We start from the raw sequence: 72,089 nt of genomic DNA on the forward strand, positions 1-72,089 counted from the left end.
CAGGCCATGAGGACACCTAACCCTCCTACAGCCCCTGTAGGCCATGAGGACACCTAACCCTCCTACAGCCCCTGTAGGCCATGAGGACACCTAACCCTCCTACAGCCCCTGTAGGCGACGAGGACACCTAACCCTCCCTCAGCCCCTGTAGGCCATGAGGACACCTAACCCTCCTAAAGCCACTGCAGGCCATGAGGACAATGAGAAACCTTATTATGATTTTGACCAATTGGAAAATTGTGTAATAAATCAGCTGGGGGACGGTATTGATAGAAGTGTGTATGAATCAGAGACTTGATCATGCAGTTTTGTTATGTGATGATGTTGGATACTCTAGGAGAATTCTCTGGGATAACATTTAGAACGGGCTACAGATGATGTCTTACAGTTTGAAATATGTGGTGATCGTCTGCAGAACACAGTGTCTCTTGTTTCACCTTATAGAGAAGAGGATGTTGAACAATTTATAGTCCTGCTGGAACGTCTTGTTCAATCTAATTTATCCATCATAGCTGGCTAGTGACCTCCGAAATGCTGTAGGTCTCTGTATACAGGAACCTGTGGCTTTCTCTGACAGAGTCACATTAGAACATTTGATGAACATCAAGATTGTGGTTTTATACCATAGTAAGGATAATTCCCTTGAAATTAGTAGAGCTAATTCAGCTCCCTAGAAATTCCAGAACAACCCTCAACCTCATCCTCATATTCTGTACTTTTATGTGCAAAACAAACATTTTGTGTGGTATTACCAACATCAGAGCTTTATTGGGAGCTGTCTGTCCATCATGTCAATCAGGCAACACCAGACAGGAGGGGGGCACTCATGTCAGTATAACTGTTCAGTGTGTCAGGCTACACCAGACAGGGGGGGGGCACTCTTGTCAGTATAACTGTTCAGTATGTCAGGATGAAAAATGTCTGATGCAAACCGTACAACTAACACCATGTGAGTATTGTCATCTAACATGTCGATCCTTCTACTGCTACGAAAAACACAAACTTGAAACATGGCATCCCAAGGCATGTAAATCTGTAAGCTGGTGTGACCTCAATAAGAAATGTCCAAAATTCCAACGCAATTCCAACGTTAAAATAGACAACCCCCAACCTCACATATGTGGTATCCTACACTGCCCTGTCTGTAAAGGGCCTTTGAAAAGCAGAGACACTGAAGTGGTTCAAGAAGTGGAACATGAGTGCTGTATTAAGCCATTGGATGAAGATGAACATTCAGAGATGTTTGTGTTTTATGACTTTCAAAGTAATCAGGAGTCAGTGTTTCACCTGCCTATTTTTGTATCTACCATGACTTTCAAGGGTGAAAAGTGGTCGGCAGAGTGCCCAATTGAGCACTACTCTCACACCCTGGCCATAGAGAGGCTTTTATTCTCTATTTTGGTTAGGCCAGGGTGTGACTAGGGTGGGCATTCTGTTATTTTTTCTATGTTTTTGTATTTCTTTGTTTTGGCCGGGTATGTTTCTCAATCAGGGACAGCTGTCTATCGTTGTCTCTGATGATAGTTATTTTCTGTTTAGTGTTTTCTGCACCTGACAGGACTGTTTCGGTTTCGTTTATTCTCTTTGTTATTTTGTTATTAGTGTTCAGTCTAAATAAAAAGCATGAACACTTACAACGCTGCGCTTTGGTCCGATTCCTCTTCTTCAGACGACGAAAACTGTTACAACTACTCTTTCTTTGTCACGTTCTGACCGTAGTTCCTTTTTATGTCTCTATTTTGGTTTGGTCAGGGCGTGAGTTGGGGTGGGCATTCTAGTTTTTGTTCTATGTTTTGTATTTCTGTGTTTGGCCTGGTATGGTTCCCAATCAGAGGTAGCTGTCAATCGTTGTCTCTGATTGAGAACCATACTTAGGTAGCCTGTTCCCACCTGTGTTTGTGGGTAGTTATTTTCTGTTTAGTGTGTGTTGCACCTGACGGAGATGTTCGGTCGTCTCTTTGTTGTTTTTGCATTTTTAGTGTTCAGTTTCTAATAAACATGACGAACATGTACCACGCTGCACTTTGGTCCTCACCTTCTTCCACCAACGGCCGTTACATTCTTAAACATTTCCGAAAACCCCAACCTTTTCCTAATCCTGATCTCTCAGGGTGGTTAGACTTTTGAATGACTTTTGATTTAATTCAATACATTTTATAAATTATACAATGTGACATTCTTTAAACATTTGACGTGAGCATACACCTTGATTATATGTTCTTAAAGGACACATACTTAAACACTTTGGATATTTTCTAACAAAACAATCTACGGTGCTATCATTACTTCTTAAATCACCATTATACAGAGACATAACATCTTCGAAATAAACTCTACAGACTCTTTGGCATAGTTAGAATACACAGTGTTGACCAGTGTTCCTTGATGATTTGTGTGAGATTGAGGGCATCTAGCTTAGATTGTAGGACTGCCGGGGTGTTAAGCATAACCCAGTTTAGGTCACCTAACAGAACAAACTCTGAAGCTAGATGGGGGGCAACAATTCACAAATGGTGTCCAGGGCACAGCTGGGAGCTGAGGGGGGTCGGTAGCAGGCGGCAACAGTGAGAGACCTATTTCTGGAGAGAGTAATTTTTAAAATTAGTAGCTCGAACTGTTTGGGTATGAACCTGTAAAGTATGACATTACTTTGCAGACTATCTCTGCAGTAGACTGCAACTCCTCCCCTTTGGAAGTTCTATCTTGACGGAAAATTTTATAGTTGGGTATGGAAATCTCAGAATATTTTGGTGGCCTTCCTAAGCCAGGATTCAGACACGGCAAGGACATCAGGGTTAGCAGAGTGTGCTAAAGCAGTGAGTAAAACAAACTTAGGGAGGAGGCTTCTGATGTTGACATGCATGAAACCAAGGCTTTTTCGATCACAGAAGTCAACAAATGAGGGTGCCTGGGGACATGCAGAGCCTGGGTTTACCTCCACATCACCCGCGGAACAGAGGAGGAGTAGTATGAGGGTGCGGTTAAAGGCTATCAAAACTGGTCACCTAGAGCGTTGGGTACAAAGAATAAAAGGAGCAGTTGACTAGGCAGAGAGTGTTGGATTAACTACACACAGAACCTGAATTCGCGGCTGGGGCCGACAGATAAAAACATAAACAAACAGAATGGAGTACCGTAATTAATTGACAGTCCAGCAGGCATCAGCTATGTAGCCAAGTGATCACAGAGTCCAGCAGGCATCAGCTATGTAGCCAAGTGATCACAGTGTCCAGGGGCAGCAGTAGATGGGACAGGGAAGCCGCCTCTACGCTAGAGACACAGTGTTTAAAGTTAGTAGCTCGGGGGTGGTAGGGGGGGTTGGCAGGGAGATGTGCGTGGCAGTGGCGTTAGCCAAGGTCCAGAGTTTACAGCAAGGATCCGGTGGAGTATTGGGCTCTAGCCGTGTATGAGTGTGGTTCGGGTGAACAGCTGAGTAGGCCGGGAAGTGGGCCTCAGGGATAGCTTCGGTACTGGGTGCAAGCTAGCTGTGAAAATCAGAAGTAGTGGTCCAGGGATTATGGCAGGAATCCGGCGTTGTTGTGCAGAGACAGTTCGATACTGGTAGACTGGCGAGTATTATCCAGGCTAAAAAAACTGGCTGGATGTGCAAAAGGTAAAAGCCGCTAGCAGTGGCTAACAATGACTAAATAGCTTGTAGCTAGTTAGCTGGTTAGCTTCTGGAGGTTCTTGAATGTGTTCTAAAATAAAAAATAACAGCGATTCCGTATCACATTGGGTGAGGCTGGTTACCGGAAGGTATAATCGAATTAAAAATAGAAAAGTGTTTGAAAATAAATATGGGTCCAGTGAGTGGTAGGGCTGGCTGGGGACACGACGATTCAGACAGTTAGCAGGCCTGCGCTAACAAGCTAACAGTTAGTAGGCCGGGGCAAAACAAGCTAGCAGTTAGCAGACCGGGGCTAAACAAGCTAGCAGTTAGTAGACCGGGGCAGGCTAGCAGTTAGCAGGCCGAATTAGCAAGCAAGCAGATAACAAATCAAATCAAATCAAATCAGAAGCAGATAGCAAGGGCTAGAAAGTTAGCCTTTGGGGGACGTTGCGATGGGGTTAAGTCTGTTTATGCCTCTTCATGCGGTCACGTGGATAGACCGGTCGTGGAATTAGTAGGGTTCCAAATACCTCTAGGTAGCTAAGCAGGCCTAGCTGGTTAGCATAATGGGCCTTCAGCGGGCGTCGCACCTGAGTCCTCGGGCAGATTATGTTGGTATTCCAGTTGTAGGGGATCTGCGGGGTTCCATGCCCTGTACCGGCTGTAGAAGGGGTCCGGATATTGTAGCCCAGGAGTATGCTTTCGGTGGTAGCACAGGAGCTCTGGCCGGGCTAGCTTGAAGCTAAGTGGATGGAAACGCTAGCCAGGAGTAGTCATCCGGGGTTGCGGTTAGCTAGTTGTGAAGATCCAGATGAAATGTTCCGTTTGCGGTGGGAATCTGGGGATAAAAATAATAGGTCCGTTATGCTCTGGTTAGAGTCGCGTTGTTCGAACTGGCCAGAGCTTTCCGAGCTAAAGGTTAGCTGATGACCGCTAGAAAAGGTTTGCTGACTGATAGCTTGTAGTTAGCTGGCTAGCTTCAGTTGAGGGGTTCCAGATCCGAAGTAAATATAAATACTTTAGAAAAAAAAAGCAGATCCACGCTACATTGGGTGAGGCGGGTTGCAGTAGAGTATTTAGATGTTGAGGTTTAGCAAAATATTTTAAAAGGTATGCGAAGAAAAATATGTAAAAAACGATATATACAAGGGACACGACAGGACAAGACATTTCATATGATAATGTAATTGTATCATAGTTCCTCTAGTGTAGTGATCCTCTACATTTCATATGATAATGTAATTGTATCATAGTTCCTCTATAGTGTAGTGATCCTCTACATTTCAGATTATAATGTAATTGTATCATAGTTCCACTATAGTGTAGTGATCCTCTACATTTCATATGATAATGTAATTGTATCATAGTTCCTCTGGTGTAGTGATCCTCTACATTACATATGATAATGTCATTGTATCATAGTTCCACTATAGTGTAGTGATCCTCTACATTTCATATGATAATGTAATTGTATCATAGTTCCACTATAGTGTAGTGATCCTCTACATTTCATATGATAATGTAATTGTGTCATAGTTCCTCTACATTTCATATGATAATGTAATTATATCATAGTTCCTCTATAGTGTAGTGATCCTCGTCATTTTCATCTTCATTGGTTCCAAGATGGCATAGCAGTTCAGACGTCTTTTGTCCTCGTCTTGTTGTGTCCCGTATATATATATATTTACAACTTTTTTCGCATACCTTTATATATATATATATTTTTTTCCATAAACTCATCTTCAAAAAACTCTCCTGCAACCCGCCTCACCAATTTATATTTATAAAAAAAGATACATATTATTTACCTCAAATCTTAATCCTCCATAGAAGCTAACCAGAAGCTAGCCAGAAGCTAGCCAGAAGCTAATCCAGAAGCTAGCCAGAAGCTAAACAGAAGCTAAACAGAAGCTAGTTAGCTTCTTTACTGGCTAATCGTTAGTATTCAGCTAACCCCGGTTTCTGGTCATCAGCGATCCTTTAGCTCGAAAATCTATCGCCAGTTTTGTGCAGCGAGGCTCGGAACGGAACATACCGCACCTATTTTTCTCTCCATGTCCCTGGATTTCAACCGCTAACTCTGGACATTCATACCTGGATCTCGCAGCTAGCTAGCTGCTATCCGTGTGACTATCGGCTTTCGTCGATTCCAGAGCAAACATCAATAATTCCGGAGCTAGCCAGCTGAAGAGTTCCATCAATCACTCCTGGGCTACAATCACCTATCCGGACTCGTTTTACTGCCAACGCGGAGCCCCACCGGGCCTTCACAACTGGACTACCGACGTTATCTACCCGAAGGAGTTATCCGGCCGGCTCCTCCTTCGCGACGTTACCTGAATGCCCATCTGCGGTCCGCTAACCGTTAGCTGTCTTATCGGCTGCTATCTAAATAGACCTATCGGGCAATTTATTTATTTTTATTTTAAAAAATTCTTGGGCCTCTATAACTATATCTATTGTTTTTTTGTGTGATTTGGATTCATCCCCTCTACCACACGGAACCCCACTAATCCTACCGACGGAAACGCACGAGGTGGCTAATAACAGACCTCCATCCTATGCTAGCTTGCTACCGATGGCCCGGCTAGCTGTCTAAAGCGCCGTGACCCCAACCAACCTCTCTACTCACTGGATCCTTTTGATCACTCGACTAAGCATGCCTCTCCTTAATGTCAATATGCCTTGTCCATTGCTGTTCTGGTTAGTGTTTATTGGCTTATTTCACTGTAGAGCCTCTAGTCCTGCTCACTATACCTTATCCAACCTATTAGTTCCACCACCCACACATGCGATGACATCTCCTGGTTTCAATGATGTTTCTAGAGACAATATATCTCTCTTCATCACTAAATACCTAGGTTTACCTCCACTGTATTCACATCCTACCATACCTTTGTCTGTACATTATATCTTGAAGCTATTTCATCCTCCTTTTACTCTCTGTTCCAGACGTTCTAGACGACCAATTCTTATTGCTTTTAACCGTACCCTTATCCTACTCCTCCTCTGTTCCTCTGGAGATGTAGAGGTGAATCCAGGCTCTGCAGTGCCTAGCTCCACTCCTATTCCCCAGGCACTCTCTTTTGATGACATCTGTAACCGTAATAGACTTGGTTTCATGCATGTTAACATTAGAAGCCTCCTCCCTAAGTTTGTTCTATTCACTGCTTTAGCACACTCTGCCAACCCGGATGTTTTAGCTGTGTCTGAATCCTGGCTTAGGAAGACCAAAAATTCTGAAATTTTCATCCCAAACTACAACATTTTCAGACAAGATAGAACTGCCAAAGGGGGCGGTGTTGCAATCTACTGCAAAGATAGCCTGCAGAGTTCTGTCCTACTCTCCAGGTCTGTACCCAAACAATTTGAACTTCTACTTTTAAAAATATACTCTAAAAACAAGTCTCTCACCGTTGCCGCCTGCTATAGACCACCCTCTGCCCCCAGCTGTGCTCTGGACACCATATGTGAACTGATTGCCCCCCATATTTCTTCAGAGCTCGTGCTGCTAGGCGACCTAAACTGGAACATGCTTAACACCCCAGCCATCCTACAATCTAAGCTTGATGCCCTCAATCTCACACAAATTATCAATGAACCTACCAGGTACCTCCCCAAAGCCTTAAACATGGTCACCCTCATAGATATCATCCTAACCAACTTGCCCTCTAAATACACCTCTGCTGTCTTCAACCAAGATCTCAGCGATCACTGCCTCATTGCCTGCATCCGTAATGGGTCAGCGGTCAAACGACCTCCACTCATCACTGTCAAACGCTCCCTGAAACACTTCAGCAAGCAGGCCTTTCTAATCGACCTGGCCGGGGTATCCTGGAAGGATATTGATCTCATCCCGTCAGTAGAGAATGCCTGGGTATTTTTTTTAAATGCCTTCCTAACCATGTTATTAAATAAGCATGCCCCATTCAAGAAATGTAGAACCAGGAACAGATATAGCCCATGGTTCTTCCCAGACCTGACTGCCCTTTACCAACACAAAAACATCCTATGGCGTTCTGCATTAGCATCGAACAGCCCCCGTGATATGCAGCTGTTCAGGGAAGCTAGAAACCATTATACACAGGCAGTTAGAAGGGCCAAGGCTAGCTTTTTCAAGCAGAACTTTGCTTCCTGCAACACTAACTCAAAAACGTTCTGGGACACTGTAAAGTCCATGGAGAATAAGAACACCTCCTCCCAGCTGCCCACTGCACTGAAGATAGGAAACACTGTCACCACTGATAAATCCACCATAATTGATCATTTCAATAAGCATTTTTCTACGGCTGGCCATGCTTTCCACCTGGCTACTACCTACCCCGGTCAACAGCACTGCACCCCCCACAGCAACTCGCCCAAGCCTTCCCCATTTCTCCTTCTCCCAAATCCAGTCAGCTGATGTTCTGAAAGAGCTGCAAAATCTGGACCCCTACAAATCAGCCGGGCTAGCCAATCTGGACCCTTTCTTTCAAAAATTATCTGCCGAAATTGTTGCCACCCCTATTACTAGCCTGTTCAACCTGTCTTTGGTATCATCTAAGATTCCCAAAGATTGGAAAGCAGCTGCGGTCATCCCCCTCTTCAAAGGGGGACACACTCTTGACCCAAACTGCTACAGACCCAGACTGCTATCATACCCTGCCTTAATAAGGTCTTCGAAAGGCAAGTCAACAAACAGATTACCGACCATTTCGAATCTCACCATACCTTCTCTGCTATGCAATCTGGTTTCAGAGCTGGTCATGGGTGCACCTCAGCCACGCTCAAGGTCCTAAACGATATCTTAACTGCCATCGATAAGAAACATTACTGTGCAGCCGTATTCATTGATCTGGCCAAGGCTTTCGACTCTGTCAATCACCACATCCTCATCGGCAGACTCGACAGCCTTGGTTTCTCAAATGATTGCCTCGCCTGGTTCACCAAATACTTCTCTGATAGTGGTCAGTGTGTCAAATCGGAGGGTCTGCTGTCCGGACCTCTGCCAGTCTCTATGGGGGTGCCACAGGGTTCAATTCTTGGACCGACTCTCTTCTCTGTATACATCAATGATGTTGCTCTTGCTGCTGGTGAGTCTCTGATCCACCTCTACGCAGACGACACCATTATGTATACTTCTGGCCCTTCTTTGGACACCGTGTTAACAACCCTCCAGGCAAGCTTCAATGCCATTACAACTCTCCTTCCGTGGCCACCAATTGCTCTTAAATACAAGTAAAACTAAATGCATGCTCTTCATCCGATCTCTGCCTGCACCTGCCCGCCTGTCCAACATCACTACTCTGGACGGCTCTGACTTAGAATACGTGGACAACTACAAATACCTAGGTGTCTGGTTAGACTGTAAACTCTCCTTCCAGACCCGCATCAAACATCTCCAATCCAGTTAAATCTAGAATTGGCCTCCTATTTCGCAACAAAGTATCCTTCACTCATGCTGCCAAACATACCCTTGTAAAACTGACCATCCTACCAATCCTCGACTTCGGCGATGTCATTTGCAAAATAGCCTCCAATACCCTACTCAACAAATTGGATGCAGTCTATCGCAGTGCAATCCGTTTTGTCACCAAAGCCCCATATACTACCCACCATTGCGACCTGTACACTCTCGTTGGCTGGCCCTCGCTTCATACTCGTCGCAAAACCCACTGGCTCCATGTCATCTACAAGACCCTGCTAGGTAAAATCCCCCCTTATCTCAGCTCGCTGGTCACCATAGCATCTCCCACCTGTAGCACATGTTCCAGCAGGTATATCTCTCTGGTCACCCCCAAAACCAATTATTTCCTTGGCCGCCTCTACTTCCAGTTCTCTGCTGCCAATGACTGGAACTGTAAGGGTTTTCTTCTGGTGAAAGAGAGGCGGACCAAAATGCAGCGTGGTGGTTATTCATGTTTTTAATAAAGACGACTATACATGAACAGACTATACAAAACAAGAAAAGTAAAAACCTAAACAGTCCTATCTGGTGCAAACACAGAGACAGGAACAATCACCCACAAAACCCAACACAAAACAGGCTACCTAAATATGGTTCCCAATCAGAGACAATGACTAACACCTGCCTCTGATTGAGAACCATATCAGGCCAAACATAGAAATAGACAAACCAGACACACAACATAGAATGCCCACCCAGCTCACGTCCTGACCAACACTAAAACAAGGAAAACACATACGAACGATGGACAGAACGTGACAGGAACGAACTACAAAAATTTGAAATTGGAAACACTTGTCTCCCTCACTAGCTTTAAGCACCAACTGTCAGAGCAGCTCACAGATTACTGCACCTGTACATAGCCCACCTATAATTTAGCACAAACAACTACCTCTTTTCCTACTGTATTTTTATTTCTACGTTGCACATTCTTCCACTGCAAATCTACCATTCCAGTGTTTTACTTGCTATATTGTATTTACTTTGCCACCATGGCTTTTTTGCCTTTACCTCCCTTATCTCACCTCATTTGCTCACATCGTATATAGACTTGTTTATACTGTATTATTGACTGTATGTTTGTTTTACTCCATGTGTAACTCTGTGTCGTTGTATGTGTCGGACTGCTTTGCTTTATCTTGGCCAGGTCGCAATTGTAAATGAGAACTTGTTTTCAACTTGCCTACCTGGTTAAATAAAGGTGAAATAAATAAATAAAATAAAAAATGTTACATGATAATGTAATTGTATCATAGGTCCTCTATAGTGTTAGTGACCATCTTCATTTCATACAATAATCTAATTGTACCATAGGTCCTCTACATTTCATATGATAATGTAATTGTACCATAGGTCCTCTACATTTCATATGATAATGTAATTGTATCATAGTTCCTCTATAGTGTAGTGATCCTCGCTATATGAGCCACATCACAATTCCAACCAAGTAACACTATTGGTGCCAATGGTCCGATGAGTAGGTTGTTAGCCTTTTACATGTGCAACCTGGGTTCGCTTCCCTGCCCCGCTGATTGCTACATTGGTGTCAGAAGTGATGTCTGAGACATGCTTTTGTGTGAGCCAGGTAACAATTCCCACCATGTGGGTTAACCCTATTGGTGCAAGACGTAGGGTGTTTACTTCCCTGCCCGCTGTTTTCAACAATATTAACAGCATAGGCTGCCCGACATTTGTTGAACAAAGAGACACAATAATATGAGTGAAGGGATTTTAGGATAATATCAGTAAGTGTTGATTTAGAGTTGTCTTCTGGGTTCAGCCTTCTAGTTGCCTTTATCAACAGGTTGAAATGTAATAAATGACATCACAATGACATGTCCTCAGTGTTGGAACGATCCTACATCTGTACACATTATTTAACATGGTGACATGGTGCTGCTAGTGAAAGAAAACATTAAGAGAGAATACAGGCAGTGGAGTTTGCACAAAGTTTACGTACAACAATATATTGAACTAGGTAGACTGAGCATAGAGCTAAAGGCTATAACCACCAATCACTTAGGTTTACAGCAGCTGACAGTTGCAACTTCATTTCTAATAACTCACAACTTCCTTTTCCAGATAAAGACCTCATCTCTGTACAGATGTAGGATCTGAATTTGATCACCCTGTTGCAGGAAAACTAAAACTTGCAGTGTATTTGATTTTTTTAAAGGCTTCTGAAGTTTGTCATTTCCACTTTTCACTTTAAAATGTTAATTATAATCCACATAATATTTCTGCTGTAGTAAACTGTCTCAAATTAAGATCCTACATCTGTAGCAAAACTCCTGTCCTTCACGTATTCTCCTTTGACCGTTTGACATCTTTTATTTACTGTTGTTTAGGCTGGTTGAATGAGTTGCCTATGAAAGCTACTTCATCTGCAAGAAAAAGTACCAGTGACTGTAAATTATGTGATTTCCTCATATGAAATAAAAAGTATGTTTGTAGCCTACGCAGATATAAAATGGCTGTTGAAACTGTGGCACATATTTCTCAGTACATTAGAAGTCGAATAAATGTGTTGAGATGTAGGAAAGATGGGCAAACTCTCGTTGGTCTTGTCTTTCTACAAACGATTTTAAGGTTAGGTTGATGTCAGACATTGAATAGTCAGAGTAGGTTTGAGCTATGTTCACTTATCATGCTGACAAACCTGATGGTCTCTGTGAACTGATCTGAACAGGTTTAGGCTGGTCATCTATGATATGTAGGCTATAGCTGAGGTATAGACCTTGATCTGCATATCACTAACAAAACACTATTATACATTATAACCTAGCCTACTTTACATAATATAACATATACATATCACTAACAACCCACTACTATACATTATAACCTAGTCTACTTTACATAATATAACATCTACATATCACTAACAACCCACTACTATACATTATACATAATATAAAATCTCTTACTTGTTGCAAATAAACTTTCTGAAAGGATCAATGATTTCCCCCTCACATCAATCATGCCCGTTTTAGCCCTTCTGTCTATATTCTCAGATACATTTAGAAAATAACAGATTGAAATACAATAAATAGCCTAATTTTAATGAATAAAAATAAGTGTGAGACATGGACTTGTGTTTCTGTACTGTCTATAACTACCATAACAAACAGTGACTTATTATTATTATTGTTATTATTGTTGCTGTACTGTCTATAACTACCCTAACAAACAGTGACTTATTATTATTATTATTGTTGCTGTACTGTCTATAACTACTTTAACAAACAGTGACTTATTATTATTATTATTGTTGCTATACCGTCTATAAGTACCTTAACAAACAGTGACTTATTATTATTGTTGCTGCACTGTCTATAACTACTTTAACAAACAGTGACTCATTATTATTAGTATTATTGTTGCTGTACTGTCTAGAACTACCTTATTAACAAACAGTGACCTATTATTATTATTATTATTGTTGCTGTACTGTCTATAACTACCTTATTAACAAACAGTGACTTATTATTATTATTATTGTTGCTATACCGTCTATAAGTACCTTAACAAACAGTGACTTATTATTATTGTTGCTGTACTGTCTATAACTACTTTAACAAACAGTGACTCATTATTATTAGTATTATTGTTGCTGTACTGTCTAGAACTACCTTATTAACAAACAGTGACCTATTATTATTATTATTGTTGCTGTACTGTCTATAACTACCTTATTAACAAACAGTGACGTATTATTATTATTGTTGTTGCTATACCGTCTATAACTACCTTAACAAACAGTGACTTATTATTATTATTATTATTGTTGCTGTACTGTCTTGAACTACCTTATTAACAAACAGTGACTTATTATTATTAGTAGTATTATTATTGTTGCTGTACTGTCTATAACTACCTTAACAAACAGTGACTTATTATTATTACACACAGTTACCATCGAGAAGAAATGTCACAACTACGTTTTTATGTGATTGCATTAAATCATCTGATTGTTTCTATGTCTGTTAGTAAATGTTTTATAAGAGAAAATTAATAAATGATAACAATTGACATTAAATAATTACTGTGTTAACCACAACCAACATTTTGGATCTCTGTTTAGGGGGCAGTGCTCTAAAATGAGTCTCTCTGGGGAGAGAAAGGAGGGGGGCCCTGCCTCTAAAACGAGTCTCTCTGGGGAGAGAGAGGAGGGGGTCCCTGCCTCTAAAATGAATCTCTCTGGGGAACATGACACCAAAGCTAAGAGGTGAGATGACAATTTTTGATAACATTATTAAGAGTTTATTTCCAAAATGTTCACATTTGTTTTTTAATCAGAAATGGTTGCTATGGGTACCTTCAATATTACTGTTCTCAGATTTTTAACTATTAGATTTTAGATGGGTATATACAGTGCCCTGCGAAAGTATTCGGCCCCCTTGAACTTTGCGACCTTTTGCCACATTTCATGCTTCAAACATAAAGATATAAAACTGTATTTTTTTGTGAAGAATCAACAACAAGTGGGACACAATCATGAAGTGGAACGACATTTATTGGATGTTTCAAACTTTTTTAACAAATCAAAAACTGAAAAATTGGGCGTGCAAAATTATTCAGCCCCCTTAAGTTAATACTTTGTAGCGCCACCTTTTGCTGCGATTACAGCTGTAAGTCGCTTGGGGTATGTCTCTATCAGTTTTGCACATCGAGAGACTGACATTTTTTCCCATTCCTCCTTGCAAAACAGCTCGAGCTCAGTGAGGTTGGATGGAGAGCATTTGTGAACAGCAGTTTTCAGTTCATTCCACAGATTCTCGATTGGATTCAGGTCTGGACTTTGACTTGGCCATTCTAACACCTGGATATGTTTATTTTTGAACCATTCCATTGTAGATTTTGCTTTATGTTTTGGATCATTGTCTTGTTGGAAGACAAATCTCCGTCCCAGTCTCAGGTCTTAATATATCTCCTTAATCTCCTTAATATATGGAACCACTAAAACATTATATATATATATATATTGGTTCAGTGAAGAAGAACCTCTAGAGTTCTGATCAACGGAAGGTTAATGATTAGAGGATGTGAATCAAGCAGCCTTCCAGTCATCAGATCACTTCTGGTGTTTTTTTCCCAGCCCGGGATTTGAACCAGCCACAATTTGGCCACAGCACCAACTCCTTAGCCACTGGGTGAAAACCTGAGTTAATCTGCCAAAATGAAGCCAAAATGCTGTGCAGACATAAATGGTATGACTTATTAGAAATATTAGACATAAATCATTGCCAAAAGCACAAGACATACATGTAGGTCTATATTATTAATGTATTGATCATATAGAAATATCAAACATTATTTTTAACTACTCCAAAGCAATTACAATGTGGCGCAGGAACCACTGACTCACTGCATTATTCTATAGTATTATCAAGACACCTGCTGTTAAAAATCTTAACTACATAGGACAGCTTACGAAGTGTTCTAAATATCTGCAGACTAGGTGGGACTAGAGACTTCATGCATAGCTTTCATTTATACCCATAAGTGTAAAATGTCTTTATTCTCAGAATTTATAGGACCAATTTTCTATTCTGAGACGCTTTGAGAATGGGTCCAGATATAAAATATTGTTTTTAAAAAACAATGAATAGTTGTTTTACATAATTAATAAAAATACATCTATTAGTTAAAAAAATCTATCAATTGATGTTGTCATTTCAGAGACATACATTGGGGAGAATAAGTATTTGATACAATGCCGATTTAGCAGGTTTTCCTACTTACAAAGCATGTAGAGGTCTGTTCATTTTTATCATAGCTACACTTCAACTGTGAGAGACGGAATCTAAAACAAAAATCCAGATAATCACATTGTATGATTTTTAAGTAATTAAATTGCATTTTATTGCATGACATACAGTGCGGCAAAAAAGTATTTAGTCAGCCACCAATTGTGCAAGTTCTCCCACTTAAAAAGATGAGAGAGGCCAGTAATTTTCATCATATGTACAATTCAACTATGACAGACAAAATAAGAAAAAAAAATAGAGAAAATCAAATTGTAGGATTTTTTATGAATTTATTTGCAAATTATGGTGGAAAATAAGTATTTGGTCACCTACAAACAAGCAAGATTTCTGGCTCTCACAGACCTGTAACTTCTTATTTAAGAGGCTCCTCTGTACTCCACTTGTTACCTGTATTAATGGCACCTGTTTGAACTTGTTATCAGTATAAAAGACACCTGTCCACAACCTCAAACAGTCACACTCCAAACTCCACTATGGCCAAGACCAAAGAGCTGTCAAAGGACACCAGAAACAAAATTGTAAACCTGCACCAGGCTGGGAAGACTGAATCTGCAATAGGTAAGCAGCTTGGTTTGAAGAAATCAACTGTGGGAGCAATTATTAGGAAATGGAAGACATACAAGACCACTGATAATCTCCCTCGATCTGGGGCTCCACGCAAGATCACACCCCGTGGGGTCAAAAATCCCAGAACCACACGGGGGGACCTAGTGAATGACCTGCAGAGAGCTGGGACCAAAGTAACAAAGCCTACCATCAGTAACACACTACGCAACCAGGGACTCAAATCCTGCAGTGCCAGACGTGTCCCCCTGCTTTAGCCAGTACATGTCCAGGCCCGTCTGAAGTTTGCTAGAGAGCATTTGGATGATCCAGAAGAAGATTGGGAGAATGTCATAAGGTCAGATGAAACCAAAATAGAACTTTTTGGTAAAAACTCAACTCGTCGTGTTTGGAGGACAAAGAATGCTGAGTTGCATCCAAAGAACATCATACCTACTGTGAAGCATGGGGGTGGAAACATCACGCTTTGGGGCTGTTTTTCTGCAAAGGGACCAGGACGACTGATCCGTGTAAAGAAAAGAATGAATGGGGCCATGTATCGTGAGATTTTGAGTGAAACCTCCTTCCATCAGCAAGGGCATTGAAGATGAAACGTGGCTGGGTCTTTCAGCATGAAAATGATCCCAAACACACCGCCCGGGCAACGAAGGAGTGGCTTCGTAAGAAGCATTTCAAGGTCCTGGAGTGGCCTAGCCAGTCTCCAAATCTCAACCCCATAGAAAATATTTGGAGGGAGTTGAAAGTCTGTGTTGCCCAGCAACAGCCCCAAAACATCACTGCTCTAGAGGAGATCAGCATGGAGGAATGGGCCAAAATACCAGCAACAGTGTGTGAAAACCTTGTGAAGACTTACAGAAAACGTTTGACCTCTGTCATTGCCAACAAAGGGTATATAACAAAGTATTGAGATAAACTTTTGTTATTGACCAAATACTTATTTTCCACCATAATTTGCAAATAAATTCATAAAAAATCCTACAATGTGATTTTCTGGAATTTTTTTTCTCATTTTGTCTGTCATAGTTGAAGTGTACCTATGATGAAAATTACAGGACTCTCTCATCATCACAACTGGACTGCCGACGTTATCTACCCGAAGGAGTTATCCGGCTGGCTCCTCCGTCGCAACGTTACCTGAACGCCCATCTGCGGCCTGCTAACCATTAGCTGTCTTACCGGCTGCTATCTGAATAGACAATCGGACAATTTATTTATTTTTATTATTATTATGTTTTCTTCTTGGGCCTCTATAACTATATCTATTGTTTTTATTTTTGTTGTTGTTGTGTGATTTGGATTAATCCCCTCTACCACACGGAACCCCACTAATCTACTGACGGAACACAAGAGGTGGCTAATAACAGACCTCCATCCTATGCTAGCTTGCTACCGATGGCCTGGCTAGCTGTCTAAATCGCCGTGACCCCCAACCAACCTCTCCACTCACTGGACCCTTTTGATCACTCGACTAAGCATGCCTCTCCTTAATGTCAATATGTCTTGTCCATTGCTGTTCTGGTTAGTGTTTATTGGCTTATTTCACTGTAGAGCCTCTAGTCCTGCTCACTATACCTTATCCAACCTATTAGTTCCACCACCCACACATGCAATGACATCTCCTGGTTTCAATTATGTTTCTAGAGACAATATCTCTCTCTTCATCACTCAATACCTAGGTTTACCTCCACTGTATTCACATCCTACCATACCTTTGTCTGTACATTATACCTTGATGCTATTTTATCGCCCCCAGAAACCTCCTTTTACTCTCTGTTCCAGACGTTCTAGACGACCAATTCTTATTGCTTTTAGCCGCACCCTTATTCTACTCCTCCTATGTTCCTCTGGCGATGTAGAGGTGAATCCAGGCCCTGCAGTCCCTAGCTCCACTCCTATTCCCCAGGCGCTCTCTTTTGACGACTTCTGTAACCGTAATAGCCTTGGTTTCATGTATGTTAACATTAGAAGCCTCCTCCCTAAGTTTGTTCTATTCACTGCTTTAGCACACTCTGCCAACCCGGATGTTCTAGCTGTGTCTGAATCCTGGCTTAGGAAGACCACCAAAAATTCAGAAATTTTAATTCCAAACTGCAACATTTTCAGACAAGATAGAACTGCCAAAGGGGGCGGTGCTGCAATCTACTGCAAAGATAGCCTGCAGAGTTCTGTCCTACTATCCAGGTCTGTACCCAAACAATTTGAACTTCTACTTTTAAAAATCCACCTCTCTAAAAACAAGTCTCTCACCGTTGCCGCCTGCTATAGACCACCCTCTGCCCCCAGCTGTGCTCTGGACACCATATGTGAACTGATTGCCCCCCATCTATCTTCAGAGCTCGTGCTGCTAGGCGACCTAAACTGGAACATGCTTAACACCCCAGCCATCCTACAGTCTAAACTTGATGCCCTCAATCTCACACAAATTATCAATGAACCTACCAGGTACCTCCCCAAAGCCTTAAACACGGGCACCCTCATAGATATCATCCTAACCAACTTCCCCTCTAAATACACCTCTGCTGTCTTCAACCAAGATCTCAGCGATCACTGCCTCATTGCCTGCATCCGTAATGGGTCAGCGGTCAAACGACCTCCACTAATCACTGTAAAACGCTCCCTGAAACACTTCAGCGAGCAGGCCTTTCTAATCGACCTGGCCAGGGTATCCTGGAAGGATATTGATCTCATCCCGTCAGTAGAGGATGCCTGGATATTTTTTTTAAATGCCTTCCTAACCATCTTAAATAAACATGCCCCATTCAAGAAATTTAGAACCAGGAACAGATATAGCCCTTGGTTCTCCCCAGACCTGACTGCCCTTAACCAACACAAAAACATCCTATGGCGTTCTGCATTAGCATCGAACAGCCCCCGTGATATGCAGCTGTTCAGGGAAGCAGGCTAGACAATCTGGACCCTTTCTTTCTAAAATTATCTGACGAAATTGATGCCACCCCTATTACTAGCCTGTTCAACGTCTCTTTCGTGTCGTCTGAGATTCCCAAAGATTGGAAAGCAGCTGCGGTCATCCCCCTCTTCAAAGGGGGGGACACTCTTGACCCAAACTGCTAAAGACCTACAGTGCCTTGCGAAAGTATTCGGCCCCCTTGAACTTTGCGACCTTTTGCCACATTTCAGGCTTCAAACATAAAGATATAAAACTGTATTTTTTTGTGAAGAATCAACAACAAGTGGGACACAATCATGAAGTGGAACGACATTTATTGGATATTTCAAACTTTTTTAACAAATCAAAAACTGAAAAATTGGGCGTGCAAAATTATTCAGCCCCCTTAAGTTAATACTTTGTAGCGCCACCTTTTGCTGCGATTACAGCTGTAAGTCGCTTGGGGTATGTCTCTATCAGTTTTGCACATCGAGAGACTGAAAAATTTTCCCATTCCTCCTTGCAAAACAGCTCGAGCTCAGTGAGGTTGGATGGAGAGCATTTGTGAACAGCAGTTTTCAGTTCTTTCCACAGATTCTCGATTGGATTCAGGTCTGGACTTTGACTTGGCCATTCTAACACCTGGATATGTTTATTTTTGAACCATTCCATTGTAGATTTTGCTTTATGTTTTGGATCATTGTCTTGTTGGAAGACAAATCTCCGTCCCAGTCTCAGGTCTTTTGCAGACTCCATCAGGTTTTCTTCCAGAATGGTCCTGTATTTGGCTCCATCCATCTTCCCATCAATTTTAACCATCTTTCCTGTCCCTGCTGAAGAAAAGCAGGCCCAAACCATGATGCTGCCACCACCATGTTTGACAGTAGGGATGGTGTGTTCAGGGTGATGACCTGTGTTGCTTTTACGCCAAACATAACGTTTTGCATTGTTGCCAAAAAGTTCCATTTTGGTTTCATCTGACCAGAGCACCTTCTTCCACATGTTTGGTGTGTCTCCCAGGTGGCTTGTGGCAAACTTTAAACGACAATTTTTATGGATATCTTTAAGAAATGGCTTTCTTATTGCAACTCTTCCATAAAGGCCAGATTTGTGCAATATACGACTGATTGTTGTCCTATGGACAGAGTCTCCCACCTCAGCTGTAGATCTCTGCAGTTCATCCAGAGTGATCATGGGCCTCTTGGCTGCATCTCTGATCAGTCTTCTCCTTGTATGAGCTGAAAGTTTAGAGGGACGGCCAGGTCTTGGTAGATTTGCAGTGGTCTGATACTCCTTCCATTTCAATATTATCGCTTGCACAGTGCTCCTTGGGATGTTTAAAGCTTGGGAAATCTTTTTGTATCCAAATCCGGCTTTAAACTTCTTCACAACAGTATCTCGGACCTGCCTGGTGTGTTCCTTGTTCTTCATGATGCTCTCTGCGCTTTTAACGGACCTCTGAGACTATCACAGTGCAGGTGCATTTATACTGAGACTTGATTACACACAGGTGGATTGTATTTATCATCATTAGTCATTTAGGTCAACATTGGATCATTCAGAGATCCTCACTGAACTTCTGGAGAGAGTTTGCTGCACTGAAAGTAAAGGGGCTGAATAATTTTGCACGCCCAATTTTTCAGTTTTTGGTTTGTTAAAAAAGTTTGAAATATCCAATAAATGTCGTTCCACTTCATGATTGTGTCCCACTTGTTGTTGATTCTTCACAAAAAAAATACAGTTTTATATCTTTATGTTTGAAGCCTGAAATGTGGCAAAAGGTTGCAAAGTTCAAGGGGGCCGAATACTTTCGCAAGGCACTGTATATCTATCCTACCATGCCTTTCTAAGGTCTTCGAAAGCCAAGTCAACAAACAGATTACCGACCATTTCGAATCTCACCATACCTTCTCTGATATGCAATCTGGTTTCAGAGCTGGTCATGTGTGCACCTCAGCCACGCTCAAGGTCCTAAACGATATCTTAACCGCCATCGATTAGAAACATTACTGTGCAGCCGTATTCATTGATCTGGCCAAGGATTTCGACTCTGTCAATCACCACATCCTCATCGGCAGACTCGACAGCCTTGGTTTCTCAAATGATTGCCTCGCCTGGTTCACCAACTACTTCTCTGATAGAGTTCAGTGTGTCAAATCGGAGGGTCTGCTGTCCAGACCTCTGGCAGTCTCTATGGGGGTGCCACAGGGTTCAATTCTTGGACCGACTCTCTTCTCTGTATACATCAATGAGGTCGCTCTTGCTGCTGGTGAGTCTCTGATCCACCTCTACGCAGACGACACCATTCTGTATACTTCTGGCCCTTCTTTGGACACTGTGTTAACAACCCTCCAGGCAAGCTTCAATGCCATACAACTCTCCTTCCGTGGCCTCCAATTACAAGTAAAACTAAATGCATGCTCTTCAACCGATCGCTACCTGCACCTACCCGCCTGTCCAACATCACTACTCTGGACGGCTCTGACTTAGAATACGTGGACAACTACAAATACTTAGGTGTCTGGTTAGACTGTAAACTCTCCTTCCAGACCCATATCAAACATCTCCAATCCAAAGTTAAATCTAGAATTGGCTTCCTATTTCGCAACAAATCATCCTTCACTCATGCTGCCAAACATACCCTTGTAAAACTGACCATCCTACCAATCCTCGACTTTGGCGATGTCATTTACAAAATAGCCTCCAATACCCTACTCAACAAATTGGATGCAGTCTATCACAGTGCAATCCGTTTTGCCACCAAAGCCCCATATGCTACCCACCATTGCGACCTGTACGCTCTCGTTGGCTGGCCCTCGCTTCATACTCGTCGCCAAACCCACTGGCTCCATGTCATCTACAAGACCCTGCTAGGTAAAGTCCCCCCTTAGCTCAGCTCGCTGGTCACCATAGCATCTCCCACCTGTAGCACATGCTCCAGCAGGTATATCTCTCTAGTCACCCCCAAAACCAATTCTTTCTTTGGCCGCCTCTCCTTCCAGTTCTCTGCTGCCAATGACTGGAACGAACTACAAAAATCTCTGAAACTGGAAACACTTATCTCCCTCACTAGCTTTAAGCACCAACTGTCAGAGCAGCTCACAGATTACTGCACCTGTACATAGCCCACCTATAATTTAGCCCAAACAACTACCTCTTTCCCAACTGTATTTAATTAATTAATTTATTTTGCTCCTGTCCACCCCATTATTTTTATTTCTACTTTCACATTCTTCCATTGCAAAACTACCATTCCAGTGTTTTACTTACTATATTGTATTTACTTTGCCACCATGGCCTTTTTTGCCTTTACCTCCGTTCTCACCTAATTTGCTCACATTGTATATTGACTTGTTTATATTGTATTATTGACTGTATGTTTGTTTTACTCCATGTGTAACTCGGTGTCGTTGTATCTGTCGAACTGCTTTGCTTTATCTTGGCCAGGTCGCAATTGTAAATGAGAACTTGTTCTCAACTTGCCTACCTGGTTAAATAAAGGTGAAATAAAAAAAAATAAAAAAAATATTTTTAAGTGGGAGAACTTGCACAATTGGTGGCTGACTAAATACTTTTTTGCCCCACTGTAAGTATTTGATCACCTATCATCCAGTAAGAATTCCGGCTCTCACAGACCTGTTAGTTTTTCTTTAAGAAGCCCTCCTGTTCTCCACTCATTACCTGTATTAACTGCACCTGTTTGAACTCGTTACCTGTATAAAAGACACCTGTCCACACACTCAATCCAACAGACTCCAACCTCTCCACAATGGCCAAGACCAGAGAGCTATGTAAGGACATCAGGACTAAAATTGTAGGCTTTTTAGTCTAAACTCCACTCGGTGTGTTTGGAAGAAGAAGAAGGATGAGTACAACCGCAAGAACACCATCCCAACCGTGAAGCATGGAGGTGGAAACATCATTATTTGGGGATTCTTTTCTGCAAAGGGGACAGGACGTGGACCCCACTCCACCATAGTCTTAGTCCGTCTCTGTGGTCTTTCTAGGAACGGCGACCCTTGCCGTCGACCCTGACCTGGGAACCCTAAACAACAGGCCCAACAGGCTGCCTGTCTGCCCAGCGCCATCTGAGCTGCCCGTCTGCCCAGCGCTGCCTGAGCTGCCCGTCTGCCCAGCGCCATCTGAGCCGCCCGTCTGCCCAGCGCCATCTGAGCAGCCCGTCAGTCAGGAGCTGCCAGAGCCGCCCGCCAGTCAGGAGCTGCCAGAGCCGCCCGCCAGTCAGGAGCCAGGAGCTGCCAGTGCCGTCAGTCAGCCAGGAGCTGCCAGCGCCGTCAGCCAGCCAGGAGCTGCCAGAGCCGCCAGACAGCCAGGAGCTGCCAGAGCCGTCAGCCAGCCAGGAGCTGCCAGAGCCATCAACCAGCCTGAGCTACCTATCAGTCCTGATCTACCCCTCAGTCCTGAGTTACCTCTCAGTCCTGAGTTACCTCTCAGTCCTGAGCTACCTATCAGTCCTGAGCTACCCCTCAGTCCTGAGTTACCCTTCAGTCCTGGGCTACCTATCAGTCCGGAGCTACCCCTCAGTCCTGAGTTACCCCTCAGTCCTGGGCTACCTATCAGTCCGGAGCTACCCCTCAGTCCTGAGCTACCCCTTAAGTCCAGAGGTGTCCCTTAGTCCGGTGGGCCTGTTGTTTAGGGTTCCCAGGTCAGGGTCGACGGCAAGGGTCGCCGTTCCTAGAAAGACCACAGAGACGGAATAAGACTATGGTGGAGTGGGGTCCACGTCCAGCGCCAGAGCCGCCACCGCGGACAGATGCCCACCCAGACCCTCCCCTATAGGTTCAGGTATTGGACCTAGTTATTGTGTTCTGACCCTAGTTATTGTGTTAATTGTTTGTTTTAGTTGGTCAGGACGTGAGTTGGGTGGGCATTCTATGTTTTGTGTGTCTAGGTTGTTTTTCTGTGTTCGGCCTTGTATGGTTCTCAATCAGAGGCAGGTGTCGTTAGTTGTCTCTGACTGAGAATCATACTTAGGTAGCCTGGGTTTCACTGTTTGTTTGTGGGTGATTGTTTCCGTGTCTGCGTTTTACACCACACGGTACTGTTTTCGGTTTTGGTTATTCACATTACGTTTATTGTTTTTGTATGGAGTGTTCAGTTTATGTGTTTAAATAAACAACCATGGACACTTAACACGCCGCATATTGGTCCTCCGGTCCTTCTCGCCTCTCCTCTTCAGACGAAGAGGAGGAAAACCATTACATTGATGTCATGGTGAGGAGAACCTGACATGAGTCTGATAAACCCCAAGAGTCTAATGTAACAGACAGGTTTGCTTCCTCCAAAGTATTGTCTTTGCATTGACCTGTTAGTTGTGGAGTTTGTAAATCTATTTTATTTAACCTTAATTTAACTAGGCAAGTCAGTAGATTATTTTGTAAATATTGTCAAGGATATTGTCAAAGCTAAGTATTTTAGCTTTATTGGTTCAGTATGTAGCCTACAGAGAAACACATTTAGAGTTTAAGCCTTGTAGGCTCGTCATTTCATATAAATTGACTTTTCTGGAGAGGGGAGACTGGAGGCCATGGTGTGGTCACAGTAGCACATTTAATAAATCATTATTCTAAACAAACAACAAAGAGGTTAGAACTACAATTCCGGCGCCATTTCCGGTTGCCGCCGCTGGACGTAATGCAACGTGAAACAGGGAGTTGTAGTTCTTTACAGAAAGAGCAGTCGTATACAAACCATTACAGTTCCTAAACACCGGAACATTTTTTTTTGAAATCACAATCATGACACAGCCCTTAACTTTTGACACAATGATCTCACTACAACTGAGGACTCTTACAGTGGTGGACTTTATTTAATAAATAGGTCTGTAGGCTTTTAGCTGGAGTTGAATATACTCCTTAGTAAACTGGGGAAACAGCTTGATTGTGCTACTAGAGACTTGTAATGAGAAGAATAAGAACACATTTGATTGATCAGAAAGTTTATGTCCACATGCCAAGCCAACAGGCTTTGGGCGAGAGCTTAAAACGCATCAGTTTTCACTATCTGAACACCTGAACCACTACATGGGCTGGGTTGAATATAATGGTACTCATCATATAGGCCAGGCTACACATATTCCTATACAGCAGACATAGGCCAACAAGTTGTTGAAATTTAAAGGAAATGGTCCCGCTTTTGCGGAGACTGCTTTCACAGTAAATGCTGCATATGTCAGCTTAGTCTGAAATTACCTTTACATTTCTATCGCCTGTGTCTCAGCTGTGATTCTTTCAGAATTTTCTGATTAATAAATTCTTGTTGCTCCATCGTTCTTTCGTTTGAATCACAGCTACGTTTTCATATATAACATGGGATTGTTTTAAATAATGTCTGTAACAAATAGGCTAACAACTGACATAGTTACAGAAACCAGAAGAGGTGTGAACTACAAATATGGCGCCCGTTTTGTAGTTTTCTTCCTAACTCTAACCCTAGCTCAGTTGATCTGCTTTATCAATGGTGCAACATTCAGCCCCTCCAAAATGCCTTAATTCATCTGACACCTCCCTTACGCAGATCTACTGACATCGGAATCAATATTTCAATTTGTCTACAGACTCAATAGTATTTGCCTTGCAAAATCCAATATTCTCATTCATTTTGATGATTGTTTCTCATTAAGAGACATTCACTAAGAGGATATAAGTTGTTCAGACCAATGTGCTGCTCTAACATTTTAACTCTGAGCCATGTGACAATAGAGTAGCCTACATCTATAGTCTACTGTAATATCATATGCTGCTTCAGGCTAAATACTAGAGTTTTCTGTGTGTTTCAATAGGACAAATGGAAAGTCTGTATTCCAAATTGTGGTGTGGTGTATCTACAATGTTACCTTCCCTAAATAATGCAAAGTTACATTTTATCTTCATTCATGAGGAGAGAATACAGGAGACTAATAAAGCAAGCAGAGGACCATTTTGTGGTGTTGAAACGTAAAGCGGCAACTGCAAAAGCAATGAATAGGAGGTGAAAATATAGCTAACTTCGTATGCAAGTGTTGAAAAAAATCTACACCAGTTGAGTAATTCATTTCAACAATAATCTTCATTTTAATGTGACTTTTCAAATAACATGGTGGCTTAATTGGAGTCTATTCTTTCAGAGCGAAGGCCCATATAAAATAACTTAAGTGGCTGAGCTAGGCTGTGTGGGGGCGGAGGCCCATATAAATAACTGTCTGAGCTAGGCTATGTGGGGGCGAAGGCCCATATAAATAACTGTCTGAGCTAGGCTATGTGGGGGGCGAAGGCCCATATAAATAACTTAACTGGCTGAGCTAGGCTATGTGGCCGAACAGCATCTTTCACAAGAAAACAACGTGGCCTACTAGAAATGGGATTTTTTTTTAACTGAAAAAATTGGCCAGAAATGTAGCATCCTACATAAAATAATAATTGATAGAAAAAAAGGCGATGTCTGTTTCTGAATGCCTGTATCGGGATAACCTGATCCTAATAACCTGATCCTGATAACATGGTCCCGATAACCTGATCCTGATAACCTGATCCTGATAACCTGGTCCTGATAACAGGGTACTGTTTCCTTAGCAACGGAGGAGATTTATCCACCAGGGCGGACTGTGAGAATATCACATTAAAATGAAATGATATCATTGGGCTGTAGTCTTCAGATCTGGTGGAGAAGTTGTCCCTCAGCTGCTTGATGAAATCTTCCTTCAAGCTCTGTGACAATGCTGCGGCCTGGTCCCTCTGCCTGTTGTTTCTTCAGTGTGCTGAAATGCAGTAGACTTCCAGAGGACAAGTCCAAATCCAACAACTCAGGCTTCCTAGTAAAGGCCTCAAGTCCACAACTATTTTCCCTCATCCTTGTAACTGCAGATTTAACCCGTTTAAGTTACAGAATATCGCCAAAAAAGCAACATCTGAGAGGAATTCCTCAATTTCCAAAATACGAAGGTGGTCAGCTGCTGCCCTCATTGAGCTTTTTCTGACAAAATCTACAACTTGGTCAGAATGGCTCTGGAGCTTTTCCTTTACTCATCCAGAACACGTTGTTGTGAAGCTGGAGATCATCCTGGATGGCCTCCTCTGATTCTGTCACCAGCTTGCGGAAAAGACGGTGTTGTGTTGCTTGATGTCCCCCTGACAAATGTGATTATGCACATTACTTTATCCATCACATCTTTTAGCTGAGCGTTTAGACTGACACACAACACACTCTGATGGATGAGACAATGCAAGCCATTCATTTGTGGGGTGATCTCCTTCAACCTGCTGACCAGGCCCCTGTGTCTGCCCACCATACCAGGAGCCCCGTCAGAGACCACAGAATTGACTTCTTCAAATGACAAGCCATGTTGCGTAAATAAATCTTCCAGCTTTGTGAACAGGATGTCCCTGGTGGTGTTTCCTTCCAGGGGAACGTCCACGGTGGTGTGTCCTTCTAGGGGAACTTCCCCGGTGGTGTGTCCTTTCAGGGGAACGTCCCCGGTGGTGTGTCCTTCCAGGGGAACGTCCCCGGTGGTGTGTCCTTCCAGGGGAATCAGTGCCAGTAGCTCTTCTTTAAAGTAATTTCCATGGAAATAACAGACATAAACACACAACTGTGCTGCATCGGTGTTGTCAGGTCTCCCATCAATAGCCAGGGGAACAATAGTTCTCTCATCAATAGCCAGGGGAACAACTGTTCTCTCATCAATAGCCAGGGGAACAACTGTTCTCTCATCAATAGCCAGGGGAACAACTGTTCTCTCATCAATAGCCAGGGGAACAGCAGTTCTCTCATCAATAGCCAGGGGAAAATGCTCAGCCTGACTAAGACCCTCTAGAACAATCCTATGCACGTCGTCCGCCAGAGCACGGACAAGGCGTCCAGCTGTTGACGCAGACAGGTGCACCTGTTTGACAGACGCAATTATGCTATCCATACACTTGTCTGTGGCCAATTCCTCCAAAACTGTCACTATGCACGTTTTAAACAGCTCTGTGTCTGTGAAGGGCATGTTGTGTTTGGTTAGAACCCAGGATGCTTTTAGGAAGGCACTTGTGACTTCTGTTGTTGGGTCAGGCCACAAAGGAAGATTATTCTGCCGTGTTTGTAGCTTGTAGGTAATGCTTAAATATTTCTGCATCGGGCCTCTGTCAGGGGCGGGAAGACCACTTTGAAAGTACCCGCTTAGATTCATAAGGATGTCTGAGATTGAATTATTTGCAAACAACGACATTTTCATTGCAAACAAGACATGGTAAAATGGTAAGAATAATGCAAAAAAAATGTCCTGAAGCCAAACCCAGTTGACGAACCCTGTTTTATAGTATTCCATGGCCTTTACTGGCCAACTGCTGTTATGTTTATGATATACTATGGTGTTGTGTCACTAGACTTTGACCAGATATTATTACATCCAAAGATCAACTGAACCTAGAAATTAGATACATAGACACTTGTCATCAGGAAGGTGCTCTCTCAGCACAACGGACAATATCTCAATGACTTGACATGTTCTGGTTGTGAATTCAGGCTACAAGGTAAGAATCTTCCCAGTGATTATTGTAAAGTGTGTAGGGACATAACATGTATGGTGTTATTTTAGTATAGTGAATGACAGGAAAACACTCAGATCTAACAGTCCATTTCACCTGGGACAGGTACATGACATTCAATCTTATAAAATGGTGCTAACTTGGCGTAGGCAAGTCAAATTCAAAAACATATTGTTCATATAACGTATTATACGATTCGTATATCGTGGTTATTTTACAATTTGTAAAAATGTAATGTATCATAGTTCTAAATCATTTTTCATAATATCAGAACATTTGTTGTTTTCAAAATTACAATGGGCTCCTGCTTCCTGTGTAATTTGGTATGAAACCACTGAACATACTTTTCTTAACATTTATATTATGAACTGAATTCAGTTATAGCATAATAATAACATAACTGTTGAACAAAGCAACACACTAGAATGAGAGAAATTATTAAAAGAGAAAGTGAGACATTATTATTATTAATAACTTGTATTATATTGGTGTTATTATTGGTGTTATTATTGTTATTAATTAAATCACCTGACTGTTTGGATATATCTGTTAGTAAATGCTTTATTTGTAAGAGATAATTAATAATCTAGAACAATTGACCTTCAAGAACTGTGTTAACCACAATCAACATGTCGGATCTCTGTTTAGGGGTTTGTGCTCTAAAATGAGTCTCTCTGGGGAGAAAGAGGAGGAGGGCCCTGCCTCTAAAAGGATTGTCTTTGGGGAACATGGCACCAAATCTAAGAGGTGAGAAGACCATTTTTTAAAGATTTTATGAGTTTATATCCAAAACACTATATCCACCATCTTTTCACATTTGTGTTTTTTCATCAGAAATAAAGGCTTATGGGTGTGTAAAATATTATTGTTCTAAGATTTTAAATTCATAGATGTTAGCGTATGACATTTTACTGAGAACATCACAGCAAGATGAAACAAATATTGTTGCATTCTCTAGATTCTCCCATTTCATTTGCGCCATAAAGCACCACAGTGGAGGTGAAATAATAATACCCATAACACCTAGCAGTCAAACAGGGAAATGGTTTCAATAGTTTTTCTGATAAAAAACATGAGCTGGCGCACACCCAGGTTAGAGCATTGGACTAGTAACCGAAAGGTTGCAAGTTCATATCCCTGAGCTGACAAGGTACTAGTCTGTCATTCTGCCCCTGAACAGGCAGTTCCTAGGCCGTCATTGAAAATAAGAATTTGTTCTTAACTGACTTGCCTAGTTAAATAAAGGTTAAAAAAATAAAAGGTTAATGTCATGAATACTTGAACCAGGTTAAGTAGACAAACAGTGCAATTAGTGTAAGCAATAGTAAGTTAATAAGAATGCATTAGTGAAACTGTTAAAAAACAATAGTTTATGGCATGTTGAATATGCTATTGTTATCATATGGAAACATCATTGAATATTGTACATAACATTAGCATCAATATACATTATTGTTTCATTCAATTTCACATATTTAATTGTTTCCTATTTCAATTTTTTTTTTTGCATCATCAACAGGGGGAACATATTGGGTGTACGCTAATAAGCTGTAGAAAGAATAAATCCATTTAAAAGAGAGAATTGTTCATAAGAAGGGCCTGAGATCAAAATCAATATTCAGACCGCTAGGGGTCAATGTTTTTAGGATATCCAGTAAGCCTCCCCTTGTAGTAGTACGATCTCCATGTTAACTCCTCTCCTTGGTAGAGCAACATGCTCAATGCCTGTGTATTTGAGGTATGAGATTGAAGGTTAGCTTCAACAAAGTGAGCTGCTATTGGATAGTCAATGTTCTTACACCTGATTGAGCTGCGGTGTTCAGCTATGTGTTGTTTAATTGTCTTTTCTTTTGTCCTACATAGGCTTTCCCACATGAACAGGTGAAATTATTCCCTTGGTCTTAAATGAGATGATCCCCTAACAGGGATGTTTCTACCTGTATGTGTGTGTCTGAAGAATGATGTTTTTATAGTGCTATTTGCACTGAGCCATGTTTGTAGTTGCCATTTGGAATGGGTGTCAAGAGTGTCTGAGTGGCCCAGGGGGCAGGTCAGATCTCACCAAGATATCTCCAAGAGTGTCTGAGTGTGCTCAAGGGGCAGGTCAGGTCTCACCAAGCTATCTCCAAGAGTATCTGAGTGGGCTCAGGGGGCAGGTCAGATCTCACCAAGCTGTCACCAAGAGTGTCTGAGTGGGCTCAGGGGGCAGGTCAGATCTCACCAAGATATCTCCAAGAGTGTCTGAGTGTGCTCAGGGGGCAGGTCAGATCTCACCAAGCAATCTCCAAGAGTGTCTGAAAGGGCTCAGGGGGCAGGTCAGATCTCATCAAGCTGTCTCCATGAGTGTCTTAGTGGGATCAGGGGGCAGGTCAGATCTCACCAAGATATCTCTAAGAGTGTCTGAGTGGGCTCAGGGGTCAGGTCAGATCTCACCAAACTGTCTCCAATATTGCGACCACACTTATAGACCACCAGTGGGGGTTCCTTGAAGATCTGTGCGATTTTTTTGTTTGTCTGATTGCAGAATATTCCAGTGCTTTTTCAGGATTGCTTTTATTTTCTCTGAATACTTGGTGTACATGGTGCAAAAGACGGTTGTTTTTCTTCTTTGGTAGATTGTTTTGCAAGATATTTTCATCATTGCAGCATCACGAGTTGTGTCCTTGTAGCCTCTCATTTTGAATTTAGCTGTCTTTTAAAAAATAATTTCTGTCAAATCCAGTAGTTTTTCCATCATACATTTTTCCTATAGAGAATTGTAGAAACACTTCAAATGTTTTGTGTAGGTTGGGGTGGTGCAGCGGTTCTTGTGGGCACATTTTGTCATCAAAGTCTGTCATTCTCTGGATTTATGGTGCTTTCAAGGAAACTGGGAAGTTTGAATTATGATGTTAGGGATCTTCAGGTCGGAGCTCTAGAAAGAGGCCCAACTTCCCGACTTGGAATTTCGAGTCGGATAACTGTTCAAACCGTATTTTCTCAGTAGGAGCTTGGTTTTTTCTGGTTTTTCAGTTGTCTTGAACTCACTGAAGTCTGAGAGTTCCCAGTTTCAGTTGTTTTGAATGCAGCAGAAGTTATGCTGGATTCACAGCATGGCAAATGTATTCAACCTTTTCTGCCCCATGGTGTTGCAGGTGAATGTTTATCCTTTTAAGCTTGGAAAAGAGACCATTAAATGCAGATTTGGACCACACATCCTCTCCACTGAATTGCTGGCTAGTGGTTGTTTTGCAATGCTTGCAGTTAGCCACATATTCCTTCCAAACCACTCATTCCAAACGACTCATTGCTAGCTAAGATGTTGAACGTATGATGTTGACATGATCAGTCCAATCAAAGCTACTGTAGACAAAACGTGATTTGACGTCATTTTATCTGTGGCCAATGACCTTGAGCCTTTTGAATGGGCACTTCTAATGTAACTCTAGGGAAGCAACCAATCGGCTTGAATTCTTAAGCTCTCCCTGTAGATTTTGTGGTGATGTAGTGTCTCCATGAGTGACAGAACACTGAGCCAATCAAGGCGCAACTACAGAACATTACCAACTACGCTCAGTATTTCCTACTGGCTGCCCCACCACCGCAGAAAGCACTGAGCTAGGCTGAAACAGCTGCATTTTGGAGCTGCCTTACTCAATAAATAAAAAAGAGACCATATTTGTACGTGGCTTATTAACTAAATTATTATTATTTTTTGTACATTATTTGCAAACTGATATATGACACGTATTAATGCCAAAATAACATGCTAAACAGGTGGGGCTCTGTAGCTGAATCTGTACCTGAATAACAGGTGGGGCTCTGTACCTGAATAACCGGAGGGGCTCTGTACCTGAATAACAGGTGGGGCTCTGTACGTGAATAACAGGTGGGTCTCTGTACCTGAATAACAGGTGGGGCTCTGTACCTCAATAACAGGTGGGGCTCTGTACCTGAATACCAAGTGGGGCTCTGTACCTGAATAACATGCTGCCTTGAAATACAACTCACCTTCTGAACAATCTATTCCCATCCCAATGTTCTGCATCACAATGTCAGCTTTCCTATTGTTATCAATGAGACCTACCTGCATTAACTGTAGGTGTACCTAAATTATTGCTGCTGCTAATGCTAAGTGAGCACTCTTGCTGTTGACCTGGGTACATATTGTCATGACCCACAGTGCTAGTGATGGCTGGTACATACTGATGAAACATTTTCTGTTCATGGTTAAGCATATTTGTTATCAGAAAAAGTATACAACCTAAACAAAACACATGTCCCTGCCCTCTTTTTCAAGATGTGGCCAATTTAAACAGACAGAATAAAACACATTTTTAAGAAATAACACTTTTTTTGATGACTTGTTGTTTCCAAATGGCTGCTGGGTAATTTGACATGCATCGAAATCTTTGTTTGTAGGCATTGAATTGAGTGCATGCTGATCAGGTTGACAGACGCAATTATGCTATCCAATTCCTCCAAAACTGTTACCGTGCACTTTTTAAATAGATCTGTGTCTGTGAAGGGCATGTTGTGTTTGACCTTCTGTTGTTAGGTCAGGCCACGAAGGAGGATTCTACTGCCGTGTTTGTAGCTTGTAGTTAATGCTTCAATCTTTCTGCGTCGGGCCTCTGTCTGAGGCGGGAAGTTCACTTTGAAAGTACTATACTTAAGATTAATAATGCCGACTGAGATTTAATTATTTGATAACAGTGACATTTTCATTGCAAACGAGACACATTGGCAGGGCATTGGAGAAAGATGGTAAGATGAATGCATATCTCTCTGTCCGTTCTTCCCTGAAACTTAGATTTTCATTATCCACCTTTCTTTTGCTACTTTTTGAGACTGACATGTTCTCTTACTATCAAGCTAATTGTTCTGAATGAATGTTGACATTAATAAAGTAGTGTAGACTACAGTAGGCTACAAAGACCTGTTTTACCCCATTAATAAAGTAGTGTAGACTACAGTAGGCTACATAGACCTGTTTTACCCCATTAATATAGAAGTGTAGACTACAGTAGGCTACATAGACCTGTTTTAGCCATTAATAAAGTAGTGTAGACTACAGTAGGCTACATAGACCTGTTTTACCCCATTAATAAAGTAGTGTAGACTACAGTAGGGTACATAGACCTGTTTTACCCAATTAATAAAGTAGTGTAGACTACAGTAGGCTACATAGACCTGTTTTAACCCATTAATATAGTAGTGTAGACTACAGTAGGCTACATAGACCTGTTTTACCCCATTAATAAAGTAGTGTAGACTACAGTAGGGTACATAGACCTGTTTTACCCAATTAATAAAGTAGTGTAGACTACAGTAGGCTACGTAGACCTGTTTTACCCATTAATAAAGTAGTGTAGACTACAGTAGGGTACATAGACCTGTTTTACCCCATTAATAAAGTAGTGTAGACTACAGTAGGCTACATAGACCTGTTTTACCCATTAATAAAGTAGTGTAGACTACAGTAGGGTACATAGACCTGTTTTACCCCATTAATAAAGTAGTGTAGACTACAGTAGGCTACGTAGACCTGTTTTACCCATTAATGAAGTAGTGTAGACTACAGTAGGCTATGTAGACCTGTTTTACCCATTAATACAGTAGTGTAGACTACAGTAGGCTACATAGACCTGTTTTACCCAATTAATAAAGTAGTGTAGACTACAGTAGGCTACGTAGACCTGTTTTACCCATTAATAATGTAGTGTAGACTACAGTAGGGTACATAGACCTGTTTTACCCCATTAATAAAGTAGTGTAGACTACAGTAGGCTACATAGACCTGTTTTACCCATTAATAAAGTAGTGTAGACTACAGTAGGGTACATAGACCTGTTTTACCCCATTAATAAAGTAGTGTAGACTACAGTAGGCTACGTAGACCTGTTTTACCCATTAATGAAGTAGTGTAGACTACAGTAGGCTACATAGACCTGTTTTACCCATTAATACAGTGGTGTAGACTACAGTAGGCTACATAGACCTGTTTTACCCATTAATAAAGTAGTGTAGACTACAGTAGGGTACATAGACCTGTTTTACCCCATTAATAAAGTAGTGTAGACTACAGTAGGGTACATAGACCTGTTTTACCCCATTAATAAAGTAGTGTAGACTACAGTAGGCTACGTAGACCTGTTTTACCCATTAATGAAGTAGTGTAGACTACAGTAGGCTACATAGACCTGTTTTACCCATTAATAAAGTAGTGTAGACTACAGTAGGCTACATAGACCTGTTTTACCCATTAATACAGTAGTGTAGACTACAGTAGGCTACATAGACCCGTTTTACCCATTAATAAAGTAGTGTAGACTACAGTAGGGTACATATACCTGTTTTACCCCATTAATAAAGTAGTGTAGACTACAGTAGGCTACATAGACCTGTTTTACCCCATTAATATAGTAGTGTAGACTACAGTAGGCTACATAGACCTGTTTTAGCCATTAATAAAGTAGTGTAGACTACAGTAGGGTACATAGACCTGTTTTACCCAATTAATAAAGTAGTGTAGACTACAGTAGGCTACATAGACCTGTTTTACCCCATTAATATAGTAGCGTAGACTACAATAGGCTACATAGACCTGTTTTAGCCATTAATAAAGTAGTGTAGACTACAGTAGGCTACATAGACCTGTTTTACCCCATTAATAAAGTAGTGTAGACTACAGTAGGGTACATAGACCTGTTTTACCCCATTAATAAAGTAGTGTAGACTACAGTAGGCTACATAGACCTGTTTTACCCCATTAATATAGTAGTGTAGACTACAGTAGGCTACATAGACCTGTTTTAGCCATTAATAAAGTAGTGTAGACTACAGTAGGGTACATAGACCTGTTTTACCCAATTAATAAAGTAGTGTAGACTACAGTAGGCTACATAGACCTGTTTTACCCCATTAATATAGTAGTGTAGACTACAATAGGCTACATAGACCTGTTTTAGCCATTAATAAAGTAGTGTAGACTACAGTAGGCTACATAGACCTGTTTTACCCCATTAATAAAGTAGTGTAGACTACAGTAGGGTACATAGACCTGTTTTACCCCATTAATAAAGTAGTGTAGACTACAGTAGGCTACGTAGACCTGTTTTACCCATTAATAAAGTAGTGTAGACTACAGTAGGGTACATAGACCTGTTTTACCCCATTAATAAAGTAGTGTAGACTACAGTAGGCTACATAGACCTGTTTTACCCCATTAATATAGTAGTGTAGACTACAGTAGGCTACATAGACCTGTTTTAGCCATTAATAAAGTAGTGTAGACTACAGTAGGCTACATAGACCTGTTTTACCCCATTAATAAAGTAGTGTAGACTACAGTAGGGTACATAGACCTGTTTTACCCCATTAATAAAGTAGTGTAGACTACAGTAGGCTACGTAGACCTGTTTTACCCATTAATAAACTAGTGTAGACTACAGTAGGGTACATAGACCTGTTTTACCCCATTAATAAAGTAGTGTAGACTACAGTAGGCTGCATAGACCTGTTTTACCCATTAATAAAGTAGTGTAGACTACAGTAGGGTACATAGACCTGTTTTACCCCGTTAATAAAGTAGTGTAGACTACAGTAGGCTATGTAGACCTGTTTTACCCATTAATAAAGTAGTGTAGACTACAGTAGGGTACATAGACCTGTTTTACCCCATTAATAAAGTAGTGTAGACTACAGTAGGCTACATAGACCTGTTTTACCCATTAATAAAGTAGTGTAGACTACAGTAGGGTACATATACCTGTTTTACCCCATTAATAAAGTAGTGTAGACTACAGTAGGCTACATAGACCTGTTTTACCCCATTAATATAGTAGTGTAGACTACAGTAGGCTACATAGACCTGTTTTAGCCATTAATAAAGTAGTGTAGACTACAGTAGGGTACATAGACCTGTTTTACCCAATTAATAAAGTAGTGTAGACTACAGTAGGCTACATAGACCTGTTTTACCCCATTAATATAGTAGTGTAGACTACAATAGGCTACATAGACATGTTTTAGCCATTAATAAAGTAGTGTAGACTACAGTAGGCTACATAGACCTGTTTTACCCCATTAATAAAGTAGTGTAGACTACAGTAGGGTACATAGACCTGTTTTACCCAATGAATAAAGTAGTGTAGACTACAGTAGGTTACGTAGACCTGTTTTACCCATTAATAAAGTAGTGTAGACTACAGTAGGGTACATAGACCTGTATTACCCCATTAATAAAGTAGTGTAGACTACAGTAGGCTACGTAGACCTGTTTTACCCATTAATAAAGTAGTGTAGACTACAGTAGGCTACATAGACCTGTTTTACCCATTAATAAAGTAGTGTAGACTACAGTAGGGTACATAGACCTGTTTTACCCCATTAATAAAGTAGTGTAGACTACAGTAGGCTACGTAGACCTGTTTTACCCATTAATAAAGTAGTGTAGACTACAGTAGGGTACATAGACCTGTTTTACCCCATTAATAAAGTAGTGTAGACTACAGTAGGCTACATAGACCTGTTTTACCCCATTAATATAGTAGTGTAGACTACAGTAGGCTACATAGACCTGTTTTAGCCATTAATAAAGTAGTGTAGACTACAGTAGGCTACATAGACCTGTTTTACCCCATTAATAAAGTAGTGTAGACTACAGTAGGGTACATAGACCTGTTTTACCCCATTAATAAAGTAGTGTAGACTACAGTAGGCTACGTAGACCTGTTTTACCCATTAATAAACTAGTGTAGACTACAGTAGGGTACATAGACCTGTTTTACCCCATTAATAAAGTAGTGTAGACTACAGTAGGCTGCATAGACCTGTTTTACCCATTAATAAAGTAGTGTAGACTACAGTAGGCTACATAGACCTGTTTTACCCATTAATAAAGTAGTGTAGACTACAGTAGGGTACATAGACCTGTTTTACCCCATTAATAAAGTAGTGTAGACTACAGTAGGCTACGTAGACCTGTTTTACCCATTAATGAAGTAGTGTAGACTACAGTAGGCTACATAGACCTGTTTTACCCATTAATACAGTAGTGTAGACTACAGTAGGCTACATAGACCTGTTTTACCCATTAATAAAGTAGTGTAGACTACAGTAGGGTACATAGACCTGTTTTACCCCATTAATAAAGTAGTGTAGACTACAGTAGGGTACATAGACCTGTTTTACCCCATTAATAAAGTAGTGTAGACTACAGTAGGCTACGTAGACCTGTTTTACCCATTAATGAAGTAGTGTAGACTACAGTAGGCTACATAGACCTGTTTTACCCATTAATACAGTAGTGTAGACTACAGTAGGCTACATAGACCTGTTTTACCCCATTAATATAGTAGTGTAGACTACAGTAGGCTATGTAGACCTGTTTTACCCATTAATACAGTAGTGTAGACTACAGTAGGCTACATAGACCCGTTTTACCCATTAATAAAGTAGTGTAGACTACAGTAGGGTACATATACCTGTTTTACCCCATTAATAAAGTAGTGTAGACTACAGTAGGCTACATAGACCTGTTTTACCCCATTAATATAGTAGTGTAGACTACAGTAGGCTACATAGACCTGTTTTAGCCATTAATAAAGTAGTGTAGACTACAGTAGGGTACATAGACCTGTTTTACCCAATTAATTAAGTAGTGTAGACTACAGTAGGCTACATAGACCTGTTTTACCCCATTAATATAGTAGCGTAGACTACAATAGGCTACATAGACCTGTTTTAGCCATTAATAAAGTAGTGTAGACTACAGTAGGCTACATAGACCTGTTTTACCCCATTAATAAAGTAGTGTAGACTACAGTAGGGTACATAGACCTGTTTTACCCCATTAATAAAGTAGTGTAGACTACAGTAGGCTACATAGACCTGTTTTACCCCATTAATATAGTAGTGTAGACTACAGTAGGCTACATAGACCTGTTTTAGCCATTAATAAAGTAGTGTAGACTACAGTAGGGTACATAGACCTGTTTTACCCAATTAATAAAGTAGTGTAGACTACAGTAGGCTACATAGACCTGTTTTACCCCATTAATATAGTAGTGTAGACTACAATAGGCTACATAGACCTGTTTTAGCCATTAATAAAGTAGTGTAGACTACAGTAGGCTACATAGACCTGTTTTACCCCATTAATAAAGTAGTGTAGACTACAGTAGGGTACATAGACCTGTTTTACCCCATTAATAAAGTAGTGTAGACTACAGTAGGCTACGTAGACCTGTTTTACCCATTAATAAAGTAGTGTAGACTACAGTAGGGTACATAGACCTGTTTTACCCCATTAATAAAGTAGTGTAGACTACAGTAGGCTACATAGACCTGTTTTACCCCATTAATATAGTAGTGTAGACTACAGTAGGCTACATAGACCTGTTTTAGCCATTAATAAAGTAGTGTAGACTACAGTAGGCTACATAGACCTGTTTTACCCCATTAATAAAGTAGTGTAGACTACAGTAGGGTACATAGACCTGTTTTACCCCATTAATAAAGTAGTGTAGACTACAGTAGGCTACGTAGACCTGTTTTACCCATTAATAAACTAGTGTAGACTACAGTAGGGTACATAGACCTGTTTTACCCCATTAATAAAGTAGTGTAGACTACAGTAGGCTGCATAGACCTGTTTTACCCATTAATAAAGTAGTGTAGACTACAGTAGGGTACATAGACCTGTTTTACCCCGTTAATAAAGTAGTGTAGACTACAGTAGGCTATGTAGACCTGTTTTACCCATTAATAAAGTAGTGTAGACTACAGTAGGGTACATAGACCTGTTTTACCCCATTAATAAAGTAGTGTAGACTACAGTAGGCTACATAGACCTGTTTTACCCATTAATAAAGTAGTGTAGACTACAGTAGGGTACATATACCTGTTTTACCCCATTAATAAAGTAGTGTAGACTACAGTAGGCTACATAGACCTGTTTTACCCCATTAATATAGTAGTGTAGACTACAGTAGGCTACATAGACCTGTTTTAGCCATTAATAAAGTAGTGTAGACTACAGTAGGGTACATAGACCTGTTTTACCCAATTAATAAAGTAGTGTAGACTACAGTAGGCTACATAGACCTGTTTTACCCCATTAATATAGTAGTGTAGACTACAAGAGGCTACATAGACCTGTTTTAGCCATTAATAAAGTAGTGTAGACTACAGTAGGCTACATAGACCTGTTTTACCCCATTAATAAAGTAGTGTAGACTACAGTAGGGTACATAGACCTGTTTTACCCAATGAATAAAGTAGTGTAGACTACAGTAGGTTACGTAGACCTGTTTTACCCATTAATAAAGTAGTATAGACTACAGTAGGGTACATAGACCTGTATTACCCCATTAATAAAGTAGTGTAGACTACAGTAGGCTACGTAGACCTGTTTTACCCATTAATAAAGTAGTGTAGACTACAGTAGGCTACATAGACCTGTTTTACCCATTAATAAAGTAGTGTAGACTACAGTAGGGTACATAGACCTGTTTTACCCCATTAATAAAGTAGTGTAGACTACAGTAGGCTACGTAGACCTGTTTTACCCATTAATAAAGTAGTGTAGACTACAGTAGGGTACATAGACCTGTTTTACCCCATTAATAAAGTAGTGTAGACTACAGTAGGCTACATAGACCTGTTTTACCCCATTAATATAGTAGTGTAGACTACAGTAGGCTACATAGACCTGTTTTAGCCATTAATAAAGTAGTGTAGACTACAGTAGGCTACATAGACCTGTTTTACCCCATTAATAAAGTAGTGTAGACTACAGTAGGGTACATAGACCTGTTTTACCCCATTAATAAAGTAGTGTAGACTACAGTAGGCTACGTAGACCTGTTTTACCCATTAATAAACTAGTGTAGACTACAGTAGGGTACATAGACCTGTTTTACCCCATTAATAAAGTAGTGTAGACTACAGTAGGCTGCATAGACCTGTTTTACCCATTAATAAAGTAGTGTAGACTACAGTAGGGTACATAGACCTGTTTTACCCCGTTAATAAAGTAGTGTAGACTACAGTAGGCTATGTAGACCTGTTTTACCCATTAATAAAGTAGTGTAGACTACAGTAGGGTACAAAGACCTGTTTTACCCCATTAATAAAGTAGTGTAGACTACAGTAGGCTACATAGACCTGTTTTACCCATTAATAAAGTAGTGTAGACTACAGTAGGCTACGTAGACCTGTTTTACCCATTAATAAAGTAGTGTAGACTACAGTAGGGTACATAGACCTGTTTTACCCCATTAATAAAGTAGTGTAGACTACAGTAGGCTGCATAGACCTGTTTTACCCATTAATAAAGTAGTGTAGACTACAGTAGGGTACATAGACCTGTTTTACCCCGTTAATAAAGTAGTGTAGACTACAGTAGGCTATGTAGACCTGTTTTACCCATTAATAAAGTAGTGTAGACTACAGTAGGGTACATAGACCTGTTTTACCCCATTAATAAAGTAGCGTAGACTACAGTAGGCTACATAGACCTGTTTTACCCATTAATAAAGTAGTGTAGACTACAGTAGGGTACATATACCTGTTTTACCCCATTAATAAAGTAGTGTAGACTACAGTAGGCTACGTAGACCTGTTTTACCCATTAATAAAGTAGTGTAGACTACAGTAGGCTATGTAGACCTGTTTTACCCATTAATACAGTAGTGTAGACTACAGTAGGCTACATAGACCTGTTTTACCCCATTAATATAGTAGTGTAGACTACAGTAGGCTACATAGACCTGTTTTAGCCATTAATAAAGTTGTGTAGACTACAGTAGGCTACGTAGACCCGTTTTACCCATTAATAAAGTAGTGTAGACTACAGTAGGGTACATAGACCTGTTTTACCCCATTAATAAAGTAGTGTAGACTACAGTAGGCTATGTAGACCTGTTTTACCCATTAATAAAGTAGTGTAGACTACAGTAGGCTACATAGACCTGTTTTACCCCATTAATAAAGTAGTGTAGACTACAGTAGGCTACGTAGACCTGTTTTACCCATTAATAAAGTAGTGTAGACTACAGTAGGCTACATAGACCTGTTTTACCCATTAATAAAGTAGTGTAGACTACAGTAGGCTACATCGACCTGTTTTAACCCATTAATATGCTAATTATGTTCTGGCCCACCGACTTGAACCGAATCCAAATCTAGTTGACGAACCCTGTTTTATAGTATTCCATGCCCTTTACTGGCCAACTGCTGTTATGTTTATGATATACTATGGTGTTGTGTCACTAGACTTTGACCAGATATTATTACATCCAAAGATCAACTGAACCTAGAACATAGATACAGAGACACTTGTTATCAGGAAGGTGCTCTCTCAGCACAACGGACAATATCTCAATGACTTGACATGTTCTGGTTGTGAATTCAGGCTACAAGGTAAGAATCTTCCCAGTGATTATTGTAAAGTGTGTAGGGACATTAAATGTATGGTATTATTTTAGTATAGTGAATGACAGGAAAACACTCGGATCTAACAGTCCATTTCACCTGGGAAAGGTACGTGACATTTCAATCTTACAAAATGGCGCTAACTGGGGCATAGGCAAGTCAAATTCAAAACATATTGTTCATATATCGTATTATACGATTCGTATATTGTGGTTATTTTACCATTTGTAAAAATGTAATGTATCATAGTTCTAAATCGTTTTTCATAATATCAGAACATTTGTTGTTTTCAAAATTATAATGGGCTCCTACTTCCTGTGAACATACTTTTCTTAACATTTATATTATGAACTGAATTCAGTAATAGCATAATAATAACATAACTGTTGAACAAAGCAACACACTAGAATGAGAGAAATTATTAAAAGAGAAAGTGAGGAGGCATCCCGGGTGGCGCAGTGGTTAAGGGCGCTGTACTGCAGCGCCAGCTGTGCCACCAGAGACTCTGGGTTTGCACCCAGGCTTGGGAAATCCTTGATCTCATCGCGCACCAGTGACTCCTGTGGCGGGCCGGGCACAGTGCATGCTAACCAAGTTCGCCAGGTGCACGGTGTTTCCGTACAGGGGTTGTAAGCGATGAGACAAGATAGTAGCTACTAAAAACAATTGGATACCATGAAAAAGGGGTTAAATTCAAAAAGAGAAAGTGAGACATTATTATTAATAACCCTTATTATATTGGTATTAATTTTGTTATTAATTCAATCACCTGACTGTTTGGATGTACCTGTTAGTAAATGCTAGAACAATTGACCTTCAAGAACTGTGTTAACCACAATCAACATGTAAATTATCTGTTTAGGGGTTTGTGCTCTAAAATGAGTCTCTCTGGGGACAAAGAGGAAGAGGGCCCTGCCTCTAAAAGGATTATCTCTGGGGAACATGGCACCAAATCTAAGAGGTGAGAGGACCATTTTTTAAGATAGATAGATAGATTACTCCCTTGGTCTTGCATGAGATGATCCCCTAACAGGGATTTTTCCACCTGTATGTGGGTGTCTGAAGAAGGATGTTTTATAGTGCTATTTGCACTGAGCCATGTTTGTAGTTCCCATTTGGAATGGGTGTCAAGAGTGTGTGAGTGGCTCAGGGGGCAGGTCAGATCTCACCAAGCTATCTCCAAGAGTGTCTGAGTGGGCTCAGGGGGCAGGTCAGATCTCACCAAGCTATCTCCAAGAGTGTCTGAGTGGGCTCAGGGGGCAGGTCAGATCTCACCAAGATATCTCTAAGAGTGTCTGAGTGGCTCAGGGGGACAGGTCATATCTCACCAAGCTATCTCCAAGAGTGTCTGAGTGGGCTCAGGGGTCAGGTCAGATCTCACCAAACTATCTCTAATATTGCGACCACACTTATAGACCACCAGTGGGGGTTCCTTGAAGATCTGTGCGATTTTTTTGTTTGTCTGATTGCAGAATATTCCAGTGGTTTTTCAGGATTGCTTTTATTTTCTCTGAATAGTTGGTGTACTTGGTGCAAAAGTAGATTGTTTTGCAATTCCTCTCTTGGTTTTTGAGATATTTTCATCATTGCAGCATCAAGAGTTGTGTCCTTGATTTCCCAGTTTCAGTTGTTTTGGTCATTGTGGCCAATTTTGAATGGGCACTTCTAATGTAACTCTAGGGAAGCAACCAATCGGCTTGAATTTTTAAGCTCTCCCTGTAGATTTTGTGGTGATGTAGTGTCTCCATGAGTGACAGAACACTGAGCCAATCAAGGCGCAACTACAGAACATTACCAACTACGCTCAGTATTTCCTGCTGGCTGCCCCACCACCGCAGAAAGCACTGAGCTAGGCTGAAACAGCTGCATTTTGGAGCTGCCTTACTCAATAAATCAAAAAAGAGACCGTGTTTGTATGTTGCTTATTAACTCAATGATTTTTTTCTTACATTATTTGCAAACTGATATATGACACGTATTAATGCCAAAATAACATGCTAAACAGGTGGGGCTCTGTACCTGAATCTGTACCTGAATACCAGGTGGGGCTCTGTACCTGAATAACAGGTGGGGCTCTGTACCTGAATAACAGGTGGGGCTCTGCATCTGAATAACAGGTGGGGCTCTGCACCTGAATAACAGGTGGGGCTCTGTATCTGAATAACAGGTGGGGCTCTCTACCTGAATAACTCACCTTCTGAACATTCTATTCCCAGCCCAATGTTCTGCATCACAATGCCAGCTTTGCTATTGTTATTAATGAGACCTACCTGTGTTAACATTGTGGGTTTTACCTAAATTATTTGTATTATTACTATTGCTACAGCTACTGGGTGAGCAAACTTGTGGTGACCCACAGTGCTAGTGATGGCTGACACAAACCGATCAAATGTTAAACATTTTCTGGTCATTTAAAAAAAAATATATATATTTCACCTTTATTTAACCAGGTAGGCTAGTTGAGAACAAGTTCTCATTTGCAACTGCGACCTGGCCAAGATAAAGCATAGCAATTCAACACATACCACAACACAGAGTTACACATGGAATAAACAAAACATAGTCAATAATACAGTAGTACATAAGAAAACAAAAAGTACAGTATATATACAGTGAGTGCAGATGAGGTAGGTTAAGTCAATAAATAGGCCATGGTGGCAAAGTAAACACAATATAGCAATTAAAACACTGGAATGGTAGATGAGCAGAAGATTAATGTTTCAAGTAGAGATACTGGGGTGCAAAGGAGCAAGATAAATAAATAAATACAGTATGGGGATGAGGTAGATAGATGGGATGTTTACAGATGGGCTATGTACATTTGCAGTGATCTGTGAGCTGCTCTGACAGCTGGTGCTTAAAGCTAGTGAGGGAGATATGAGTCTCCAGCTTCAGAGATGTTTGCAGTTCGTTCCAGTCATTGGCAGCAGAGAACTGGAAGGAAAGACGACCAAAGGAGGAATTGGCTTTGGGTGTGACCAGTGAGATATACCTGCTGGAGCGCGTGCTGCGGGTGGGTGCTGCTATGGTGACCAGTGAGCTGAGATAAGGTGGGGCTTTACCTAGCAAAGACTTGTAGATAACCTGTAGCCAGTGGGTTTGGCGACGAGTATGAAGCGAGTGCCAACCAACGAGAGCGTACAGGTCGCAATGGTGGGTAGAGTATGGGGCTTTGGTGACCAAACGGATGGCACTGTGATAGATTGCATCCAGTTGGTTGAGTAGAGTGTTGGAGGCAATTTTATAGATGACATTACCGAAGTCGAGGATCGGTAGGATAGTCAGTTTTACGAGGGTATGTTTGGCAGCATGAGTGAAGGATGCTTTGTTGTGATATAGGAAGCCAATTCTACATTTAATTTTGGATTGGAGATGCTTAATGTGAGTCTGGAAGGAGAGTTTACAGTCTAGCCAGACACCTATGTATTTGTAGTTGTCCACGTATTCTAAGTCAGAGCCGTCCAGAGTAGTGATGCTGGACGGGCGAGCAGGTGCGGGCAGCGATCGGTTGAAGAGCATGTATTTAGTTTTATTTGCGTTTAAGAGAAGTTAGAGGCCACGGAAGGAGAGTTGTAATTGCATTGAAGCTCGTCTGGAGGTTAGTTAACACAGTGTCCAAAGAGGGGCCAGAAGTATACAGAATGGTGTCGTCTGCGTAGAGGTGGATCAGAGTCACTAGCAGCAAGAGCAACATCATTGATGTATACAGAGAAGAGAGTCAGCCCGAGGCTTGAACCCTGTGGCACCCGCATAGAGACTGCCAGAGGTCCGGACAACATGCTCTCCGATTTGACACACTGAACTCTATCAGAGAAGTAGTTGGTAAACCAGGCGAGGCAATAATTTGAGAAACCAAGGCTGTCGAGTCTGCCAATAAGAATGTGGTGATTGACAGAGTCGAAAGCCTTGGCCAAGTCGATGAAAACGGCTGCATAGTAATGTCTCTTATCGATGGCGGTTATGATGCCGTTTAGGACCTTGAGCGTGGCTGAGGTGCACCCATGACCAGCTCAGAAACCAGATTGCATAGCGGAGAAGGTACGGTGGGATTTGAAATGGTCGGTAATCTGTTTGTTAATTTGGCTTTCGAAGACCTTAGAAAGGCAGGGTAAAATAGATATATGGTCATGGTTAACCATATTTGTTTTCAGAAAAAGTTATACAACCTAAGTGAAACACATGTCCCTGTCCTCTTTTTCAAGGTGTGGCTGAATATATATTATATATATACTTTAATATTAAGAAATAACATTTTTTTTGATGGCTTGTTGTTTCTAAATGGCTGCTGGTTAAGTTGATATGCATCGAATTCTTCGTTTGTAGGCATTGCATTGAGCGAATGCTGCGCAGGTTCACTGAGTTGCAAACCAAATGGACAGGTCTAGCTCATTGATTTGTAGATCTGACGCAATTTCTACATCAGATTATGAGCCAAGCAAGTGTCGCAATGAGTTATGTAGTACCCACAGAAGTCCACAGGAGGGGCAAGAGAGCTATACAACCATACTGATTTTTGCCTTAAAAACCCAGAACTTAACATCCAATAAAATGTATTTATAACGCCCTTTTTACATCAGCAGATGTAAATTCATTTACATTAATTTACCCTGATTTCTAGTGAAGGGTAGCGTAGAACACTTTAGAAACTATTTTAGTAATAACATTATGTTAGTAAATACAAATATTGTACTAATTAGCATTTGTATTATTCTGTTAATCAAAACCTGTCTAAGCATTTAGCTTTTTTTGTTTTGTTAATTTTTTATTGCAAGGCGGAACACTTGATAAACAAGCAACATTAGTTTTAGTTTTCAAATGTGGTTTGAACTGGGTGACCAAGTAACCTCTGTGTGAAAGTCCAGGAATTGGCGTGGGATAGGTGGGACAGGTTTGAGACTGATCTAAGGAACTAACAAGAAAAACACTTTCTCAGCTGCCTCACCAATGTTTGTACATGAATTAATAACTTTAAATTGCTAAATATTTCCAATAGATGGCAGCATAAGACCACAAAGCATTAGTTATAGGCAATATGATTGACATGAAATAGCATGCAACCAAAGACTATATAGCTCATGATTTTCTAACATGGTCACTCATTACTTTAGTTAGCTATATATCTCGTATTATGTCTGTGTTGCTTCCGGGAAGAATAAAATACTGTGACTATTGCAGGTATTAAAGTAGTAACTACTCACAATTGCAAAATATAACATTTTATAATTGCAAAATATAATATTTTATAGTTCATATTACCACTAACAACAATAAAATAACAATGTATTGCATAAAAAACAATTAAACAGACATAATCCAAAAACACCATACATTTAGTTAAATATATTTACAGTGGGGAGAACAAGTATTTGACACACTGCCGATTTTGCAGGTTTTCCTACTTACAAAGCATCTAGAGGTCTGTAATTTTTATCATAGGTACACTTCAACTGTGAGAGGCGGAATCTAAAACAAAAATCCAGAAAATCACATTGTATGATTTTTAAGTAATTAATTAGCATTTTATTAATTCATTTCCCATTTTTCCTCAACTGAAGTGTATGATTTACCATTTTCTAGTTCTGAGTCTCTACTTTCATCCAATGAGAAAGATATATATTATTACTATTATTCAACCATGCTGGTCATTTATGAACATTTGAACATCTTGGCCACGTTCTGTTATAATCTCCACCCGGCACAGCCAGAAGAGGACTGGCCACCCCACATATGCTCTCTCTAATTCTCTCTTTCTTTCTCTCTCTCGGAGGACCTGAGCCCTAGGACCGTGCCCCAGGACTACCTGACATGATGACTCCTTACTGTACCCAGTCATTTACATTTTACATTTAAGTCATTTAGCAGACGCTCTTATCCAGAGCGACTTACAAATTGGTGCGTTCACCTTAAGACATCCAGTGGAACAGCCACTTTACAATAGTGCATCTAAATCTTTTAAGGGGGGTGAGAAGGATTACTTTATCCTATCCTAGGTATTCCTGAAAGAGGTGGGGTTTCAGGTGTCTCCGGAAGGTGGTGATTGACTCCGCTGTCCTGGCGTCGTGAGGGAGTTTGTTCCACCATTGGGGGGCCAGAGCAGCGAACAGTTTTGACTGGGCTGCGCGGGAACTGTACTTCCTCAGTGGTAGGGAGGCGAGCAGGCCAGAGGTGGATGAACGCAGTGCCCTTGTTTGGGTGTAGGGCCTGATCAGAGCCTGGAGGTACTGAGGTGCCGTTCCCCTCACAGCTCCGTAGGCAAGCACCATGGTCTTGTAGCGGATGCGAGCTTCAACTGGAAGCCAGTGGAGAGAGCGGAGGAGCGGGGTGACGTGAGAAGTCCACCTGACTGTGCTGCTGCTCCAGTTTCAACTGTTCTGCCTTATTATTATTCGACCATGCTGGTCATTTATGAACATTTGAACATCTTGGTCATGTTCTGTTATAATCTCTACCCGGCACAGCCAGAAGAGGACTGGCCACCCCACATAGCCTGGTTCCTCTCTAGGTTTCTTCCTAGGTTTTGGCCTTTCTAGGGAGTTTTTCCTAGCCACCGTGCTTTTACACCTGCATTGTTTGCTGTTTGGGGTTTTAGGCTGGGTTTCTGTACAGCACTTTGAGATATCAGCTGATGTACGAAGGGCTATATAAATAAATTTGATTTGATTTGATTTGATTTACTCTATAAAACCTAGCAGTACTACTGATTTCTCTGAGAGTGAGGCAGATATATATTATTACTGTATTAAACCTAGCAGTACTACTGATTTCTCTGAGAGTGAGGCAGATATATAGCATTTTGCAACAAAAAAAGCATTTGTGTCTCTGAAATTAAACCATCAAGCGAAGATTATAAACAAACAATTTATTTCATAATGTCTTTAAACAATTAAAGCTAATTACCAAACTTTTTGAAAATGGAAATATAGCGTTTTGGAATTAAACTCTTCTTATGTTGCCCCATCTGTGCTCAGAGTAGCTGAGAGATGTAATGTTTGTCTCTGTTGTGTTGAAGCCCAATCAAGCAGGAGAGACCAGCCTCCCCTGTACCCAGCTGTGTGTCCATGAAGAGTGACCGGTCTATGAATACTCCTCTAAAGTTTAGAGAGGGAGACGTTTCTACTGAAAAAAGGTAAGAAGAACTCATGGGTCATGGTCAGTGAGTTAAACAACACTGTCTCTAGTCATTTCTCTTCTCCCATTTTCACATTTCTATTTGTTGTTTTCATAATCCATAGGCTAATCCTTTTGTCCATTTTCATAGTCCTAAAACAATATTAAACAAACACACCATTCCTGTGTGTGTGTGTCTGTGTGTGCGTGTATGTGTGTGTGTGTGTGTACTCCCTGGATGAGGAGATGTAATCTCATGTTTTGTCCACAGAAACCAACAGGAGAGATCAGAGTCAGAGATTCTCAGTGGTCAGACTTCCCAGAGTCATCAAACAGACCTGGACTCCATATTCAGTGTATGTGGTCCTGTTATGTACATTTATTTTTGTTTTCCTCAAGTAAAGAGGATCTGTCAATCATTCATTAATGTGTTAATGAGAAAGCATCTCTTCTCTTGCTTAACTTATTTACTTGATTTATTCAAGATGCTTGAAGAGAAAATGATGACATTTGTGAAGAACGAGCTGAAGATGTTTAAGAGGATTCTTAGTCCAGAACTCCCAGAAGGCTTTGAGAGTCAGAAGCAGGAAAGGGAAGTGGTGGATGCTGAAGATGAGAAGCAGGAGAGCAGTGCCAGAGAGGGGGCTCTGAAGATCACACTGCACGTCCTGAGGAAAATGAACCAGAAAGAGCTTGCTGAAACACTGGAGAAATGTAAGAGCTGTCTGACTCATGTTGAAAGCTGTTTTATAACATTTAAAAGCTAAAGTAGCTAAAGTACAGCTAAAGTAGCTGTTTAACTCAATGATTTTGTAGCAGCGTTAACACAACACCAAGTGACCTCGTCAAGAAGCAGCAGGGATGTGCTGTGTTGATTAATTTAGAGGGAGACAACATTAATAACACCAATAATATTATCAGTCACACCAGTCTGTAATGCATTATGAAAACATTTACACATTAAAACAGCCAGTTAAGAGGATACATCATTTTATGATTATAATTTAACTTTATAACAGTCTTACAATACTGTAGGCATTAAAACAGACAAAATATTAATATCCTCTGTGTTATTTCAAGATTCAGAAGAGCTCGCTGTGATTTGCCAACGTGAACTTAAATCTAGTCTAAAGAAGAAATTTCAATGTGTATTTGAGGGGATCGCTAAACAAGGAAACCCAACACTTCTCAATAAGATCTACACAGAGCTCTACATCACAGAGGGTGGAACAGGAGAGGTCAATAATGAACATGAGCTGAGACAGATTGAGACAACAACCAGGAAACAAGCAAGACCAGAGACTGCAATCAAATATAGCGACATCTTCAAACCCTTGACTGGACAAGACAAACATATCAGAATTGTGCTGACAAAGGGAGTCGCTGGCATTGGAAAAACAGTCTCTGTGCAGAAGTTCATTCTGGACTGGGCTGAAGGAAAAGCAAATCAGGATGTCAAATTTGTATTTTCATTCCCTTTTCGGGAGCTGAATTTGATGAAAGGGGAAAACACTTTGATTGAACTTCTTAATCACTTCTCAATGGACACCAAAAAATCAAGAATCTCTAACTACGACAAATACAAAGTTCTGTTCATTTTTGATGGTCTGGATGAGTGCCGACTGCCCCTAGACTTCCAGAAGAACAAGTTCTGTTGTGACGTCACAGAGTCAACCTCAGTTGATGTTCTGCTGACAAATCTCATCAAGGGAAATCTGCTTCCCTCTGCTCTCCTCTGGATAACTACCCGACCTGCAGCAGCCAATAAGATCCCTTCAGGGTGTGTTGACCAGGTGACAGAGGTACGAGGGTTCAATGACCCACAAAAGGAGGAGTACTTCAGGAAGAGATTCAGTGATGAGGACCTGGCCAGCAGAATCATCTCACACATAAAGACATCAAGGAGCCTCCACATCATGTGCCACATTCCAGTCTTCTGTTGGATTTCTGCAACAGTCCTTGAACGCATGCTAAAACATAAGAGAGAAGAGATGCCCAAGACTCTGACTGAGATGTACACACACCTTGTGGTGTTTCATACCAAACAGAAGAATGAAAAGTATCTTGGGAAAGAAGAGACAGGTTCACACTGGAATAAAGAGAGCATTCTGTCACTGGGAAAACTGGCTTTTCAACAGCTTATGAATGGCAATCTGATTTTCTATGAAGAAGACCTGAAAGAGGCTGGCATTGATGTCAATGAAGCCTCAGTGTACTCAGGATTGTGCACACAGATCTTTAAAGAGGAATGTGGGCTGTACCAGGACAAGGTGTACTGCTTTGTTCATCTGAGCATTCAGGAGTTTCTGGCTGCTGTATATGTGTTCCTCTCATTCATCAACAACAATGAGAATCTAATGGACAAACTGCAAACAAAAGACGAGCATGAAGTTACTGTCTACAAGAGTGCTGTGGATAAAGCCTTACAAAGTGAGACGGGAAACCTGGACCTTTTCCTCCGCTTCCTTCTGGGCCTCTCACTGGAGTCCAATCAGAAGCACTTACAAGGTCTACTGACAAAGACAGGAAGCAGCTCACAGAATCATGAAGAAACAGTGAAGTACATCAAGAAGAAGATCAGGGAGAATCCCTCTCCAGAGCGGTGCATCAATCTGTTCCACTGTCTGAATGAACTGAATGACCATTCTCTAGTGGAGGAGATCCAAAGCTACCTGAGATCAGGAAGTCTCCCAGAAGCCAAACTGTCACCTGCACAGTGGTCAGCTATGGTCTTTGTGTTGCTGACTTCAGAAAAGGAGCTGGATGTGTTTGACCTGAAGAAATACTCCAGATCAGAGGAAGGTCTTCTGAGGCTGCTGCCAGTGGTCAAAGCCTCCAGAGTTGTTCTGTGAGTATATACAATTACATTTAAGTCCTAATCATTAGGAAGAAATATTAAGTTTAGAGAAAAATAAGTATTCTAATATGTATATAATATTATATTGAAAAACAAATGCATTGATTTTCACATTAGTATAACATTATGACCATACAATTCTAGGAGACGGAAGATGAATTTATATGTTTTAGAGAATAATTCAAATGCATCTGCCATTGTCCTTCTACACTACTCGTTAAATGAACAGTGTGTTTGTGAAATCATGATGATCTCTTTATCAGGCTGTCAGACTGTGGAGTCACAGAGGAAGGCTGTGCTTCTCTGGTCTCAGCTCTGAGGTCAAACCCCTCACACCTGAGAGAGCTGGATCTGAGTAACAATGACCTGAAGGATTCAGGAGTGAAGCTGCTCTCTGCTGGACTGGGGAATCCCCACTGTAAACTGGAGACTCTGAGGTCTGTATTCCTGTAGTTGGTCAACAAGTGATAACTGTTCACCAGATCCACATGTGTTTATCAGGCACACATAGTCCACACCATATGTGTTTGGACAGTGAAGCTTACAGTTTTACATTTGTTACTCTGCTGCAGCATTTTGGATTTTAGATAGTATGTTTTATATTAGGTGACAGTACAGAATGTCACCTTTTATTTTAGGGTATTCATGCATATCTGTTTTACCATTTAGAAATTAAAACACTTTATGTATCTTATTATGACACTTGAAAAAGTCGTAATAATTTGGACAAATTCATTTTGTCTTAAGTTTAGTATTTGGCCCCATATTCCATGCCTGCAGGGATTACATCAAGCTTGTGATTCTGCAAACTTGTGGAAAGCATTTGAAATTTGTTTTGGTTGTGTTTTGGATTATGTTTTTCTTCATAGTAACTGAAAGGTGAATAATGTCCTGTCATTTTTGAGTCACTTCACTTGTATTGTAAGTAAGAATAGGAGATGTTTCTGAACACTTCTACAGTCGTGGCCAAAAGTTTTGAGAATGACACAAATATTAATTTTCACAAAGTCTGCTGCCTCAGTGTCTTTAGATATTTTTGTCAGGTGTTACCATGGAATACTGAAGTATAATTATAAGCATTTCATAAGTGTCAAAGGCTTTTATTGACAATTACATGAAGTTGATGCAAAGAGTCTATATTTGCAGTGTTGACCCTCCTTTTTCAAGACCTCTGCAATCTGCCCTGGAATGCTGTCAATTAACTTCTGGGCCACATCCTGACTGATGGCATCCCATTCTTGCATAATCAATGCTTGGAGTTTGTCAGAATTTGTGGGGTTTTGTTTGTCCACCCGCCTCTTGAGGATTGATGACAAGTTCTCAATGGGATTAAGGTCTGGGGAGTTTCCTGGCCATGGACCCAAAATATCGATGTTTTGTTCCCGGAGCCACTTAGTTATCACTTTTGCCTTATGGGAAGGTGCTCCATCGTGCAGGAAAAGGCATTGTTTGTCACCAAACTGTTCCTGGATGGTTGGGAGAAGTTGCTTTCGGAGGATGTGTTGGTACAATTTTTTATTCATGGCTGTGTTCTTAGGCAAAATTGTGAGTGAGCCCACTCCCTTGGCTGAAAAGCAACCCCAAACATGAATGGTCTCAGGATGCTTTACTGTTTGCATGACACAGGATTGATGGTAGCGCTCACCTTGTCTTCTCCGGACAAGCTTTTTTCCGGATGCCCCAAACAATCGGAAAGGGGATTCATCAGAGAAAATGACAGTACCCCAGTCCTCAGCAGTTCAATCCCTGTACCTTTTTCAGAATATCAGTCTGTCCCTGATGTTTTTCCTGGAGAGAAGGGGCTTCCTTGCTGCCTTTCTTGACACCAGGCCATCCTCCAAAAGTCTTCGCCTCACTGTGCGTGCAGATGCACTCACAGCTGCCTGCTGCCATTCCTGTGCAAGCGCTGTACTGGTGGTGCCCTTATCCCATAGTTGAATCAACTTTAGGAGACAGTCCTGGCGCTTGCTGGACTTTCTTGGGTGTCCTGAAGCATTCTTCACAACAATTGAACCTCTCTTCTTGAAGTTCTTGATGATCCGATAAATGGTTGATTTAGGTGCAATTGCACTGGCAGCAATATCCTTGCCTGTGAAGCCCTTTTTGTGCAAAGCAATGATGACAGCAGTGTTTCCTTGCAGGTAACCATGATTAACAGAGGAAGAACAATGATTCGAAGCACCACCCTCCTTTTGAAGCTTCCAGTCTGTTATTCGAACTCAATCAGCATGACAGAGTGATCTCCAGCCTTGTCCTCATCAACACTCACACCTGTGTTAACGAGAGAATCACTGCCATGATGTCAGCTGGTCCTTTTCTGGCAGGGCTGAAATGCGGTGGAAATGTTTTTGGGGGATTCCGTTCATTTGCATGGCAAAGAGGGACTTTGCAATTAATTGCATTCATCTGATCACTCTTCATAACATTCTGGAGTATATGCACATTTCCATCATACAAACTGAGGCAGCAGACTTTGTTAAATTAATAGTTGTGTTATTCTCAAAACCTTTGGCACGACTGTACATTCATGTGGATGCTACCATGATTATGAATAATCATGAATTATCGTGAATGATGATGAATGAGAAATGAATGAGAAAGTTACAAAGGCTCAAAGATCTGTGATTGGTAATGGTGAGAGGTTAGAATGTTTTGTTGTATCCTCTGTACCTTTCTCAGTCATTATTATTCATGATTAATTCATGATTTGTATTAATCATGGCATCATCAGGATTAATTTAGTAGTGTTTAGAAAAATGTTATCTACTCACTTAGATAGAAAATTACTCCAGTCATCATCCACCATTCAGTTACTATTGGGCAAAACACAACCCAAAACATAACCCAAAACACAACCAAAACAAACTGCAAATGCAACAAATGAGTTTGGGACCAAATACTAAACTTTTGACTACTTGAATACACCATATTATTACTATATATTTCTAAACGGTGAAACAGATATGTATGAAAATACCTTCAAATAAAAGTTGACATTATATACTGTCAACTCATATGAAACATTTTATCTCAAATCCAAAGTGCACATTTCAAATGTTAGCTTCACAGTCAAAATAGATATGGTGTGGACTGTGTACTCAATACAATCCTAATCTGATTCCTCACTGTCTGTCTTTAGACTGATACTGCTTTTTAAACAGGTCTGGTCTACTCAAATATTTGTACTATACATTTGTTCTCACCTTTAGTTAACAAGGTAGGCAAGTTGAGAACAAGTTCTTATTTACAACTGCGACCTGGCCAAGATAAAGCACAGCAGTTCGACATGTACAACAAAACAGAGTTACACATGGAGTTAAAAAACATACAGTCAAAAATACTGTAAAAAAAACAAGTCTATATAAAATGTGTGCAAATGAGGAGAGACAAGGGAGGTAAGGCAATAAATAGGCCATGGTGGCGAAGTAAATACAATATAGCAATTAAACACTGGAATAGTAGATGTGCAGTAGATGAATGTGCAACGTAGAAATACTGGGGTGCAAAGGAGCAAGATAAATAAATAAATACAGTATGGGGATGAGGTAGTTGGTTGGGCTATTTGCAGATGGGCTATGTACAGGTTCAGTGATCTGTGAGTTCCTCAGACAGCTGGTGCTTAAAGCTAGTGAGGGAGATAGGTGTCTCCAGTTTCTGTGATTTTTGTAGTTCGTTCCAGTCATTGGCAGCAGAGAACTGGAAGGAAAGGCGCCCAAAGGAGGTATTGGCTTTGGGGGTGACCAGTGAGATATACCTGCTGGAGCACGTGCTAATGGTGGGTGCTGCTATCGTGACCAGCGAGCTGAGATAAGGCGGGGCTTTACCTAGCAGGGTCTGGTAGATGACCTGGAGCCAGTGGGTTTGGCGACGAGTATGAAGCGAGGGCCAGCCAACAAGAGCGTACAGGTCGCAGTGTTGGGTAGTATATGGGGATTTGGTGACAAAACGGATGGCACTGTGATAGACTGCATCCAATTTGTTGAGTAGAGTGTTGGAGGCTATTTTGTAAATGACATCGTCGAAGATCGGTAGGATGGTCAGTTATACGAGGGTATGTTTGGCAGCATGAGTGAAGGAAGTTTTGTTGCAAAACAGGATTCCAATTCTAGATTAAATTTTTGATAGGAGATGTTTGATGTGAGTCTGGAAGGAGAGTTTACAGTCTAACCAGACACCTAGGTATTTGTAGTTGTCAACATATTCATATAAGTCAGAGCCGTCCAGAGTAGTGATGCTGTACGGTCGGGCGGGTGCGGGCAGTGATCAGTTGGCCAGAAGTATACAGAATGGTGTCGTCTGCGTAGAGGTGGATCAGAGACTCACCAGCAGCAAGAGCGACATCATTGATGTATACAGAGAAGAGAGTCGGCCCAAGAATTGAACCCTGTGGCACCCCCCCCATAGAGACTGCCAGAGGCCCGAACAACAGGCACTCTGATTTGACACACTGAACTCTATCAGAGTAGTTGGTGAACCAGGCGAGGCAATCGTTTGAGAAACCAAGGCTCTTGAGTCTGCCGATAAGGATGTGGTGATTGACAGAGTCGAAAGCCTTGGTCAGGTCAATGAATAAGGCTGCACAGTATTGTCTCTTATCAATGGTGGTCAGATATCATTTAGACCTTGAGCGTGGCTGAGGTGCACCCATGACCAGCTCTAAAACCAGATTGCATAGCGGAGAAGGTGCGGTGGGATTTAAAATGGTCGGTAATCTGTTTGTTAACTTGGCTTTCAAAGACCTTAGAAAGGCAGGGTAGGATAGCTATAGTTCTGTAGCAGTTTGGGTCAAGAGTGTCTCCCCCTTTGAAGAGGGGGATGACCGCAGCTGCTTTCCAATCTTTGAGAATCTCAGACGACAAGAAAGAGAGGTTGAACAGGCTAGTAATAGGGGTTGCAACAATTTTGGCAGATCATTTTAGAAAGAAAGGGTCCAGATTGTCCAGCCCGGCTGATTAGTAGGGGTCCAGATTTTGCAGCTCTTTCAGATCATCAGCTAACTGGATTTGGGAGAAAGAGAAATATTTGTATGTTGTCTACCTCACTTGCTTTGGCAATGTTAACACATGTTTCCCATGCCAATAAAGCCCTTGAATTGAATTGAATTGAATTGAAATAGAGGAGGCTCGGGCGAAGTGCTGTGGAGGATACAGGGCTCTTGGCAAGGGTAGGGGTAACCAGGTGTAAAGCATGGCCAGAAAAATGCTTATTGAAATGCTCAATTATAGTGGATTTATCGGTGGTGACAGAGTTTCCTATCCTCAGTGCAGTGGGCAGCTGGGAAGAGGTGCTCTTATTCTCCATGAACATTACAGTATCCCAGAACGTTTTTGAGTTTGTGTTACAGGAAGCAAATTTCGTCTTGAAAAGCTATCCTTGCCTTTCCTAACTGCCTGTGTATATTGGTTCCTAACATCCCTGAAAAGTTGCATATCGCGGGGGCTGTTTGGTGTTAATGCAGAACGCCACATGACGTGTTTGTGCTGGTCAAGGGTAGTCAGGTCTGGTCAGGTCATGTTTCTCTCTACAAAAAGTACTTTGATCATTTGTCATTTTTAATAATGATACATCCATTTATGAATTGCTATGTCAGGTTTCAGGACACTGATGTCTGAAAATGTATTGTATATATTTTCCCCACCAAACAATAGCAGTGTGATTTTTAAACAATTTTACTCTTTGCAGGCTGTCACACTGTTTAGTCACAGATGAAGGATGTGCTTCTCTGGCCTCAGCTCTGGAGTCAAACCCCTCACATCTGAGAGAGCTGGACCTGAGCTACAATCACCCAGGAGACTCAGGAGTCAGACTGCTCTCTGCTGGACTGGAGGATCCACAATGCAGGCTGGAGAAACTCAAGTATGTAGAGGGTTTATGTCAATGTTCATATCAGACATGTTTGACTTATCAGACTAGTTAAGACAAACATTCGTACCACCACTTGGACAAAGTTATATGCTGACTGTGTGTGTGTCCAGTGTGTGTGTGTGTGTGTTTCCTGTGTTGTGTGTGTGGGTCCGGTTTGTGTGCAGTGTGTGTGTGTCCAGTGACAATCTCTCAATGACATACACACACACTTGACACACACACACATACCACCAAAGGTATATGCTATCTGTATGTGTGTGTGGTGTGGTGAGGTGTGTGTGTGAGTTCAGGTGTATCACTCAATGACTGTCTTTTTCTTCTGCTTACCGCTACAGCGTGGAACATGGAGGAGAGTACACAATGAAACCTGGGCTTAGAAAATGTGAGTGTTGACTGCTGTGAAGAATATGACTAAGAATACTTGGTCATATTAAATATCAGCTGTAGTTCTACAGAAACCGAAATCAGGGACACCAAAGTTTACAAAGAGTTGCTTTGACATGTGGGTGTTGTGTTTGTGTTACATTAGAAATGTGTGTGTGTTCATGATGCAAACAGGTTTGTGTGTGTGTGTGTAATAAATGGGAATATTTTTTATTTATTTTACCTTTATTTATCTTCACAAGTCAGTTAAGAACCTGTTCTTATTTTCAATGACTACCTAGGAACAGTGGGTTAACTGCTTTGTTCAAGGGCAGGGACTTGATCTTGCAACCTTTCAGTTACTCGTCCAATGCTCTAACCACTAGGCTACCTGCTACAATAAGTGTGTTTTATATTACCATACAGTATCACATATGATCATTCAAGTCTCAAGTTACCTTAACTTCTCCTTTTGATACCTAGAAACATGTACATTAAATTAATTTGTGAAAAGTGAGTTAACATTCTAATGTGAATGATGATGATTTCTAATATTGTGTCTGGTTTTATCCATCAGATGTCTGTGATCTCACACTCGACCCAAACACAGTAAACAGACTCCTCTCTCTGTCTGAGGAGAACAGAAAGGTGACATGTAGGAGACAGGAGCAGCCGTATCCTGATCACCCAGAGAGATTTGAGAATTGGAGACAGGTGCTGTGTAGAGAGGGTCTGACTGGGCGCTGTTACTGGGAGGTAGAGTGGAATGGGAGTGGGGCTGGATTCGGAGTGACATATAAAGGAATCAGCAGGAAAGGAGATGGTAATGACCGGGGGCTTGGATACAATGTCAAGTCCTGGAGTCTGGTCTGCTATGACAACAGTTACATGGCCAGGCACAATGATAAACCCACTACCATAGATGTCCCCTCCTCCGGCTCCCACAGAGTAGGAGTGTATCTGGACTGGCCAGCCGGCACTCTGTCCTTCTATAGAGCCTCCTCTGACACACTGACCCACCTGTACACTTTCACCTCCACATTCACTGAGCCCCTCTATGCAGGGTTTAATGTTTCGTATGACTCCTCAGTGTCTCTGTGTCAGGTGGTCACAACATGACGTTTCGCTCTAATCATGTGTTTTATGTTTGATCAGACATTTAAATACATGGTGTAACACACACACACCAGTTTGAGACAATTTATTCCTGTTAATAATAACCACTCTGTGTAGGTATCTTTGTGATCCGCGTCTTGTGAGAATGGTTCAGACCGTTCTTACTCACACTGGACAGACACACACACACACACACACACACACACACACACACACACAAACACACACACACACACACACACACTGGACACACACTCACACTGGACACACACACACACACACACACACACACTGGACACAACCCTGACGTCCTCACACCGTCTCACTGTCCATGTCTGCTTTTAGCTCCCACCTTTAATCCACCTTGTGCTTGGTATGTCACCTCTGTAACCAGCTATCAAACATACTGACCTTTCTGACCCTGTCCCATGGCCCTACTTTCTAGAACTAAACATTTAAAGTCCTCTGAGTTTTGTTTAGTGTCCACTGACTTATTGATTGATGTATTTGTTGTATATTGGGGTTGTGCCCCAGAGCACACATTTGCATGTGTTGAGATGATCACTTTCCAGATAAATGGTTGAACTGATTCCTGTCTTCAGTCTCATCATTATTGAATTGTTATACAGACGAGGTAATGAAACCCACAAAACATAACAAAAGATTGCCAATGAGTAAGTCTGAATCTACAGGAACTATTCTGTCTGGAAGAGGTCAGTTTGTCAACTGTTTGAACATTTTATTTTATGTGGTACAGTCTAGGCTACTGTTAGCACAGTGTATTGCTATCAGAGGCAAGTGCAAAGTGGAGCTAGCTAGGGAAAGAGAGTTAATATCGTCATGGATGGCAGAAAAGGACTCAAGATGGATGTCGGAGCGGGAAAACAACTTGATTAAATAAGGGAGGAATATAACTTGATTAAAGGAAAGGAAATCAATTAACTTTTTGCGGATCAGTTGGACGCTAGCGTCCCATCTCGAAAACGTCCGGTGAAATTGCAGAGTGCAAAATTCAAATTACAGAAATAGTCATATTCAACATTAATGAAAACAGAAGTGTTATACATAAGTTAAAAGCTTAACTTCTTGTTAATCCAACCACTGTGTCAGATTTCAAAAAGGCTTTATGGTGAAAGCACACCATGCAATTATCTGAGGATAGCACCCAGCACAAATGCATTAAAAACATTTTCACCTCAAAAACTCAGTTTAGCTGGCGTGCTTCATTCAATAATCCCCCGCCGAAACACCCATTCTATAACGAATGTCACTTTGAACTATCCCCTCTAACTAAGACAGAGAGCGAGAGGGAGAGAGACGGAAAATTCTACAAAAGAAAGACTTCACCAGCGATCAAGACGACACACTGAGCGTAAATATATATATTGATTGCAATTTTTCCCGAATGAGTGAGCGTTCATGTGTAAAGGATTAGCATTTCAATTGTTATGATTATTAACAATGTAGTGACTACTTAGTCGACCCCCCATTTCCCCTTTGTCTAACAGGCCGCCATGCCGGTTCAGCCCACTAGGGCACATTTTCCTATCATTTCATGTAACCATATTTTCTGTTTGTTTATGCATTTCTGTGAATTACTTAGTAATAAATACATGATTTAAGACAATTGATGTATGGATGACTCATAGTGAAGACTGGGTTTGTGCAGATAACCAACAATTTAAGACGTTTGGAATAAGACTAACGTAAAGTAAATAATTCATTAATTCGAGGACTATTGATCAGAAATGAAAATATCTGAAAGGTTATATTCAATCACCACCTTCCGGAGACACCTGAAACCCCACCTCTTTAAGGAATACCTAGGATAGGATAAAGTAATCCTTCTCACCCCCCTTAAAAGATTTAGATGCACTATTGTAAAGTGGCTGTTCCACTGGATGTCATAAGGTGAATGCACCAATTTGTAAGTCGCTCTGGATAAGAGCGTCTGCTAAATGACTTAAATGTAATGTAAATGATATTGGAAAATTATAACTTTGTAATCTGAATACTTTCCTTGGTGCCCGACTTCCTAGTTAATTATAGTTAAATACTAATTACAGGAATCTTTGATAAAAACAAAGTCTTCAATTTAATGATAGTAAAGACACGGAAACACACACACACACACACACATACACACTGGACACACACATACAAACTGGACACATAAACACACACAAACACACACCAACACACTGGACACACACACACTGGACACACATACACTGGATACACACACACACACACTGGACACATACACAAATACACAAACACACACCCTGGACATACACACACACACACACTTGACACACACACGACACACACACACACTGGACACACACACACACACACACACACACTGTAAACACACACACTGGATACACACACACGCTGGACACATACACACACAATGGACACACACACACATACACACACACACACACACTGGACACACACTCGTCTTCCTATAATTGAGAGGACCTTGACACAGGACCTTTATGAAATAATAGGCATGCAGGGCACCAGTCTAGCGAGGAACAGTGGTTGCTAAATCAGTTTCTGGATCTCAGGTTCTAGAACAGCTTCTGTCCCAGTTCTATCTTGCTGTTTAATCCGTTTCTGGATCTCATGTTCTAGAACAGCTTCAATCAGAGTTCAATCTGCCTGTTAAATCAGTTTCTGGATCCCAGGTTCTAGAACAGCTTCTATCCCAGTTCTATCTGCCTGTTAAATCAGCAGCCTAAACTATTTTCATCAGACTATTAGAACATGACTGAACCTTTTGGTTCCTTTTCTGATATTTTTCCACTTTGCATTTTTTATGATATATTTTACTGTTTGTTTTCGTACCACAGGAGGTTGGTGGACGTTAATTGGGGAGGAGAGGCTTGTAATGGATGGAGAGGAATAAGTGGAATGGTATTAAACATGTGGTTTCCATGTGTTCCATTTCATTCACTCTGTTCCAGCCGTCCTCCCCTCAGCAGCCTCCACTGGTGTCACGAGTCCGACCGAGGGTGTTTCCCCTTCCCGGGCGGGTGGCGCTCGGCGGTCGTCGTCACCGGCTTATTAGCTGCCACTGATTGTTTTTCCTCCCCCTCCTTGTATGTTTAGTGGTAGCACCTGTTCATGTTTAATTAGTTTGTCTTTATTAGACAGCCGGCCCGCCTGGTTGTTGTGCGGGATTATTTCTATGTAACCTTCGGCTCTGTTATAGAGGTACGTGTTAGTGCCGAGTCGTGATTTTTCCTATTGTACTTTTTGATTCCCTGTGGTTGGGAACGCAACTTTTTGTGAGCACCCTGTGGTGCGTTGGTGCTATTAAAAGAAGCACAGCATTGAACTCTGTCTCCTGCATTTGACTCCACACCCACGACACCAAGGGGAGTTACAACTGGTATGTACTGTCCTATATGTGAGAGAGCTCCAACAAGGAATTACAATGTATGTATTACTTTTAATACCTGCAAATGGCAAATAAACTACTTGAACTCCTTATGAATGTCTGCAGCCGACTAGGCTGTTGGCGTCTGACAAGAGGTGAAAATATTACAGGAATATTCTGCAAATGTTGATAAAGACGTCACTCAACACACCCAAAACAACATGCAGTCGTCCCATAAGACTCCCATGAAGTTATAGTGTGACGTTATGAATTGACGTTAAAGTAACATTCTCAGAACATATTGCACTTGTTTTATACTGTTTTAGATGGATCCTCTGTTTATCATCTTGTTTTATACTGTTTAGATGGATCCTCTATTTATCATCTTGTTTTATACTGTTTTAGATGTGTCCTGTTTAAACATTTTAACTCTTACAATAACACCGTTAAAATACCAATGTGATAATTAGTTTTTTGTCTTTTAATGTTGAAAAACAAATTGTACAATTATATATGGAAATACGCTCCATAGTTTTACAAGTATACAAGGATATATTGTACTTTTCATAATAAAACATACTTGAAACAAGAAAAGGCATGTTAATTGTTAAAACTATTTAGTTATTTTACGTTGCATCTGTCAGGTTGACGTTAACCTGCGACTGGTTGAAACATGTAACAAATATGAAATGTAATATGAAACATTTACATTTTTTAAATGTAAACAAACAATAATGTATGTTGATGCTATGATGTACAATATTCAGTTATGTTTCCATATGATAACAATAGCCTATTATATTCAATATGCCATAAAATATTTTTTTTAACAGTTTCACTAATTAATTCTAATGAACTTAATATTTATGACACACCCCTCACTATTGCCATTGGTTGCACTAATTGCACTGTTTGTCTACATAATCTGGATCAAGTATTCATGACATCACCCTGAAGAAGTCACATTGATTTTTATTTATTTATTCAATTTCACCTTTATTTAACCAGGTAGGCAAGTTGAGAACAAGTTCTCATGTACAACTGCGACCTGGCCAAGATAAAGCAAAACAGTTCGACACATACAACAACACAGAGTTACACATGGAGTAAAACAAACATACAGTCAATAATACAGTAGAAAATATGTCTATATACAATGTGAGCAAATGAGGTGAGATAAGGGAGGTAAAGGCAAAAAAAGGCCATGGTGGCGAAGTAAATACAATGTAGCAAGTAAAACAATGGAATGGTAGATTTGCAGTGGAAGAATGTGCAAAGTAGATATAGAAATAATGGGTTGAAAAGGAGCAAAATAAATAAATACAGTAGGGGGAGATGTAGTTGTTTGGGCTAAATTATAGATGGCCTATGTACAGGTGCAGTAATCTGTGAGTGATGCTGAAATGTTGGTAAATACCCAATAAATTACTGGGAGTTTATATATGGAGTGTGAGACTTTCTTTATTGTGATAGTTGAGGGTCACTATAGCAACAGAGTGAATCTCTCCAGACCAGAGGACTGTCTTCTAGGAGAGGAACCCTATGATGTCATCATCAGAGAGGGAGAATGTAGACATACACTCTCTCAGCCTGCTCTCTGCTCTCTCTCTGCTCTCTTTCTCTCTGCTCTCTCTCTCAGCCTGATCTCTACTCGCTCTCTGATCTCTCTCTGCTCCCTGCTCTCTCTCTTCTCTGCTCTCTCTCTGCTCTCTCTCTTCTCTGCTCTCTCTCTGTTCTCTTTCTGCTCTCTCTCTGTTCTCTCTCTGCTCTCTCTCTGTTCTCTCTCACTATCTCACTCCCCCAATCTCTCTCACGTTTTAGATCTTAACAGGGGTGCAGTTTGGACAATCACCATTTGATGTCAGTGTTAAACCAGAAGTGATGAAAACAGCATCACTGCAGAGAGAGAGAGTCTAATATGCTGATATGCTTCTACACCTGCATTGCTTGCTGTTTGGGGTTTTAGGCTGGGTTTCTGTACAGCACTTTGAGATATCAGCTGATGTACGAAGGGCTATATAAATAAATTTGATTTGATTTGATATACAGAGCATTCAGAAAGTTTTCAGACCCCTTGAATTTTTCCACGTTTTGTCATGTTACAGCCTTATTCTAAAATGGATTTAAAAAAAAAAAATTCCCTCATCAATCTACACACTAAAACATAATTAAAAAGCAAGTACAATTATTTTACAAGCTTGGCAAATCTGTATTTGGGGAGTTTCTCGTATTTTTCTCTGCAGATCCTCTCAAGCTCTGTCAGGTTGGATGGGGAAGCGTCGCTGCATAGCTATCTTCAGATCTCTTCAGAGATGTTCGAATGGGTTCAAGTCCAGGCTCTGGCTGGGCCACTCAAGGACATTCAGAGACTTGTCCCCAATCCACTGTCTTGGCTGTGTGCTCAGGATCGCTGTCCTGTTGGAAGGTGAACCTTCACCCCAGTCTGTGTATACTATTCTGGGAGGGGAGAGATTCAGAACAGATAGAGGCCAGAGGATGCAGAGACAACAACACATTAAATCAACAGGCCAGAGGATACAGAGACAACAACCACATTAACATGAACAGGCCAGAGGATACAGAGACATCAACACTTTAACATCAACAGGCCAGAGGATACAGAGACAACAACACATTAACATCAACAGGCCAGAGGAAACAGAGACAACAACACATTAACAACAACACATTAACATCAACAGGCCAGAGTATACAGAGACAACACCACATTAAAAACAACACATTAACATCAACAGGCCAGAGGATACAGAGACAACAACACATTAACATCAACAGGCCAGAGGATACAGAGATATAAACACATTAATATCAACAGGCCAGAGGATACAGAGACAACAACATCAACAGGCCAGAGGATACAGAGACAACAACACATTAACATCAACAGGCCAGAGGATACAGAGACAACAACACATTAATATCAACAGGCCAGAGGATACAGAGACAACAAAAAATTAACATCAACAGGCCAGAGGAAACAGAGACAACAACACATTAACATCAACAGGCCAGAGGATACAGAGACATCAACACATTAACATCAACAGGCCAGAGCATACAGAGACAACAAAACATTAACATCAACAGGCCAGAGGAAACAGAGACAACAACACATTAACATCAACAGGCCAGAGGATACAGAGACATCAACACATTAACATCAACAGGTCAGAGGATACAGAGACAACAACACATTAATATCAACAGGCCAGAGGATACAGAGACAACAACACATTAATATCAACAGGCCAGAGGATACAGAGACAACAACACATTAATATCAACAGGCCAGAGGATACAGAGACAACAACATCAACAGACCAGAGGATTCAGAGACAACAACACATTAACATCAAGAGGCCAGAGAATACAGAGACAACAAAACATTAACATAAACAGGCCAGAGGATACAGACACAGCAACACATTAACATCAACAGGCCAGAGGATACAGAGATATCAACACATTAACATCAAGAGGCCAGAGGATACAGAGACAACAAAACATTAACATAAACAGGCCAGAGGATACAGACACAGCAACACATTAACATCAAGAGGCCAGAGGATACAGAGACAACAAAACATTAACATAAACAGGCCAGAGGACACAGACACAGCAACACATTAACATCAACAGGCCAGAGGATTCAGAGAACATCAACACATTAACATCAACGTTCCATAGGGTACAGAGACAACAACACATTAACATCAGCAGGCCAGAGGATACAGAGATATCAACACATTAACATCAACAGGCCAGAGGATACAGAGATATCAACACATTAACATCAACAGGCCAGAGGATACTGAGACAACAACATATTAACATCAACAGGCCAGATGATACAGAGGCAACAACACATTAAATCAACAGGCCAGAGGATACAGAGACAACAACACGTTAACATCAACAGGCCAGAGGATACAGAGACAACAACCCATGAACATCAACAGACCAGAGGATACAGAGACATCAACACATTAACAACAACACATTAACATCAACAGGACAGAGGAAACAGAGACAACACCACATTAACAACAACACATTAAATATACAGGCCAGAGTATACAGAGACAACACCACATTAACAAAGACACATTAAATATACAGGCCAGAGTATACAGAGACAACACCACATTAAAAAAAACACATTAAAATCAACAGGCCAGAGGATACAGAGACAACAAAACATTAACATCAACAGGCCAGAGGATACAGAGACATAAACACATTAACATGAGCAGGCCAGAGGATACAGAGACAACAACACATTAACATCAACAGGCCAGAGGATACAGAGACAACAACACGTTAACATAAACAGACCAGAGGATTCAGAGACAACAAAAAATTAACATTAACAGGCCAGAGGATACAGAGACAACAACACATTAACATCAACAGGCCAGAGGATACAGAGACAACAACATGTTAACATCAACAGGCCAGAGGATACAGAGACAACAAAACATTAACATCAACAGGCCAGAGGATACAGAGACAACAACACATTAACATCAACAGGCCAGAGGATACAGACACAGCAACACATTAACATCAACGTTCCAAAGGATACAGAGACAACAACACATTAACATCAGCACGCCAGAGGATACAGAGATATCAACAGGCCAGAGGATACTGAGACAACAACATATTAACATCAACAGGCCAGAGGATACAGAGATAACACCACATTAACAAAGACACATTAACATCAACAGGCCAGAGGATACAGAGACAACACATTAAATCAACAGGCCAGAGGATACAGAGACAACAACACGTTAACATCAACAGGCCAGAGGATACAGAGACAACAACCCATGAACATCAACAGACCAGAGGATACAGAGACATCAACACATTAACATCAACAGGACAGAGGAAACAGAGACAACACCACATTAACAACAACACATTAACATAAACAGGCCAGAGTATACAGAGACAACACCACATAAAAAAAACACATTAACATCAACAGGCCAGAGGATACAGAGGCATAACCACATTAACATCAGCAGGCCAGAGGATACTGAGAAAACAACACATTAACATCAATAGGCCAGAGGATACTGAGACAACAACACATTAACATCAACAGGCCAGAGGATACTGAGCCAACAACATATTAACATCAACAGGCCAGAGGATACAGAGCCAACACCAAATTAACAAAGACACATTAACATCAACAGGCCAGATGATACAGAGACAACAACACTTTAACATCAACAGGCCAGAGGATACAGAGACAACAACACATTAACATCAACAGGCCAGAGGATACAGAGACAACCACACATTAACATCAACGTTCCAGAGGATACAGAGACAACAACACATTAACATCAGCAGGCCAGAGGATACTGAGATATCAACACATTAACATCAACAGGCCAGAGGATACTGAGACAACAACATATTAACATCAACAGGCCAGAGGATACAGAGACAACAACAAATTAACAAAGACACATTAACATCAACAGGCCAGAGGATACAGAGACAACAACACATTAACATCAACAGGCCAGAGGATACAGAGACAACAACACATTAACATCAACAGGCCAGAGGTTACAGCAACATCAACACATTAACATCAACAGGCCAGAGGAAACAGAGACAACACCACATTAACAACAACACATTGACATCAACAGGCCAGAGTATACAGAGACAACACCACATTAACATAAACAGGCCAGAGGATACAGAGACAACAACACATTAACATCAGCAGGCAAGAGGATACAGAGACAACAACACATTAACATCAACAGGCCAGAGGATACAGAGACAACACATTAATATCAACAGGCCAGAGAATACAGAGACAACACAATAACATCAACAGGCCAGAGGATTCAGTGAACATCAACACATTAACATCAACGTTCCATAGGATACAGAGCCAACAACACATTAACATCAACAGGCCAGAGGGTACAGAGACAACAACACATTAACATCAACAGGACAGAGGGTACAGAGACGACAACACATGAACATCAACAGGCCAGAGGATACAGAGACAACAACACGTTAACATCAACAGACCAGAGGATTCAGAGACAACAAAACATTAACATCAACAGGCCAGAGGATACAGAGACAACCACATTAACATCAGCAGGCCAGAGGATACAGAGACATCAACACATTAACAAAGACACATTAAATATACAGGCCAGAGTATACAGAGACAACAAAACATTAACATCAAAAGACCAGAGCATTCAGAGACAACAACACATTCACATCAACAGGCCATAGGATACAGAAACAACAAAAAATTAACATCAACAGGCCAGAGGATACAGAGAAAACAACACATTAAATCAACAGGCCAGAGGATACAGAGACAACAACACATTCACATCAACAGGCCATAGGATACAGAGACAACAACACATTAATATCAACAGGCCAGAGGATACAGAGACAACAACACAATAACATCAACAGGCCAGAGGATTCAGTGAACATCAACACATTAACATCAACAGGCCAGATGATACAGAGACAACACATTAAATCAACAGGCCAGAGGATACAGAGACAACAACACTTTTACATCAACAGGCCAGAGGATACTGAGACAACAGCACATTAACATCAACAGGCCAGAGGATACAGACACAGCAACACATTAACATCAACAGGCCAGAGGATTCAGAGAACATCAACACATTAACATCAACGTTCCATAGGATACAGAGACAACACATTAACATCAGCAGGCCAGAGGATACAGAGATATCAACACATTAACATCAACAGGCCAGAGGATACAGAGACAACAACAAATTAACATTAACAGGCCAGAGGATACAGAGACAACAACACATTAACATCAACAGGCCAGAGGGTACAGTGACAACAAAACATTAACATAAACAGGTCAGAGGATACAGAGTCATAAACACATTAACATCAACAGGCCAGAGGATTCAGAGATATCAACACATTAACATCAACAGGCCAGAGGATTCAGAGATATCAACACATTAACATCAACAGGCCAGAGGATACAGAGACAACAACACATTAACATCAACAGGCCAGAGGATTCAGAGATATCAACACATTAACATCAACAGGCCAGAGGATACAGAGACAACAAAACATTAACATAAACAGGCCAGAGGATACAGACACAGCAACACATTAACATCAACAGGCCAGAGGATTCAGAGAACATCAACACATTAACATCAACGTTCCATAGGATACAGAGACAACAACACATTCACATCAACAGGCCAGAGGATACAGAGACACCAACACATTAACATAAACAGGCCAGAGGAAACAGAGACAACACCACATTAACAACAACACATTAACATCAACAGGCCAGAGTATACAGAGACAACACCACATTAAAAACAACACATTAACATCAACAGGCCGGAGGATACAGACACAACAACACATTAACATCAACAGGCCAGAGGATACAGAGGCAACAACACTTTAACATCAAAAGACCAGAGCATTCAGAGACAACAAAAAATTAACATCAACAGGCCAGAGGATACAGAGACAACAACACATTCACATCAACAGGCCAGAGGATACAGAGACAACAACTCATTAATATCAACAGGCCAGAGGATACAGAGACAACAACACAATAACATCAACAGGCCAGAGGATTCAGTGAACATCAACACATTAACAACAACACATTAACATCAACAGGCCAGAGTATACAGAGACAACACCACATAAAAAAAACACATTAAAGTCAACAGGCCAGAGGATACAGAGACATCAACACATTAACATCAACAGGCCAGAGGATACTGAGACAACAACACATTAACATCAACAGGCCAGAGGATACTGAGACAACAACATATTAACATCAACAGGCCAGAGGATACAGAGACAACACCAAATTAACTAAGACACATTAACATCAACAGGCCAGAAGATACAGAGACAACAACACATTAACATCAACAGGCCAGATGATACAGAGACAACAACACATTAAATCAACAGGCCAGAGGATACAGAGACAACAACACTTTAACATCAACAGGCCAGAGGATACAGAGACAACAACACAGTAACATCAGCAGGCCAGAGGATACAGAGATATCAACACATTAACATCAACAGGCCAGAGGATACTGAGACAACAACATATTAACATCTACAGGCCAGAGGATACAGAGACAACAACACATTAACATCAACAGGCCAGCGGATACAGAGACAACAACACATTAACATCAACAGGCCAGAGGATACAGAGGCAACAAAACATTAACATAAACAGGCCAGAGGATACAGAGTCATAAACACATTAACATCAGCAGGCCAGATGATACAGAGACATCAATACATTAACATCAACAGGGCAGAGGATACTGAGACAACAACACATTAACATCAACAGGCCAGAGGATACAGAGACAACAACACATTAAATCAACAGGCCAAAGGATACAGAGACAACAACACTTTAACATCAACAGGCCAGCGGATACAGAGACAACAACACATTAACATCAACAGGCCAGAGGATACAGAGACAACAACCCATGAACATCAACAGACCAGAGGATACAGAGACATCAACACATTAACATCAACAGGACAGATGAAACAGAGACAATACCACATTAACAAGAAAACATTAGCATCAACAGGCCAGAGTATACAGAGACAACACCACATTAAAAACAAGACATTAACATCAACAGGCCAGAGGATACAGACACAACAACACATTAACATCAACAGGCCAGAGGATACAGAGACATAAACACATTAACATCAACAGACCAGAGGATTCAGAGACAACAAAAAATTAACATTAACAGGCCAGAGGATTCAGAGATATCAACACATTAACATCAACAGGCCAGAGGATACAGAGACAACAACACATTAACATCAACAGGCCAGAGGATTCAGAGATATCAACACATTAACATCAACAGGCCAGAGGATACAGAGACAACAAAACATTAACATAAACAGGCCAGAGGATACAGACACAGCAACACATTAACATCAACAGGCCAGAGGAAACAGAGACAACACCACATTAACAACAACACATTAACATCAACAGGCCAGAGTATACAGAGACAACACCACATTAAAAACAACACATTAACATCAACAGGCCAGAGGATACAGACACAACAACACATTAACATCAACAGGCCAGAGGATACAGAGGCAACAACACTTTAACATCAAAAGACCAGAGCATTCAGAGACAACAAAAAATTAACATCAACAGGCCAGAGGATACAGAGACAACAACACATTAAATCAACAGGCCAGAGGATACAGAGACAACAACACATTCACATCAACAGGCCAGAGGATACAGAGACAACAACACATTAATATCAACAGGCCAGAGGATACAGAGACAACAACACAATAACATCAACAGGCCAGAGGATTCAGTGAACATCAACACATTAACAACAACACATTAACATCAACAGGCCAGAGTATACAGAGACAACACCACATTAAAAAAAACACATTTAAAATCAACAGGCCAGAGGATACAGAGACATCAACACATTAACATCAACAGGCCAGAGGATACTGAGACAACAACACATTAACATCAACAGGCCAGAGGATACTGAGACAACAACATATTAACATCAACAGGCCAGAGGATACAGAGACAACACCAAATTAACTAAGACACATTAACATCAACAGGCCAGAAGATACAGAGACAACAACACATTAACATCAACAGGCCAGATGATACAGAGACAACAACACATTAAATCAACAGGCCAGAGGATACAGAGACAACAACACTTTAACATCAACAGGCCAGAGGATACAGAGACAACAACACATTAACATCAGCAGGCCAGAGGATACAGAGATATCAACACATTAACATCAACAGGCCAGAGGATACTGAGACAACAACATATTAACATCTACAGGCCAGAGGATACAGAGACAACAACACATTAACATCAACAGGCCAGAGGATACAGAGACAACAACACATTAACATCAACAGGCCAGAGGATACAGAGACAACAACCCATGAACATCAACAGACCAGAGGATACAGAGACATCAACACATTAACATCAACAGGACAGAGGAAACAGAGACAA

The 72,089-nt window shown here is 41.0% G+C and overlaps 1 protein-coding gene across 4 annotated transcripts; it reads left to right on the plus strand.

Annotated features, from left to right (window-relative positions):
* Nucleotides 1–27,705: 27,705 nt before the first annotated feature.
* LOC115126915 (NLR family CARD domain-containing protein 3-like) lies at nucleotides 27,706–59,121 on the plus strand. 4 transcript variants are annotated; one of them, XM_065016554.1, is made up of 11 exons: nucleotides 27,706–27,790; nucleotides 28,454–28,552; nucleotides 42,087–42,185; nucleotides 48,234–48,350; nucleotides 48,603–48,687; nucleotides 48,817–49,045; nucleotides 49,412–51,179; nucleotides 51,452–51,625; nucleotides 56,871–57,044; nucleotides 57,389–57,435; nucleotides 57,994–59,121. In XM_065016554.1, exons 2-11 carry the CDS (start codon nucleotides 28,470–28,472, stop codon nucleotides 58,533–58,535), a joined length of 3,318 nt encoding a protein of 1,105 aa, XP_064872626.1. In that variant the 5' UTR covers nucleotides 27,706–27,790; nucleotides 28,454–28,469; the 3' UTR covers nucleotides 58,536–59,121. The 4 variants fall into 4 exon arrangements, with proteins under 4 accessions (XP_064872626.1, XP_064872623.1, XP_064872625.1 ...); XM_065016551.1 differs by having other exon boundaries at nucleotides 48,603–49,045; XM_065016553.1 differs by lacking the exon at nucleotides 42,087–42,185 and having other exon boundaries at nucleotides 48,603–49,045.
* Nucleotides 59,122–72,089: the final 12,968 nt, after the last annotated feature.

This window comes from Oncorhynchus nerka, unplaced genomic scaffold (assembly GCF_034236695.1).
Source record: "Oncorhynchus nerka isolate Pitt River unplaced genomic scaffold, Oner_Uvic_2.0 unplaced_scaffold_13___fragment_10___debris, whole genome shotgun sequence".
In the NCBI taxonomy this organism is placed as follows: Eukaryota; Metazoa; Chordata; class Actinopteri; order Salmoniformes; family Salmonidae; genus Oncorhynchus; species Oncorhynchus nerka.

Coding starts and splice junctions, on each gene's coding strand:
- LOC115126915 (XM_065016551.1), top strand. CDS start 28,470: ATGAGTCTCTCTGGGGAGAAAGAGGAGGAGGGCCCTGCCTCTAAAAGG. Junction 42,186..48,233: donor CATGGCACCAAATCTAAGAG/GTGAGAGGACCA, acceptor GTTGTGTTGAAG/CCCAATCAAGCAGGAGAGAC. Junction 49,046..49,411: donor TGCTGAAACACTGGAGAAAT/GTAAGAGCTGTC, acceptor TGTTATTTCAAG/ATTCAGAAGAGCTCGCTGTG.